We start from the raw sequence: 72,089 nt of genomic DNA on the forward strand, positions 1-72,089 counted from the left end.
TTAAAGCCTTTTGCTAATGAGAGGGAAATTTATTCTTTCTTTCATTGTTATACCCTTTCTGTATTATGTCTGTCCTACTTAATATTTAAATTTCATGAGATGACACCAAACCATCTTTGATTATGTAATGATAACAGTACAAATGGGAGTCTGCATGATGTTAATGTGCTAACTACTAAAATAACATTTTATTATACAAGTAAAACAGGGTTAACAGCCACAGATCCATGCTAAGCTTAGAAAATGCCTGACTTTTTCATTAAAAAAATTGATTCAATTTGAATTATTTATGACCTTATTTTTATGTTATAAAGCTCTCCTTCTTACTTATTTTTGGAAAATGTCTTTCTGGTTTTTTGTTTGTTTATTTGTTTAATGCTGCTAGTGTGAGATAGTTTTGGCTTCTTAGGTTCTAACAAGCTTTAGTGTGAGAAAGGTGTATCCTCAGAAAGAATAACAATTCCAGTTTTAATATTGGCTCTCAAATTATTCCAATTATTTTCAAGGCAATAACATTTATTTCTGTAAGCCCATTCCTACAGTTTATATATCTTAAGAGCTAAGAGGCTAGGGAAGATATTCAGTGTCCTGAAAGATTTTACTACAAGATGGAACAAGATGCTTTTACGTCTGACTATTTGGGAAATGGATCTACATAAAAGATTTTAATACGTTTCTATAGCTGAAGAGCACTAATCCCAAGTAATCATCATCTTTTTCATTTTCCCTTCCATAAAAAGACCATTAGTAAACCCAAAGATGTTATAACCTAGCACTCCTGTTATCATTTTTTCCCTTTCTTCTCTTTTACAACGTGAGAAGACAGACATAACAGCACCAGACAGCTGATATTTTATTTACTTCACACAAACCTAGGCAAGCTGCCTTCTTATTACCCAGTTAGAAGTTTGAACATGTACTGATGATAAGGAGTGGGATATTGGTATATTTTGTTCTTGTAAAGTCTTATACCCAGCAAGTATCAATTGACTACCTTCCACCACTTTAATCTGTAAATTGGAGAGAATTATGTCTTTCAAAATAAGCCAGTTTTAGGGCTGAGGTTCTGCGCAAGTTATTTAACAATTCCTTGAAGCTCTGGAAGTCTTTGCTAACCCAGCCACAGACCTGACATATAGGGTCTCTTATCCAGTGTGAAATACAGCCTAATGCTTAAAATCTGTTCCATATATACTGATGCATGTATTGCAAGCAAAATTACAGCAAATTGTCTCTTTATTAATGCTGCAATAATGCAAATCCATAACACAGATAAGAAAGAAAAACATGCCTGTGAAAATGTGTAATCCCCAAAACTGTGCCAGGTTTTCTAAGGTTCACAAGCCTGTAAGAACATTTGATCTAGCACATGAATGAAAAATAAGAGATTTTTAGAAAATAACCAAGAACCAAACAACATAAAATATACTCCCTCAAACCATGTCATATCCATGTTCATTATTTTAAAACATTAAAAAGAATTCTGAGCTTACTGAAATGTTTCATGATAAATACATCTTCTGGCAGTCTTCCTGCCACATTGTGATGGATTAACCCTGTCTGGATGACAGGTGCCTACCAAAGTTGCTTTGTCACTCCCGTCTTCAGCTGGGCAGGGGAGAGAAAATATAATGACAAGCTTATGGGTCAAGTACAGGGAAAGATCATTTAGCAATTGTCATCATGGGCAAAATAGATTTAACTTGGCAAAATTAGTTTAATTTATTATCAACCAGATCAGAATGCAATAAACAGAATTAAAAACTAAATCTTAAAACATCTTCCCACCTCCCCTCTCTTCTTCCCAGGCTTAATTTCTGTCATGAATTCACTACCTCCATCCCCTTGAGTGGTGCATTTATCACACATTTTCTCTGCTGCTACTTCCTCTGCAGGGGAAGAACTCCTCACACTCTTCTCCTGCTCCATTGTGGGGTCCCTCCCATGGGAGACAGTCCTTCACAAACTTCTCCAGCAAAGGCTGCAGCTCTTCATGAAGTGTTCCAGCATGAGTCCCTTCCATGAGGTGCAGTCCTTCAAGGACAGGCTGCTCCAAAGTGAGAGGTCATAGGTCCTAACCCCACATGAGGTCATAGGTCCTAACAGGAAACCTGCTCCCACGTGGTCTCCTCTCTCCATGGGGCCAGGCTTCCCATGGTCTTACAGCCTCCTTTTGACATCCATTGCACCACCATGGATCTTCAGGGACTGCAAGGGCACAGCTGCCTCATCATGGTCTTCACCAAGGGCTGCAGGGGAATCTGCTCCAGCCCCTGGAGCGTGTCCCCCCCTCCTTCTCTACTGACTGTGGTGTCTGCAGAGTTGCTTTTCTTACATATTCTCACTCCTCTCTCTGGATGCCACTGTGCAGGTTTTTATCCATTCTAAAATAAGTTATCCCAGAGGTGCTTCCATTGTCACTGATGGGCTCAGCTTTGGCCAGTGGCAGGTTCTTCTTGCAGCCAGCTGGCATTGGCTCTATCACACCCAGACAAAGCTTCTAGCAGCTTCAGAGTCTAGCCATCTATGTATGTATGTATGTATGTATCTGTCTGTCTATCTATCATTCTTTTCAACTACATATCTACCTGAACAATCTGCTTCTGATCACTACTTCCTATGTTATTTTACAGAAAGTCTGGACAAGCAAAAAAAGTCAGGACAAGGTATTAGGACAGAGGTAATAACTTATATAAACCAGAAAATATAATTGAAAAAATCAGACAACTTTTCAGGAATCTTAATTTTTCCTCAGGTCTAAAATAGATTCAGATTTTGAGGCTATATACCAAATGTGTATTCTTTAGGTCATAATCTCTGAAACAAAATATACTTGATATATCTATGACTGTAAGAAAAAGGACTGGAGGAGAATTCAAGAGACGTGAAGACCTGAGAGAGAAGGACGTGAAGACCTGATAGGTAGTTATCTCTTAGGGGGAACAGAGAAGTAGTTCATAAACTGTGGAATACAAAGAGACTAATATTAGAGTTTGGGACTTGTTGAGGACTATGAAAATGTGTTACAAAACCATTATCTTTACTGAAGTTGTGGAGATGGGTAACCAGTAGAGCTATGAAATTTTATTCCAAAATTCATTTTTGTAAAGGGTTTTTTGAGAAACAGGACCAATAGATTGGAGATTGAGCTATCTTCTGAGAAACTTCCGTTCTGGAAGTTGAGTGGTTTTTATCCTTTGCTGATTACTTGTCCAGACACATTCATGTAGAGAGGGATGTCTTAGTTTTACTTGCGTAGTTACTCTGAGATTACTCCTCACAATATAAGGTGTATTGGATTCCCAGAAGCACGAGTACAGAAATGTGGCTGTTTTGCTTTAGATGGTCAGCTATCATATTTTCACAGTGCTAGATGTATGCATTCCATGAAGGAATGATCTTGTTTTTTTTCAGCATACTTAGGACTGGAAGGCTTGGATTCTGATGGCAAATGGGGCCTGGACACTCCTTGGAAGCAGACAGGGATTCATGTGGCCCAGCCATTATTTTATGCAGACATCTTTCAATTAAATATAATATGAAACTTCCAATACAGTTACATAATTTCAATATGCATGGAATAACAGCAACCAATCCAAGTAAAAATGTATGAAAAATGAAAAGGACTCATTTTGGCCAAGTATGAGACTACCTTTAGTGTCAATGATGTAGTTTTCAATCTTCTGAGAAGTTACCAAAATCAAATGAATGACAAGGCTATTTTGGAATGAAAAGCCTAGGGTATTTCTAATGATAGACATAAATATGCAATGTAATGGGATAAAGAAAGCTATTTCAGCAGTGATTCAGCCATTGATTATCATTATCAATACATTATTAATATCAAAATCTTTAACAAAACTCTATATATAACTTTCCATTTTTTCTAAAGCAATCTCTGCAAAATAAATAGTAGAATGAAGAAAAAAAATCCCAACCAAAGGACCAAACAACAATTTTAAAAAATCCACTTTAACTAAAAAATCTCCTCAGTCTGTATTTTGTTTAAACAAATATTTTTCTTCTAGAATATAGATAAAAGAGTCATTTATTAGAAAAAAAAATTGCTTTCTATTAGAAAACACACAGAAAATGTAAAAAAAATAAAGAAACTTAAAATTTTCTTAATAAACTGTAAAACCAGCTATTTCATATTTCTCATTTTCAGACCAAATTGAAAAGTTTTTTAATGGATAGTTCAATAACACCATGTCTTAAAAATATTTCAGACATTTTACATTAGAGATTTTGTTAGCATTTCCTGAAAACTAAGTTTAGACTTTGGGGAGATTTTTTAATGTATGCCAAACTATTAAAAAAAACCTAAACATTTAAATACTTTATGAGAAGAAATTCAAGGAAATATATAGGTGGGTGCATGCATGTGTAAAATAAGCTCTGAAACCCTTTTCTGACCACAGCTATAAAATTCGGCTTTGCAACAGGGGCCTGGAATTTGGGACATTTTTCAAACATACCCACATATTCCTGTGAAGAACATGGGTCTTCTCATCCCTGTGAAAATCCCTGTGAATTCAATCAGCATATAAACCTTTCATGGTCAGCAGGTACTTTTCAGAGCTTAACAAAGACAACCACTAAACCTCATGGGACATCTTTTACAATTCCTGAGCCCACATCAGCCCAAAGATGGAAGGACAGCCTTGAAGTTTCCTGTACCAACTGCTCTTGGTCTGTGGAGATAGAAATGAAACATAGAGATAGTCTATATAATATTTTTTTTGTCTGAAATCAGGAAGCAATGCAAGACTGCAGAAAGATAGGCCTTAATTAGGACACAGAAGGAATGATACAGATACCTGAAGAGTCTAATGCTGCTGTAGATTCTATGAAGTGGTGCTATTCAGCACTTGATGCACTTGATGTTCAGCTATCATTTCAGAAGGGCATATCTCCTGTAGATCCTCCATTGTACCTTCCAATCTCATGCAGATTTGTTAAATACTCCAGAATTTCTAAAAGGGTGTGTTTAGACACCTGAAACTCTGCCAGAATCTGATAAAAACAGAAACCAGAAGAATGGGGAAGAAATTCTGGAAATGGAACAGAAAGTACACAAATTTTTTTGAAACTGTAACCACTTATTTCATAATGCACTAAGAATAGTCAAAGATTAAGAGTGAAGGGAAAGATACTTAGAGAAGCAAACTGGGAAACTGTGCAAAGACAGAAGGCTGCTAGTACAGAATTTAAGAAAAAACAAACAAATGAACAAACAAAAACCCCAAACAAACAAACAACAACTAAAATCAACCAAACAAAAAACCTCAGACAAAATGAAATAAAAGCCCCAAACAAACAACAACCAACAATAAGAAAAACCAAAACAAAAAACTCTGTGAACAAGAGGTTCCAGATTGTGATTAGAAGCCTAAAAAGAGAGAACCAACATGATATGCAGTGTGCAAGACAGAGGGAAGCTAAGGAGCTTAAGGTTAACACTATGGGTAAAATACAAGTAATTACAGATCTGAGCTGTAAGGAAAATTTGAATTTTACCTAAAGGTAAAGAGAAACAGCAATATATAGAGGAGTTAGTTTTGCAGTGGAATTTGAAAGTAGTGGGGAAGAGAGACTAGCAACACAAACCACATGTTGTGAGACGTGAGAGATGTTTGTGTTCAGAAGATACATGTCCTAAATGTATTCCCCATTGAAATACTGACATCTTTCCTACCTGGAATAAACACAAGTAATACATTTTGAAGTTTAACTTTGGTAAACTGGATGAGAATCAGCATAGGGCAAAAAAATATTTTACTTATGCTAAGGAGAAAATAGTCTTCATGTGATTAAGATCCAATCCAGTGCCAATTCTTTCTGTTTTATACAAGTTCATCAATTAACTATGAGTTGTTTTGATTGTAGAATTAAATGCTATTTTCTATACAAAGGGAGACTTCCACATATTCCTTGTACTCGAAAGTGGTAGGCATACTAAAATTACACTAGTAGCACAAAAAAGTGTTGTTCAAAAACTGACTTTCAAAATTAGTTGAAACAAAAACATACTGGCAGGATGGTTTGGGCAGTTTTAGACATGGTAGCCATTGCTACTTCTGCACTCATTAATTTCCAGTTTTGAATTCAAAATAATCTAAAAATTGATTGTGTTTTTTTAAATTTTGATATTCTATTCAGTCCAAAAAATATTTAAGAACTTTTTCGCTGCATCTGAATCGTAATAATAAACAGGAAAATCTGAAAATCTTGCTTAATAAAATTCCAAAGGTTAGTAATTTGCTGCCATAAATTTTGTTTGTTATTTTTTAACTTCAACTTGCTGCAAAACACAACTGCTTTTAAAGTGGATATTTCTAAAAACTATTTGTTAAAATAGAACATTCTCTACCTCATAAAATAAGGGTCATTACTTGTATAGGTGCAGTCAGATTAGAAATGCTTTTTATATTTTCAAAATGTTTTCCTATGCCTGCCATAAAATTAAGTAAGATAAATGCATGTCCTGAGATCCGAACACAGACATGAAGAATTAGAACCCCTCTGAAATAATGTCCTCCTCTCTTTGCAATGGTTTTTAATTATTCAGATGTAATGATTCTTTTTATTTAGGTTACATTTTTGGAGACAGTTCTAGTCTCCATGATTTCACTCCAAAATTAAAAGTGGTTTGGTTGATGTCATTTACACCACATATTTTATAGAAATATATTAGATGTTATAAAAAAAATTGTTTACTCAGAGTGTAGTGAGGCACTGGAGTATTTAGCCTGGAGAAGTTGTAGAAGTTGTGTTTGTCTCATCCTTGGAAGTCTTCACAGCCGGGGTGGATGAGCAATCTGATCTAGTGAGGTCAGTAGTAACTAGAAGATCTTAAGGTCCCTTCTACCCAAGACCTTCTATAATTCTATAAATTCATTATTTAACTTGGGTCAACAACAGAAGTGGTAAAATATTGGGTAGCAATTGGGCAGAAAGTACTGCAGAGCTGATGAATGATGTGGGCATCTTGACCCTGGTGGACCAGAAGCCGTGAGAACAACAAACAGAAATGTAAGGGGGGAAGCAAAAAGGAAATTTGTTTTGTTTAAAGGAAGTCTTGCAAGACTGTGATTAAGCCATATAGCTAAGAAACACAAATAATGTGATTATTTCTTGGAAATGGAGAATTTTACCTAAAGCTAAAGAGAATCTTACCTAAAAGTAAGAGAATATAAACTGGGCTGTAGAAACAATAAATGGCTTCTTGCTTGCACTAAGCAGAGTCCTGTCTCTCAATCGCTGGCAGTACAATATCAGTTCCTTCCTCCCAAATGTAAATATGTGTGCATGGAACTAATCTACTAGGTCTTGAAATTAAAAAGTACCACCTTGTCAAAGAATAGACAAGTAAATACATACTTTGGAAGGTATTTAATCAGGCTTTTCCCAAACATTATTAATAGCCTTTAAAGCCAAATGCTCATTTTGAACAACTATCTATGTTTAGTTGCCTTCTGGAGATTTTCATCAGTCTCCTCAAACACGGCCTCCTAGATTTTATATTGGATATGCTGAAGAATGACTGGAAATTGAATTTTTAAGAAGTTTATAATGGCTTTTTTTTTGTAGAGATAAAATAGAAGGCCAATATAAATGCTATCAATAATAACATTGATTTAGTTTAACATTCCAAATATTAAATATTTTAGTGTTTTTTTCAAATTAGGTAATTAACACTGAATTTTCAATGAATTTCAAAAATATTTCTGGAATATCTATATTTAAGGAACTTTCATTAGCATGAAATTACTGTCTGAAACAATGTTGCAAGTGAATACTATGGTCATCTTAGAATGATGTCCAAGTTATCATTAATTTTTATATTCAAGAATTAATTCTCACAGGGACCTTATGTTTGAAAGTTCTTGGTTTATTGCCTTTTTGAAAAGAAAGCAAAAGTTTATTTTGATTAATCATATTTTAAATAGAATTAATATTATCAATCTAACAAACATAGCTGCCTGTAGGTAGCCATTTATGTTTTAAAAAACTACTACTTCATGTATTATTTAAGAACCTATCAACAGTTTACCATCAACAAGTAAGTTTACACCATCTAAAGCACTAAATTTCAGAAATTCCAAATTTCTTTGGCCTGTCTAGAGATACTGTATACACACTTGTATTATGTATAAACCTCCCATAACTGGAACATGAAAGTTTGAACATTACAGTAATCTCATTCCTTATTTGTAAGGTGTGTAGTAAGGGATCGGTATGAGGGAAAAGTTCAAGAAGAGTCAATATTGTGTAAGATACTACATATCTCAGAGGTGTTGAAATATAAACCTCATGTTTGCCATCATAATAATCTAACACTGATATCCAGTCACAATCAGTCTTCAGAGAAAGAAGATAGTTAATTATGAAACTTCAGGCAAATCTGGTCTGCCATCTTTTTCTGCTTGAGTCAGTAGATCCACAGTTTTATGGACAATACCTCAGGGAAGAGTATATGTTACATAGTACATATCTGCAAAATCTACAAGATCTACAAAACTTAAAAATAATGTGAAATTATCAATAAATTTTCCCATGCCAGAGCCCATAGAAATATCCATCTCAACAGCAACTGTCCTACTCTTTTTGATTTCTAAATTATGGAGAATCACCAAGGTTGTAGATGCTATTTTAATACAACTTAACTTACACTTTTGCTGTGAATTCTCATTAATTTTCTGTACATTAATTAATTAATTAATTAATTAATATTTTTAAGCTGGAACCTAAATGACATTCTAAGGAACAGGGATCATAGGTAAATGAAAGTAACAGTAAAGACTGATGAAGAATTTTCTTAATGGAGTGGCTTTCAAGTTATTTCAAATAAAAATAAATAAATGAAGTGAAATCTTCCCGTATAACTGAAATCAAATGTGCATGATAGAAGACCGATCCACAGTGGTAATTATCTCATTATTTCCAGGCCCAGCAGCTAAACATAATGAGATGAAGCCAAGTATGTAAAAATTTTCAGTCGATGTTATTTAAAAAATTGCTTCTGTTAAGGTCGGACTAATTCCAAGGTGATTTCCTAAGATAGGTGACCTTCACAGCTCTGCCATAGGTAATAGTCATGAAACAGTAAAGACACAAATCTAGTCTCTTAAACATAAGAGAAACCAAGAGACTGAGATTTTCATCTCTTGTCTTTGAAACAGAACTTGCTAGCAAAAGAAACCAATGTCCCTGTAAGTTATATTAAAATAAATTGCATTGATCACATATAGATATTTATTATAAATAATTCTTTCTTAGCAAGAAGAAAAAGTCTTTCCAGATGTTATGTTTGCAGGAAAAGCTCTGCTGAGTAATAAACCAGATAATGAGATTTTCAATATGTAAAAGCACATTGCCAGATAAATAATTCTTGCTGATTATATGGTTTCTTATAAATTGAATTAACATTCCAAGATCTCAGTTTTATTTCTTTCCATTAAAGACAATTTGCATCAGAGTTTATTAGCTATTGTTAAATAGTTACTGAAGCTTAACCTGAAATGCTATAATCATATAATCAGAGAATAATGATATTCAGTATAAGTAGATATAGCACTTTAAAGAACAGGTAAGAGCAACTGGTTGTTAAAGACTTCTAAAATGTTATCGAGAATAATAGCACACCATCTCAACTAGTGTGGTGACCAGGTTTTACCAGATCATCTACATAAACCAGCAAAAATCACTATATAAGTATGAAGAGAAATTATTATAATGTGGACAAAAAATTTCAATTATATCTGATATCTATAGTTTACATAAAAAGAAATGGTTAATAATGTGCGGTTCAGGAACAATATTTTTTCTGAAAAAAATTGTGTGTTTTTAACAGTATGAAATGTATGGAATAGCATAGATATTTAAATTCAAAAAATTATTATTATTAGCAAAAAAGGAATAATGGAGAAAAAAACAAATATGACAAATAAAGTAAGCTACTGGAGTGAATATTGGTAACAAATATAGATGTAGCAGTAACACATTAAAAAAAAAAAGAAATTACAGGAAATCTGAATAGTTTTATGGTAAAAGACTTACAGCCCAACATTCAGGTATTTTTGAAATGTTTACATTGCACAAATGTTAAAAAAGCTTTCACCCAGACCAGTTGAGTTGAAGCTGAAAAGCACACCATGAGAAGTGTTTCACTGTTTGGTGAAATACCAAAACTAATCACAACTTAAAAGCCATAAACATTTTACTTTTCTCCCTTACCCTTATCTCTTCCCATATCAGTCAGTGAGGAGCCTGGTTGTCATCTGTAGTATCAGTACTTAGGGAGGAAGTGACTCTTTATTTCTAAATGTACAGAAATTATTTCTTGGGACATGAAAATGTGTAACCAAGTCCAGACAGCATTTCTGCAACCTAGCCAAGGAGAGCAGTCAGGAAATCCAGAATGCCCTGAGTGTGGCTGGTCCAAATCTGACTCATCCAAAGACAGCGCTGTGCCCTCCTTCCTGCCAGCCTGCCTTACCACCCTGACTGTGTAAGTCATTGCACACCTGGACATTAACTTCAGCCCAGCATCAGGGAACTACTAGATTTCTTGAGGGTTTTGACCTAGATAATTGTACTACTGAAATTAATTATACTGCTGTCTGGTATTTATTGTATTGTTATTTAGAGATTTTATTTTTTCCCTTAAACTGTTGTTAGTCTAATGTCTGTTACCTATAGCTTGGCAGGGTTATGTTAAGCCCTTACTTTTTCTCAGGATCTCCTAGGGAAAACACAGGAATTCTAACTACTTTAATTTAATTTTTTAAAGATCATTCATGAAAGTAATGGTGCCACTGTTAGAGCAAGCTGTGCTTCTGGCTTTCCTTCTGAAGTCCACAGAAAAGTCATCAGCATAAATATTTTATTAAGACAGAGCAGATAATATGATGTATAAAGCTTAATTTGAATATAGCTACAGGTGAAGTCATCCATCTAGAAACAAGACACATAGACCAGATCTACACTATAAGTAACATAAATGTAACTTTGGAAAGGTAAGGGTGAAGGTGTTCATAAATAATTGAACATGTCTTCTCAGTGACATGGTCTGGTCAAGACAGTTCAGATTGTTCATATGGTTGGCAAAATAATGCAGTCTTCGAACAATCTTAAAACAGAAGTTTATGCAATTTACACATTTGATACATAAATGTGAAGTTACTGTAACCAGTTTAAGTATTCAGACTTCAAAAGGATGTTATAATATTCAAAAGAATTTAGGAAAGACATGGAATTATTGAAATACAGTGACAAAAAAAAAAAGGTTGTACACTGAAAAATTTAAAACATTCAATATACTGGATTTATCCAAAAAGAAAATCTGTAGATGAGAATTTACTGGAAGTATTTCTGACTCTAAAAAACCTATATATTTTGCAAAAAAAGTGCATAACAAGATTTTGTGACAGAGAAAATCAGTTAGAAAAATGTTGTGTTTCCACTTTCTCTTAGTGACAATGGGGATAAGGAACATATGTCCCTTGCTTAGCCTTTTGTTCATCCTTCTTTAAAGCTTTAAAGATTTTTCACTCAAGCAAAAATTGGACACAATGGAACATTCTCAAGTTTAGATCTATGATTTGTTTTATACATAAAAATGTGTAGACAATTACTGATTAATTCTGCTGCGTTTATTTTGCAAACAGAATTTGAAATGGGTAAACAACCAGAACAGCCAATTCAAAACATAACAGAATATATTTTTTCCCAAGAATTCACGTTCAGATCAAAGCTTTTAAATGGGTCTCAAACAGGCATCTAAATACCAGAAAACAAAGGTGATAATTTAAAAAAACCAACAACACCTTCATCTAGTTTCAACTTGGAAGATAGAAAAGAAACAGAGATTTAATTCCTGATTTTTTCTATGGGATGTGGTATTCTTAAATTTTTTGACATTTTCTCATGTGTTTGTTTGGGTTTTTTAAAATGTATTTTTTAATATCTGGTATAGAACATACAGTCACGATATGGGACATAGGCATTTAGAAATAATTTTTCTTATAGCTATCAAAAAAAACCCAACAAAATTGATTTCAAATTAAAGCTTTGATCAAATATTTACTTTTGAGTGGAAAAATCCCATGATTTTGAGCAACCATGACTTCTGTTAGTTTAAATCAAAATTGCATGTGTTCAGATATTCGTTATTTCAAATAATTTCTTTTGATGCTCAAGTATCGCAACTATATTAGTAACCCACAACAACTAATTGGATTTATTTATTGGTCAAATAAAACAAATTAATTTAATTAATTTATTTAGTGATCAAATGAAGCTCCTACTTAAAACAGTTGTATTTAGTTTTAAAAAATAAAGGTTAGAAGGGCCTTCAAAGCAAAAAGTTTGGGAAGATCATTCACATTTGGCCATGTTCAGAGAAGACTGTGCTTCTAATTATGTAATTTAGCTCCATTTGAATACATGAACTTGAATTCAGTTCATTATGCTTGGACAACTGGAAGAATATTAGTTAAGAGCACTAATTAAAACCAAAAATGAGTGTAATTCAACACAGTCAAAGTGAAGCCAGTGTTTGTACTTACAGAGAATGCTATGCAGTAGGAAAAGTGTGTTAAATGTTATAGATGCCTACTGCCTGTCAACCTACACAACAGAGGATACAATTATATAACTATTGTTCAACTGCAGCTTCCTACAATGACTGTTAAATCGACTAGGACATCATTAAAAATAAGCTAATTTTTCACCCCAGCCCCAGGAAATAATTTTGACTTAAAGGGCTTTTAGTGGTATTACCAAAGACCAATCATTATTATTCAAGTAACAAAAGCAGCCTTTCTTTTACATCTTGATACATTTTTTGATAGCTTTTATAAAAAGAATATGCCAAACTTTTATTCTGTGCTATCTACAATTCTCTGTAATTAGTTGAAGAATGAAAGCAATTAATCATTTACCTTTGGACAAACACAGTTTTCCTCCAGGGCTGTTGGAATTGCAGAGAAGGAAAAAAAACAAATTCAGGTTTTAAGATATTATAAAACTATTAATAAACATATCTAAATATATTAATAACAGCAGCTGCAGCTCAGATTTTATTGAATCAGACTGATAACCAGCTGCTACAAAAATGCAGCACACTACCCTGGGAAGGTCAGTCTTAATGACCCAAAGAAGACAAGCTTTGTCTTCTCAAAGACAGCTCAGACTCTCATTTTTCTTGCTGGCATAATGCAGTCACAAATATGGCCTCCGGATGCCTCACAAATAGAAAACTCCTCACAACAACTTTCTGCCTCAACATACACAGAAATTCTTCAACATAGTTTCTGTTTTAATTTTGAATAGAGATCAAGGATTCACTTCAAGCTGTATGCATGTAAAAGGGTTCTGTCAAATTTAGCTGTTGATTCAAGAATTGCAGGCTTGAATCCACAACATATAAAAATTGGAAATAAAATATGCAAAGAAAAAAAGCACTGTAAAATCTGCCCTGCAAAAAAGGCTATCAAAATATTCACATCCTGAATTGCCAAAGACTAAGTACTTCTGTCATCTGACAGCACTCCTGGAGCTCTTGTAAAAACATAATTGTACCAGATGTAAAGCAGATGAGATATGTATTTTCATCAATTTAACAAAATAGAGAATAAAAATGTAATAGCTTTTGATCAAAGCCAGTAACTTCTTGCCAAAAAAAGGGAAGAAGAAAGATGATTGTGTTCTTCTTATGTTCTTTTTTCACATTAACATTTCTGCATGTCTCCTTATTTTAATTTTCATTAAATCACATTAATTCAGATCATACTATGGTCTCACTACAAACAGCTAGAATGTCAAGATCCATTTTCATAGTAAATATAGTTAATTTTGGTGGTTTGCTTTGGTTCTTTATTCATTTCAGTGCTTACCATGATAAATAATATGTGGCCTATCTTCTGCTTCTGGGATGCCATTGTGACTAGTTGCTCTTATTTTGTATTGTTTCTTTGCTACCTATAAAATTCATATGGCTTCATTCTGAAACTTATTTTGATGCTGTAAGCGAAGGACAAGGCAGAAATATTTAGTCAAAGGAGTGCTACAGAGTTAAATCTTATAGTCACAAAAATAATCTCAGATGAGTAAGGTAAAATCCAGTTTGGTCTGACAAGCTCTGGCTTTTTTCTTAATGCTGTTGACTGAATCTAAAGTGTAATTCGCCATGTACATACATAGCTGTCGCAGACATCTTTTTATGAAAATCCTTTCCTTAAGATTTTTTCCTCCTGAGAAGCTGAGAGGCCTCAGGAACAAAATGTAAACAATGGTTACCTGCTGCTGTGGAATGCAACAGGTGCATTTGTGATTGGTCTCATGTGCTTGTTTGTAATTAATGGCCAATCACAGCATAGCTGACTTGGACAGAGAGTCTGAGGCAGCTGCCTTTGTTATGATTATTTTCTTTTCTATTCTTAGCTTAGCTAGCCTTCTGAGATGAAACTTTTCCTTCTATTCTTTAGTATAGTTTTAATGTAATATATATCATAAAGTAATAAATCAAGCCTTCTGAACATGGAGTCAACATTCTCATCTCTTCCCTCACCTGAAAATCCCTGTGAACACCGTCACACATAGCACACAGGTATCTCCAATTGTCTACTTTTCAATAGTCTGTTGAAAAGAAAACAAGATGCAAGGGAAATTAATTAAGAACATAGGGCAACCCATGAAGCCTAGAAGAAGATCTCTAATAGATATAGTAACAGGTATACAAAAATTCTGTAACCAAGAAATACTGTAAAAATGAAGTGATTGAAGATACGTTAATAACTTCTTTTTAACATTCTTTCATACTAAGCTGCTTGTTAACAGGACAAACATTACTATCAGTAAAACATAGTTTGAATAATAAATCTTGATGTGGTTATCATATTATTACTATGTTAATTTAGAGTAGCAAAAAGAATCACTGCAATTAACAAAACCTATACATGCTTGTAGCTCCCTGGACACGGGCATGAAGACTCATAATGCTGAAAACCAGTGACAGTTGCTATGCTTTTCAAGCCAACAGCAGCCATGCATAGAAGTTGTAGTAATAACACTTAATAGCTGTATTTCACAAGTTATTGGACAGAATATTGTAGTAATTTAAAAGTCTTTTATTGCAATAAAATGTTGAATTTCACCCCAGGTTCTAGGAGCACCACATGCACAAGTAACAGGAAAATAGGGGATTTTAGGCCTTCTTCAGAGCTATAATTGCAGTGTTAGCACATGGGATCTATGCTAGGAAAAAAAAATGGTTGTTTTCAGATGGAAAATTTGTTAATCAAATAGAATGGGATACCAAGAAACAAGTCATCATAGAGGGGGGGGAAAAAACCCAAAAAACTCCCAACCCAACTAAAAACAATAAGGACAAGCAAGATAGCAGATGGGATATTGCAAATGCCTCCCATGCAAAACCACCACATTTAGTGCTGAATTAAGTTTGCAAACTCAAATCTGTACCTTGAAACTTTTGCCGTGACTTGTCTCTAGCCAGAGTGTGTATGAAACAGGGTATGGTAAAAAGGTAAAATGAGCAGTAATCATATACTGCTCATATCATAACAAGATAAACAAGATATCATATTTAAAGGAGTTCTTAAGAAATTCAAAGAAATACTACTGGAGGAAATAGGAGTGGTCTGTAAGTTCAAGCTATGGTGACCATATTTAATCTATAGAGCAATCTAAGTATGATTGGACTGGAGAATGGAAAATATGGAAATTCTTTTAAAGGACCACCTCCAAAACCACAAATGAGGAAGACTGATGTATGTGTTAGGCAAGTTAGCAGAAACTGTAAGAAAAACATAATTAGTGGACCCTTGTATAAATATTACAAGTTGGGGAATAGTCAACATGATTTCTATGCAGGATAGCTCTGAAGTTCTTTAGTTGAATCTCCTACTAAAAGCAGGTTCAGCTGTGAGGTCATATCAGGGAATTCAGTCAGTGAGTACACGGACGAGGTAGGATTATTTGATATAATCTTTGATTTTAAGGAAGCACTTAGCATGTTAATTTATCAGTTTTATGATAAGGAAAGAGCCATAAGATGAAAGATCTTGCAGAGGATAAGTGAAAGAGCCATAAGATGAAAGATCTTGCAGAGGATAAGTAATTAGTTCAGAGTTTGATTTGGGTAGTATAAGCAGATGGTTGTTTTTTATAAAAAGGGTGTTTAGAGATATTTGTGTCACAACCAATGCTTCTATTAAAAGTTTGCATGAATCACCTGGTAAGGAAGACAAGGGATGAGGTGATGCTGATGTTCTCACATTATTCAGTTTATTAAACATGAGAGCTAACAGTAGGTGCACACAAACTTTCAGAGGATCCTTCTTTTTGAGGGCTGGTACCTGCTACACTGAAAATGGGATGTAATGAACAGCTCTCTCCAATTTCTGGACCCTTTATTGTGCCTTTCTAAAAGAAATTATGCTGGGAAAGTGACAAAAATGATAAATGTAGTTCCTGATTTCTAGTTTTACTGAGCATAAGACAAGATGGACAAGGTAAAGACAGAGACCAAAAAGGTCTAACTTATTTGAAGGAGAATAGGTTTTATGGCAAAAAAGATAAAGTCCTTCCCTTTCAAGCATGAATTAATCTGTTGAAAATTGTCACTCAATGAGCTATAATGCAACTCTATGAAAGATTTACTTTTCAACTTATTTCAAGCCTAATGACCATTATGTTCTGAATTAGCCATAGAAGGTAAGAGGTTCATTACCTGCTGTAGGAGAGCACTTTCTGAAGTCTGCTCATTTGTTACCATTGTTACTAAGTTCTCTGAACTTCATATTTACTTCATAAAATCCCACTCAGAAAAAAGGCATAGAAAATTTGCCTATGGATGTTCCTTTTTGTGACAATTAACCTCTCATCCTGCAAAGGGAGAGACTAATCAAGCTGATTCATGCTCATAAAAGAGAAGAAGCACATGGTCCATTCATTTGTTCCTTGTTCATGACCCAGCTCATCTGCTTTCCTCCTTCCTTTTGCATGGAAAAAGGTGTTGAGTAAGGAAAAATGAGGCAATAGTGACAGTGCTAAGGTAAATTGCAATAGAAGTGGTATCTTCTGCATGAAAAGAATTTTGATTTTTGATAGTTTGGTTTTTTTTTCCCTGACAAGCTAGGGTGACTAACAAGCTTTACTCTCTATGATAGTTCTCTCATGAAGCCTCCCTTCAGCCCTGCCTGTGGGTCCAGGAGCCCTTTTCAGCTCAACCCAAGGATTGAGCTCTGTTGTAGGTGGGCCTGTCTTTGGCCTGTTTCCAAACTGTTGTTTGAATTTCCTGGATTGACCTAGGATATGGCTTGTTACCTTGCTTGATTTGAAATCACCAGACCCTTGATGGGACCTGTTGCTACAACCACCCTACTCATGCAGCTCAAGTGCTTTGGGGGAGTGCAGGGACTGTCTTGCCTGTGCTGGGGTCAGCCTGGCTCCCAGCACACTTTTTAAGAGCAGCTCTTGCAGCTCCCTGACACAAATAATGGTACTTTCCTTTTCCAACTTCCTAAGGCATTTAACTTGCTGAAAATAACTTCAGGAAAAAAGAAAAAAAAAAAAAAAAAAGGAAGGCGTAGATTATGCTTCCTCTGCCTGTTAGCAGCACTTCAAGGATCAAAATGGTTACTTCTTCCTTTCCACCTAACAGATGGTTCTTTGAAATTTAAGGATGCAATCAATAGGGGAAAAAACCCCAAACCATTGCAGTCCCATAACTAATCACACCATTTCTTATACTAGTTTTGTTTAATCCTTCATCTCCTAAGGAATGCCATTGTATGGGTTCTCTCACAAGGAGAGGACTATATGCTCTCTGCAATAGAACTCTTATTAGACCAAGAGGTGTATACACAAAAAAAGAATTGTATTTATGCAAATAAAAAATAGTCCTAAAACTGACTAATAAGTCTGTTTAATTAAGTCTCACTTGCAATTAAAAGCAATCAATTAATGTGTTGTCTTTTAGCTCTATAATAACGATACTTACATTTGAGGATCCAATAGGTGCTAGACGGTTCTAGCAGAGTCCTGCTACTCTAAGGTTCCATGTCCAGCACCAAGATTGCCTGTGCTATTTATAATTAAGTTGTTCTTCCCATTCTTTCCATGTAAAAGAAAGTCCTAGTTCCACCTTGTTTGCTTCCAACGAATCATTATCATTTTTGCAGCCTGTATTTTAGAAGTAATAATATCCCTTTCTGTCAAGGCAAGAGTGAAGTACTTTTTTCACTAGAGAGAAGCAACAATACATTTTATAGGCTTGAGAGAAGAGTTCAATGGCAAATTGGTTAATGGTTTATTAAGATTCAATGGCAAGGTACACTTGATTGTTTACTGCCTAGAAGACAAAGTCAGACCATACAGTTAAGGAGAGCCTCCTGTTGAGCCATGAGGTTCAGAAAGGACATCCTTGAGTTCAAAACTTCTTCCCAGAGGAGAGTTTAGGTGCATCTGAATGCAGACCTAGTGCCAATTTGGTCAGTGGTTTATATCTAAAGGATTATGTATGTGTAATCAATCCTTTAGATCACTTTTTTAAGATTTCAAAGTTTCAGCACACTTATTCCTATGTCACTTCCTAAGTATCTGACACAATAAGGATTCTCTCAACCTCAAGAGAAGAAGTAACCAAGAGAGACAGCTCTGTTCAAGAGGAGATGCTGGCACACAGCCTGCTGGGCTGTTCACTGTTTATGGAAGATGATTGACTTATAGTCACATTTGCACACCAGCCATATTTTGGATGGTGCTTGCTCAACTAGCCCTCAGTTATTGTGCTGCTACCTGTCCCCCCAGAGCCCAGCTGAAGGCAGCTGCAGCCATCACAATCAGTGTGACTTCTCCTTAAGCAGAAATGGGGGCGGGGAGCACATCACCACACCTTCTTGTCTCTTGGCATAAGAGCAGTCCCTTTTTCACCTAATCATTCTTTTGAGCACTTGGTACTGTTTGAATGGTCGTGGTGAAAAAGAACTGCATTATAACAGAAACTGATTAAGTTTATAATAAGGGTATACTTTTGAAAGTGACATTACACTTTATTTAGAGGTGACACTATATTTAGAGGCGACTATATGGCATATTCTGTGCATATTGCATTTAATCCTTTATCAGAAATCCATCTTGCTAGGAGCAGTATAGCTAAGTCTGAAGATTTACTTTACATTTTATCTGGGGGTTTGAGGGAAAAGAAGAGCTGGTTTCCACTCACTGTTTATACAGGTGCAGCAAGAAGTGGTACCTTGCAGGGTCAATAGTATCTGAAGAGAAAGCAGATGAAAGGAGAGTGAGAATGCATGAGACAGTATCTGGAGGAAGGAAGGAAACAAGAAATGAAAGAAGTTAGAAAAGGTGGACACGTCAAGAGCAAGATCAGCAAAAATTTTGTAAGTGGAAAGTTGAATGCGCCAAAGGGAAACATTTTGTCCCAGATACTTTTACACAATAGGTCAATAAAGCCAAGTTCTTTTGCCCCAGGGCTCTCTTCTTCTCACTACAGGAGAATTCTGGGCTCAATAAACTCTGCTCAAGACCTGTAGACAGAAAAACTGCTCTAAAGATTTGTAACAGCAAGGAATACAAAGCAGAAAAACCATCACATATTCCAATTTGATTCAGTGGATCAAGTTGTTTCTCCCCTCAATTCCATCATTATGGTTGGTGTATTTTAAGAAATCATGTACAATATTATTCTGTTTCCAACCAACAGAATTGGTTTTTGTGTATTTTTTTTTCTTTAATTCACTTAATTGTCAGTTACATCTCTTCCTACAGATGAATCTTATAGTTGATTACTGTTCACCTTACATATTATATCTTTATGCATAAGAATATGAAGGTATTATTGAAGGATTATTCTTATGCCTTGAACTTCACCAAAACTGAATTTTGGAGGATTTTTTGGTAGGCCACTTATTATTCTCTAATTAATTTAGTTTATCTGCATAACTTTTATTATTTTATTTTAAAAAGTCAGTTTGCTTTCCAGCTTTGCTATCAGGAAGAGACATGTTACATTTGGTTAATTGCAAAGGAACTTACTAATAGAGCTGAGGAGATGAAAGACAAAAGAATACTCTCAGTTTTGAAAGAATGATGAGAGAAATGCAGTTGCATTTGAACATTCAACAGAATTTCTTACACTGAAGCAGAAAGACCTGAAATGACAGCATACTATTTTTTCCTAAATTAATGTTCTAAAATATTTTTCCCCTATATATGGCACTGCTGAAGCCTCACCTCAAGCACTGCATCCATTTCTGGTCCCCTCACTTTGAGAAAGTTCTTAAGTGATGAAAAGGGCAATGAAGTGAGTGAAGGGTCAGGAGAGGGTCCTGTGAGGAGCAGCTGAGGGAGCTGAGATTGTTCAGCCTGGAGAAAAGGAGGCTCGGGGGTGACCTTATCACTCTCTACAACTGCCTGAAAGGAGGCTGTAGCCAGGTGAGAACAATATCTGCTCCCAGGCAACCAGCAAGAGAAAGCGAGGACCTGAGATACTCAAGCTATGCCAGAGGAGGATCCAGTTGGACATCAGGAGGAATTTCTTCACAGAAACACTTGTCAAAATTGGGATGGACTCCCTAGAGAGATGGTGCAGCCACCATCCCTGGAGGTGCTCAAGGAATGAATGTGGCATTTAGTGCTGTGATCTAGTTGGCAAGGTGGCTTTTGGACAAGGATCGGACTCAATGATCTCAGAAGTCTTTTGTGATCCAAATGATTCTGTGATGCTGTAAAAATCTTTTTCTCTTCATATTACCATGACTATATTTTTCTGTTTTCAATGGTAATATATAGATGTTACATTTGAAATAAAATTATAGAGGCAAAACCAACTTAATCTGCTTTTGATTGGGTCTCAATAAGGAGTGCAAGACACAACAAAGTTTCACCTGTACCTGTAACACTAAGAGTTACTACATTCATGCATTATGTGACATTCTAATGTTGTTGTTGCAGAGCTGAGCTTTCAAGCAGTGAGGAGTCCCGTTGTACCAAGTCTAGAGGATGAGTTAAGGACAAGTCTGCATACATTTGAGCTACACTGCTTGTTTAGAAATCTTCATTAATGTAGGAGTAGTTGCTCAGCAAAAAGAATTTACTTCCTTTTTGCATAGTAGAACCTGCATTTGTGATGCAATGTTTGATTTAAGATAGGTGTTGATTTTCTTAAACAAGAAAGTTTTTAAAAGTCAACAAATTGAAATTGTTGAAGGAATTTTTCTTTTTTTCACTGTTTCAATTATCACTGAATAAACCCTCATTATTCATGCAGTTGTATACTGTGTCCATGAAATTAAGTAAAAGGTCAAGCTGCTACATTCTCTGTCTTTTAGCGTCACAGACGGCTCACTTGCTTGTGGCAACTTTAAAGATGTTGCCAGTAAATCAAAACTGACGAAGGTGTAGGGTCAGCATTATTCTGCTGGCAGCACAGTGCTTGCTATCCCACACTGCCCTAACAGCTTAGGCATTTGGATTGATTGTATCAACACACTAAGAAACCAGAAGAGAAAATACTTGCATATTACTAACATAAAAGAAAAAGACAGGTTGATGTGGTTTGGTTGCTGAATGATTAGTTGAATAAATGAAGTTTTGTGTCATAAATTTATTACATTTTTGTAAAGCAGTTCTTATAGAAAATGGTAAAACACATCCTGAAAACAATTACTCTTATATTTCTAAAATTGTGTTCAAATGAAACAAAAGGAAAATAATTAGGCAATCACTCCATGTGTCTCTTGGTATCATCATTTTAGTGTTGTACAAAAATCCTTTGCAATTAGAGCTTATCAAAAGGCTCTGCCAAATCAAAAGAAAACACTATTTTGTATTGTATGCTACAGAAAAGTAATGAGGGAAAATTAATTCTTTCTTTATCTCATTTGCACTGGAGCATATAGCAAAGGCCTGCTTGCTGGGTCGTCTTTTCTCTGCAAACCTAAGGGAAGAGATCATGAAACTAGGGAGATTATAAAAGAGAAATATAGACTGAATACTTGGAAACTGCATAGACACATGTTCCCATTTGCAACATGCATCTCTTTTTTTTGTTTGTTCTTTTTCTAGGACTATATTTTATATCACTATAAAATGCTGAAAAATGCCTTGCAGACATACAGTCTAAAATATTTTATTTTGTCATGTCAGAATTACATTGTTAAAAGTCACAAATGCTTACCTTTACCCACCCTCAGGTTATAAATGACAAGATAACACTCAGGGAATGGGAAGACTCTTTCCTCCATTTTGTTTCTCCCAATGTTCTTTTGCTTGATTCCTTCCTACCATCAAAATCAGTTCTTTCTATCTTTGAACAAAAACTTTACTGAACTCCTCCATGACAAATGAAGCCATGAACTCCTACTTACCTCCCTCCTTGACATCAAATTTCCTCCCTCAAAACTCAGTAAACATACTATTTCCAAGCATTGCCACAAATTCCTTTTCTCCAACTCAGTCTAAGGCAGTAGTTCACACGTATAGGACCTATGAAAGTGTAGCTATTTAACAACATTATAATGAAAGAGAAAAGGCCAAGAGGGTTGTGCTGAAAATTCCTCAGTTGTGCCAAATGTCACTGTCTTACAACCTATATTTGGCAGACTATCACTCCTGGCTGCATCTCCTGACAGTTTCATATATTAATGAGCAGTGCAGGTAGAAATGTACATCAAGTTCTTCCTAGTAACAAAAAAAAAAAAAAAAAAAAAAAAAAAAAAAAAAAAAAAAAAAATTAAAGTGCATTGGGTATAAAGCCAGTATATTATAATTCTGGATTTTATGGTTTTCTAATTTCACGTCTTACACTAAGAAGTTAGAATATAACTTTGTAATACAGAATTCTTTAATATAAATAATCTCTATCCTGCAGCCAGGCCACCCTCAACTCCCCCTTTTATTTTCAAAAAAACTAGTTTCCAGATTTCACAGAATTACTGGAAATACAGCTGGGATTGAATCTCAGGCAGTCTATGTGAAAATAAACAACAAAGTCTACCAACCAGATAGCTTTTTTGGCATTCACATAATCAACTTGCATGCTTAGCAAACCTGCTCCTGCCCCAGTAATACCATTCTAACAAACAACCTAAAAATCCTGATATCCCTCACTGCACTTTTATCTCAAACAGTTTTGCAATCTATGGTGCATTTAGCTGCCTTCTGAAAGCTGCTTCACACAAATTCAAGCCCCTGGTTTAGTTCCACATTTTCTTTATCTTTTCCTGGTCATTCCTACAGGCCTCCAAATTTAGCAGCCCCTTTAGCACATAAACACACCCATGTCTCCCTGTGCTTCTGCTGATCCTCCTTCCACAGTCATGCTCTGAAAAAAGTGGTATGAGCTCTATCTCTGCATTTCTGTGATACAGAAAAAAACAAGGACACAGATATTCATGGTCTACATGCATGTTTAATCTACACGATCTTCTTCTCTAAATTATCACCATACTAAATTATATGACTGTGGAGAATCAGGTGCTGTATTTCATGTTGTAGTAATTTCTGTGTAATGGTGCTGTCCAGGGAAGTCATACTGCTCTGCTCAAAATCTCACACTCCACTTACCTAGGTAAACCAGATGTATTGTAGGTGCTCACTTTTGCTGGGCAAACATGTTTTTTAAAGCACCTCTATACTGCTGGAACTGGGCCACTCATAAGCATTTATGCTTTTATACCAGTGTGATATCATGAACATAACCAACGTAGTTCTGTATCATATTAATTTCTAAATAAATCTTACCACAGCTTACTTATAAATAGGATATATATCCACCACTTGAAATCTTTAGACTATGGCTGGATAGTTGGTATATATGTTACAGGCATATCAGAAGTTACAACTTTACATTGGAAAAAAGTGGTTTAAGTTATTTGGGAAGAACTATGGAATACAAGATGAACCCATATGTCCTTTTGTCGTTAAAATATCTGGATTTCTAAGAAATTATTTCTGCATGCAAACATTGCTTAAGAGAGACAAGTATAACAAGTATATTTACTAGCAGCAAACAAAGAAATAAAGAAAGTCACCATCTTATCACTTTTATTTTTTTCAGTATATGATTCAGCTGCATTTCTATTTTTTTAATCACCATGCTTCTACATTTGAGGAGGAAAAATACTGTGAGATCTCAGATGTAACTTCAGATCAGTGTTACGTTCCTATGAAAAGCAATTTCATTTTGTAGCCAGACCAAATGCTTCATCAAATTTTTCAGAACACTGTTTTTCACCAAGCCATCAACCACAGGCTTTCAGCTGAACATCATATAAGGATCTAAAATACAAATCTGCAAATGATACAAAATTGGAAAGTTGATTAAAACACTAGATGATTGTGCTGCTTTTCAGCAAAACCCACCAAGTTGGAAAATGGGTCAACAGCACACTCCTGTTGTTCAACAAGAGGAAATACTAAGTCCTGTACCCTGAGGAATAACACCCTGCACTAGTACATGCTGGAGGTTAACAAGCTGGAAAGCAGCTTGTCACAAAAAGACCTGGTGGTGCTGTTGGACAACAAATTGTCCATGAGCCAGCAGTGCACCCCCGTGGCAACAAAAGCCTACAGTATTTGGGGCTGCATTAGGAAAAGCATCACCAGGAAAAGCATCACCAGCAAGTCAAGGGATGCACTCCTTCCACTCCCATGAGCTCTGGCTGAAACCAGCTCTGTGCAGAGTCCACTTCTGCATTCAGACCAGGTAGGCATGCACTTCTCTCAGAAAAAACAATCGTGAGCTTCCTGGAATAAGTCCAGCACAGGTCAGGTCCTTAAAGGTGACAAAGGAATAAGAGCACCAATCATATAAAGATAGACTGAGTTAGGGCTGTTAACTTGGAGGTGAAAAGTATCAGGGATTTTATCATTGTATGTTAGGTACCTGTTATAGAGGGAATGAAGAAGATGCAATCAGACTCTTCTCAGAGGTACCCATTGAATGCACAAGAGGGAAAGGGCACAAATCAAACTAAGAAATTCCATTTCTGCAAGAGCAAAACATTTTTTCTGTTGTTTTCTTTGTTTATTTGTTTGGGTTTGGTTTGCTGTGATGAAGGTAGTGAAACAGTGGGGTGGGTTGCCTGGAGATATGGTGAATCTCTGTGAAGATATTCAAAACCCAGCTAGGCAATATCATGAACAACTTGCTCTAGAAGACTCTGCTTTGAGCAGAGGATTGGACTAAATAATCTACAGAGGTTCCTCCCAACTTCAGTTATTCTGTGAAAACAAAGAGAAAGTAATTTCTCAGGTAGCAACCAGAAAGAGTCTCTAGAAGCCAAAGGGCTTGATTTCTTCCTTCTCCACGAGTTCTCTTATCTAATGCAAGCATGAAGTAATAGAAACAAAAGCACATAAATTATCATCCAACCCCCTAAAGAGGGGGTAGGACGAAAGTGCATCATATTATTTTGTATAGCAGAATATGATCAGATATTTTGGCAATAAATGTGGCATAAAAATCTACCTCAACCAGAGGTAGATTCCTTGCACTTAATTCTATTTGATTTTAAATACAAAGATGGAGATAAGAAAAGTACTTTTTAAATTAAAAAGTACACTATCAGTACATCAGATTTTGCTTCATACCTTTATAAAAATTGGGCTGTATCAATACAAAGACTAGGAATCCCAAATGCAAACACCTACTTTGAAATCTTGACAAAAGAGTGCTTTTACTGATGAAGATTTCTTAAGAGAAGCTGAACTCTTCAAAGAAATACTTCCAGAAAAATAAAATGAACAATTTCCTTTTATTTGCATTGAAGAATGCTTATTGTACACTCTCATATCCTGGATGGTGTATCCAGGTCTAATAATTAATCAAAATAAATCGCTGTACTCAAGACTGTAATTTGCAATTTCAAGAATTGTTTTGGCTTTTTTTTTTTCTGAAGGTAGTTCAGACTTCACTTGTGAAAGAATAACACTGCCTGTAGGATGCATTAATATCTTGATTTTCCATGTGTTTGCTTACTGTTACATATCTAAGCTAGTTATAGGAAAAACAAGTGTAGATAGATTTGATATGTTTATCAAGATATGATAATTAAAACTTTCATGAGTTTACTGGAAGTGCAGTGATACATCTCTAAGTATTCCTGGGGCATATAAATAAAACAAACAATAACAGGCACATATCAAAACAACAGGAAAGCAGTACACATGAAAGAATTTATGGCTTATTCAAAATAATACAGCAAAAATCTGTATAAATACCAAGCTTGAAAGAAAGTTTAATCTTCTGTTTCTCTTTTCTATAACATGAAAAATAAAACCAGAATTTAAAGACCAATATATGTGACCTTAACGGAAAAAATATGTATGTTATAAGGTTTTATTTTTATTTAGTTTTTAAAATATATTCCTTTAAAGATTTATCAGTACAGTCATCCTCAGAGGATATTTTCATGAAAGAGCTTTTAAAATAAAATAGGTGCATTTTAATTTTTATATCAGTAATCATCCAATGTTATTTTAAATGAAAGCAGTTGACTGCATTTTACCACGATATTAAAAAACTCAAAACAAAACAAGAGGACATTGTATTTCTCTTTTGTTTCCAGGCAGCTCCAAAGCAATTTTTCTTCTTCCTGTTTGTACTTTAATGAAACTAAGCCCTGTGAAATTCTGGTATTTATTTGGATGGGACAATTTGTGCTTCCTTCACATCATGCATATGATAATGGTAGTTTTCTTATCTGGGTCCCGTTGCTTTGCATGTATCTTGCTCAAAGCATTATCATCTTATCTATTTGACCTTTATTAAAACTATTGTGGGGTAAGTCTTACCAGCTTGTCAGAGTACTTAAGGAAGGATTGTTTTTTTTGCTGTGTTTATCCTTTGTCCCCAGATATTCCTAGTCCATTGTATTGAAATAGATTTATGAGCATTATCACTGTTTAGTTTTAGGATCTCTATTGCAGGCTAGTTGTGGATGCTCAGGCATGCCCACTTCTTTTGGTACACATTAAAGGATAAATTTTTGATTCTTCAAATGCCTTCTGTGGTAATAATATCACTTCAAATTTGAAATCGCTTGAGTCTGAAATTGGAAATATTTTGTTCACCAAGCCAATTTGATTGTAGTCTTCGTCCTTTTCATTGTCAATACAAAGAAAGGCTGTACTTTACAGCTTTTATCACCTGACCTCTTCATTGCTACACTCCCTATTTTGATAATAACACATAACATGTGGTAGCATCTAAGCTAAACAAATTAGGACTTTGATGTTCAGCTAGAGTAATAAATGTTCTAGAAACACTTCAGAGGGATCATATTTAAACCTATCAAAACATAAGTGTGTCCAATAGCACGTTTAGGAAGATGGGTATTTGTCTTCATCTTGCATTTCTACATTTTCTTTTAATAATTCTCTCTCACTCTCAAAATACTTTCTATATTCTGCCTCATAGGCTTCTGGAAAGACTCTTGCTGTTCTAGAACCAGTATGGCACCTAGGATAATTAGCATAGGAAGGCTAATAGGTTTAGCCATCACCTGTCTTGCATTTAAGCCTTCCTGCCCCTCTGTGTTTTCCTGGCTTCGCCACACTCTCGCTCTGCTGCCTTGCTTCTGCTCACAAGAGCTGTGGAAGCTGATTAGGGGCCTATTCAGCTGAAAAAAAACCCCAACTGTGCTCTGTTCTCTGTGTTACTCTGTTGCCTCAGCTCCCTGACACAGCCAATAAAGAGTCTGCCTTGGCACTATGAAAAGAAGTGGGAAGCGGGCAGGGAGCAGTAATGGGACAGTCAGCCAGGAACTGTGGGTTTTGGCAGAGTGCTGTTTAAATGCAAGTCAGGTGGCATTTTTGAGAGTAGTTACTATGGAAACCAAAGAAGTGTTAGTTTCCTAAAGTTTTATCACTTGGAGTTATGCATTTATACCTCCACCAATATCTCCCTCCTCATCTTTGTGGAGAAAAGCAAGCACCATTAAAAATAGATTTACTGAATGTAACAGTGAATCAATTCTGAACATTGCTGTTTGCACAGAGTTCCCACTCAAAGACAGACTGTAAATTATTTCTCTGAAGAATACATTAGTGTTTTGTGACTAATAGACTATTTAAATTTTAACTTCTACTGGAGGAGTCACAGCAATGAATTCTCAAGCCTAATGTACTTGGCTGTAGACATAACCAGGCTTAAACCTGTAGTCACATATCAATTCTTCCTCAAACTGTACACTCCTCATCCTCAGCTCTGGTGAGTAAGTATGGCTATTTTCAGCATCTCTGAGCCAGACCTGGGCTAGAGTACCAGCCCACAGCCCACCCATGCCACCTCCATGCTCATGGGTTCAAGCATCTGCAGGGCGAGGGCCTGATGGCACTGGCAGCGCATGGCAGGAGGGACTGTCATCTCCCTGGGGTGAGCCAGGGCTGTGTGGTGGCCTCAGTAGCACCTGCCCTGCTGAAGGGATGTGCAGAAGTAAATGTGAGCCATTCCAGGGCTGAAGAGGAGGAACCTTCTGACACCAGAAAATTTTGGTATGCTGATGCCTTGGGGCAGCTACACCCAACTGCCCCTGGTGAATGGATCCCTGTGAGGGTGAGTATCCTGCCAGGGGACAGGGGGAGCAATTGAAGGGTAGACAAATACAATCTCTATTCTGTATTTAATGAGACTTTTCTCATTCATTAGGTAACTTGGACTTTTAGGTTGCTGAAGGATTGATTGGACTGATACAATTTTTTAGCCATCTCTCCAGATATATGTACACAAATGTCCAAATACGTAAGTATATGTACTTTATGTACACAAAGGCATGCATTAATGATATACATGTGAGTTTTTCCTTTACCCTATTTTAAGATTCTTTCATTCAACAGAACTTCTGACTCTAGCCAGATTGTCATTTTTTACCCATAAACCCCATGAAGTCCTAATGCCTGATGTCCTTCTAGGGCTGAGACACATGAGAGAAAAAAATCAGAGTTGCCAATAACCACACTCCAGTTTGGGTTTCAATTGATTTAGTCACAGTGAAGAATACATCCTTGTAAATGTAGTCTTAACAGTACAGCAAGAAATAATACAAATCATCTACAGATGTGCATACCCTACCTGCATCCTAATCCTTCATAGGAACAGATGTTTTATGTGTATTAGTCCTTTCTTGCTCACCATATGTTCAATTCCATAGGAAGAAAATCTTGTTGCCTGTGCCACAAGAGAGGCACAACACACTCCTCGCATCTGGATGATTTGGTAACTAAAATTCTGCATTGTGCTGGAGTGTGTTGTCTCAGGTCAGCCTAAACACACAAAAAGCTGAATGTATCTAATAGAACAGATATTGTCTCAGTCCTTCTAAACATTTTAAAAACGTATCTGATTATCATAAGAATTTTTTACTTTCTATATTATTGTAAATAATTCTCTCAGGCTGAGTCTGTGCAGGATGAAGTCCAAGAAGAAATCCCTGGAGTCTACAAATGATAGTCTACAAATCCCTGCTTCTCATTGCCTCCTAGTTTTGTAGGGGTCATTGTCACTCAGCATTTTCCACACCTCCTCTGAATCTCATGGGGTAGACATGCAGCCTTGGGAAAAAATATTTCTTTTTTTTTGCTATTTCTATTGCAAGGGCTTGAGATTCTTCTAGAGTATTATCCTGGCATCATTATGTTAAATAGCATTTAGGAGTTGTGTGATATGTATTCTGTCCCTTGGAACTTGGTGTGAGAAGGTTTTGAGGGGCTATAAAGCCTGCTGAGAGTATTGGAGAAGTGTAACAGCACAGAGCTAAACATGGTGTGGCTCTATTCATGTTATCAATAGGGAGCAATACCTAGAGCAGACCGTCCCCCAAAACCATGATTAGATTTTTGTTGTAAGGAACTATTCAGTTAGTTCTGAAGATAAAAGATAACTCTGAAAAAATAGACTTGCAGACTCATAATAACCACACCAATGCAATCTGGGGAGGTAAATTATCAGGAAAAATAATTAGCACAACTTAAAAATTATACCTTCATTTCCCAAGCTGACAGACTACAAGAAAGAAAAAATAGCTGCCTGAGTCCTGAGCATCAAAACTGTATTTTTTTGTCATAAGTTATGAAGAATTAAAGGCCTGAGGTAGGAGATAACACTATAGATGCAGAGACCACTGAAAGCATGATGAAAAGAAAACATATATATTCAACTAGATTATTATATTTTTCAGACATAAAAAATTAAATTGTAGGAATCCCTGTAAGTAATATAGCATTGCATATTTCTGCTTCTTATGCACTCCAATAGAAGGGATTTCTGAAACACTGATGTAGTTTGGTTTGGTTTAAACATTGCATACAAAAGTAACTACAAAGATAATCAGTTTAAAACCCCCAATATAGTAACACATTAATTGGTACTATGGAGTAGCTGTAGCATGTGAAATTATAGTTGTAGTTAAATGCACCTTTAGAGCAAGCCTTTTAATATATTTTTAGAATTGTTTGATTTTTAATTAATGTAATAAATCTGTCACAGTAATTTTCAATTAAATATTCTCATGACACGTTCAACTTAAACTGTGTTGGAAGGAAAGGGTATTTAGAGGAAAAATTGTAACTATTGTGAAAATCTAATTTAAGATTATTTGTATTGAGAGTTGGTTTCTACTCATTTTTTGCTGCAACAGGAATGAGAGGCAAATTAATTGTTTTGTCACATTATTGTGAAATTAGGTACATTCATACTTGATACCTTAATCACAAAAATTAGATCAGTTTTTCTACTATTCAAAGTGGCCATTTTCTATTACTGTCTGGATGTATATTCAAAAGAGCAGAAGTAAAGAAAAATCAAAATTCAACATATAAAGGTGCACCTGATAGAAATTTAGAGAGTGGGGGGCATTACAATCTTTTTGCTATGCAATTAAGAAAACTCTGTTTTTGTGAGACTCCACAAATTAAACTGTTTCTGCAAGATATTCCATATTTGAATGTACTGATTCAGTTGCCTTATAAAAAAGAAAACAACAGCAATCACCATAATAAAGTAAATAAATGCCTTAAACAGGAAAACACAGCTGGTCTTGGAAAATATGGTCTGAATTTTTCAGGGCTGCAGTCTTGATCCTCAGAAATTGTCTTTTCACTGTGTGTTTAATTAACACTGTAGTCATGGAAACTTCAAGCACCTGTAGTTGTTCCTCAGAACTACGTTTAATAGCCTGTAAAAGACATGTCATGATTTTTAATTTCTAATCTGCTCTGAATTTCACCAATATTCTTCATGGCTAATGTGTTGCCCTGCCTCCCCTTTGCTCTGCAGCCATGATCTATGAAACTGTTGTTCAGAGCAACAGCTGCTTCAGGCTTCCTTGGAGCAGATCCCTGCCAATCTGATTCTACAGCACGCAAACTCCATGTTACAAGGTCACAGGATTCTTCCATTCCTTTTCCATTCACTACTGTGGCATCAGTGCCCCAGAGAGAAATTCCCTTTCTCTCTTACCTGGAAAAGTATTTCTTATCTTTATTATGTTTTGATTTTTCAAGTATTTTCTGTAATTTTGCAAGAATATTCAGTACACTGATGGTCATAGAGCACCACAAAAAGCAGCTTTATTGTTTAAATGGTGAAGGATCTTACTGTGGAGTTTTAAACAGTAAAGAAGGGAAGAGAACTTGGTCAGACCTTCTTTCAGTATATCCCTTCTTGTGGAAATACACAGAGGAAAATACATGGATTCCAAGATATTTAGTGAAAGATGTGCACTTGGCTGACAGACATTCCCTTCAAGAATAAAAAAGATAAGCCAGAAAATATTCACATACTTCTAAGCGGTGCTGGTATTGGAGACATCTCCTTTACAAAGCGAAATGGCCTAATTAAAGGAACTCCAGCTGGCACTAAGTTAGAGGTAAGTTTCTTCCAGATCAGTGACATCAGACAGAGCTCCTGTTTGTTAGCTGAGACAGGAGGGGTGGAAGGCCTTTGTGCTGGTAAGGGAGCATGGGGCTCCCAGTGGACATCTCTGTAGTTTTACTAGACTGTGAAGATAGCTCTCAAGAGACCTTAGTATTTTGGGTTTAGAATTCTATCCCTTTCACAGAGGGAGGAAAAACTAGTCCCTTTGCTCCTTAAATCTATGATCTCAATAAACAACTTGAGAATATTATATGTTACAGGAAGCTTATACTTTTCTTCCTTGAGACTTCCCTGTTTTTAGGCTTTTCTACAAGTATCCAGCTTAGTTTGATGCAAAAGCACTATCTGCCTTGTATCACAAATCACACATTATTCTCAAACTCCTGCATGGTTATTTTTCTTAAGAGAAAACATGCTGTTAGTTTTGTTCAAGGAACAGTTGCTAAATGATTATTATTTCCTACAGATTATATCATCGCTTAACAGCAAATCGCTTCTTCGCAAGTTAATAAAATGCAAAAGAAAGCATCCAAGTTCCATTTAAAATAAACGGTGAATCTATTAAAATCTAAAAAGGCTTTAAAAAGTATCTGTAGTCTCATCTGTCAAAAAGGATGGTGCATAATATTGTGGAAAAACTGATCGAGGTTTTTTTTCCCCAGTCTGCACATCCATAAGGATCTATGAATGCTTTAAGGCAGCATAATTGAGCACTGCTGCTGGAGGGAGCAGAAGCACCATGAACTCTAAAGGGCACTCAATCCACTGATAAGTTTTAGCCCTGACACAAAGGTTTGCTGCACTTAAAGTCTTAATATGATGGAAAATGGCATGGACTAATTGGAGCATCATTCCTTTCAGTGGAAATTGATGCTTTACCATCAAGTTTATCATCATGCTTGTAAAATTCTTAGCAATGCTGTGATCCTGAAAACTACCTCTTCATGTTGATTATACTTGCATCAAAGTTACATCCTTTAAATTCTGTAACTTGAAAAAGCATAATTTCCTTCTCTAAGAAGTTTATCTCCCTACAAAAATTCAATGCTGATTGGTAATTATAGAGTCTTCCTTGTTTATTTCTATGAAACTATTCACTTCTTCATGGCAAACTGAGAATCTGTGTTGGGAGATCATTGATGTGTTTGTATGTGTGGAAAAAATATCCATATAATGAAGTGATTTTTAGAGATCAGGTGTTGGGATAATGAACTGTGTTTCTTATAGAAATTTAAAATGCTTTTTCTATTTATGAGTTATTTCAGTTGTACTAGAGATTCAGGGACAGTAGGTAGAAAGAACAAGTCTACACCAGTATAGTTGAAAACAAGTGGGAAGAGCAGTGTGGATACGAGCTACAGGAGAGACATTCCCCAATGCACATAGTGCCTGCAGTTGAGTCACAAATGCTCAGATGGCTGTGACTGTCACGCTGCATTTTTATATAGATAGTGTCAAGTCCTTGCAGATATGAAAGTCAGTGGCTGATTTCTGTCATTGTGGCACCAATCCAAGTCAGATATACTGATTTTCATGCAATTTCTTCATATTCAGAACACTCAGACTAGAAGATAGATTCTTGCATAAAAATGCAGAATAACCTGATTATTGCTCAAGATTTTAATTTTACTTCCTTTTCACTTCTGAAGGTGGCAGACATGTAAAAGCAGGAGGAGAGAAAGATTGTCTTTACTTTAAAATGTAGTTAGAAAATGCCATATAGGCTAAAAATAGCTCAAAAATATGAACTCCACAGATGTGCTAATGCCCCTGTTAAGTCAATACTTTTAGAGATGTTGAGTCAATATGCTTTGAGATTAGTGGGTAATAAATAGGTTATGAAACTATTTCCCCCAGGAATTCTTTGCACTTTTCCATATAGCCTTTTTGTACAGGTGGTCACAGATGGAACTGTCTGAGACAAGTAGTTTGTGCCAGCCTGAGTCACAGGTTTGTGTGGATCAAAGGTTGTTTCCCAAGTTAATGACAATATAATGTACTATAAAATTCCCACCCCACAAGAAACTTCAGTCTCACTTCTGAGCACTGGTGACTTATGTCCTTGGAAGCCCCCCAGTTCAGTTTTATGGAGGTAAACTCAAGGCTGCTTTTTCACAGTTTCAGAAAACTTCTAGGAAATCTATAAGCAAACAAATGAAAAGCAATTTTGTACAGATATTTCCCTGCCCACGAGGCCATTTCTTCTTCCTAACTTCAACCCATTTGTGCTGATTAATAGCTCAAAGGTCTTTTTTACTAAGCAAAAATTAATTCCTTCTGAGGGAGGCAGATCATATTCAGCCTCCCACAATGTCATATTCAACAGGGGACAGCTATAAGCTAGCAGAAGGAAATTATACTCCCTTAAAAGTGGGAGTCTTTCTCTAAAAATTGAGACAATGGCTGTGCAAAGCAGAACCTCTCTAGCTGACTGTGAATGTATATAGACTCATTGTCCTGTAAAAATACACCTCTGTACAAAGAGCTGGTTCAGTTCCCTTAAGCTTATGTAAGAGTTTTTTGGTGGCGACTTCGTGCTTACCCTCAGCAGATCCCCCAACAGTTCTGAGTAATGTTGCCTTTCAAGGCCTGCATTTAGGTGGCGAAGTTGTACTGGATTATAAGAACAAGATTATAAAGTAGGTGGCAGTAGCACTAGCATGGAACTAAATGGTGGAGCTGTGTCTAATAAAGGATAAATACAGTTTTGCTAAGCACTGCCACAGAGTCACTAAGACTGCTCAGTGGAAATGTTTTTAGAGTCCAAGCTGCAGGAGCACAAGAGAGACTGACTGTAGATGGCAGACTTGTGTGATAAGCCAGGAAGGAAATAAAAACATGGACAAATATCAGAGGCTACATTTTAGTTACAGGTGAAGATTCCCCTTCCTACTGCCCAGTAGTGCTGTTGGTCCAGACACAGCAGACAGAGAAATAGAAAAGCTAGATGGAAAAAAAATCCAGTCAAAGAGAAAAACACTAATGCTTCCTTAACTTAAAAGAATATGCTTGTGTGTATGTGTATGTTAGAGTTCTTGAGGGGCACAGTGACTTGACCCAAAAATAAGGAAGGTGAGCATAGAACACGGCTGGAAGTTATTTCATGTTTTGGTCTGAGAGAAAAATGCAACCACAAAAGAACAGAAGACAGTAGAATTTGTATCTGGTTTTTATTACAGATGTAAATACTTTAAGGTAGCTGAGATGTTCTTATAATCCCCAGCTAAAAGGCAATGCTTGTTATCCACAAGGAAGAGAAGGATATGGGAAGTTTAGAAGTTCTAGAATATTATTGCTATTATTGCTAGAATTTCACTCACTGAGGTCTGTGATGTTTGCCACATAATTTCATGTAATATATGACAGAATTGTGAACCCTCTATTTTCTAATTTTTTTTCCCTAGGAGAATAGAGTTAGGAAGATCAATCATGAGTAATTGTCTCTGTAAATAGGAGCAAATTCTTTCTTTTAAACATACTCTCTTCTTGCTTTATCTTAATTTATATAGGATTCAATTTACAGAAGTATATAATGAAAGAAACACATCACGAAAGATGAAAATTTCGTCTTATATAGAAACAAGGAAACGGAGTGTATAGGATATTCCAAAGTGATCTGAATAAATCATGATTTCAGAACTTTGGTGGAGAAATAAACATAAGAAAATTACTTGCTTTTCCTTGAACAGTGACCATTATTATCAGAATAATTCAGGCCACATTGTCACTCAGGAAAAAACATAACCTGTGGGAGAAAATCCCACCTGCTCAGAGCAGATCTAACATAAAGAGGAGTGGTAGGACCATGTGTTTAAGCAAACTGTGCTTCAGGTAACACAACTACACAGAAGATAGCTGCTACTACAGTAGTATGAAATCAAGTCACGAGCACTAAGCACTGGCAAAGCTCCATGACTATAGATGTGTTACAGCAGAAACAATATGTCATAATGCTCTTTGCTATTTTAAGACTGGGCATATATTTAACTGATTCCTGTATTTAACATCTGAATCCCAGCTGTGCACAGCAAGTCTTTATATCATCAAATGAAAAGATTTTGACAAGTTCTATCTTGCTAGTACCACAGAATGCACAGGATAATCATGGAATAATGCAACTTGACTTGTACTTGGTCCTATATTGCTTCTGATTGAGATAGCCCACAGAGCATTTGGAGGATACATGAAAACAAGATTTTAAAATGATTGCATTCCAGGTTGTTAAATTCATGAGGGATCAAAGGCTAATCCTGCCTTTAGCTGCTTAGAGTACAACTAAGATCCAAATGTCAAATGTCTTCACAGAGTAGCAGTATGTCTTTCATGTTTGCAAAAATTTTAACTTGCATATTCCATTATTTAAGCCATACTTCTTATAAGTGGCAATTCTTGATAACAAAAAGCCTGTGGTTTCATGTACAAATGAATCCCATTAATAAGGAAACTGCCTATTTGGCTTGACAAGATGAGACATGTACTGTGCAAGATCTGTTTCCCACATTGTAAGCTTTATCACATAGTCGGCTCTAAGCAGTTGCATTATTTTCTATGTCACTAAAATTAAATAAAAATGTTAAGAAAAGCTGCCAACTGTGAAAACAAATCCAAATAAAAAATTAAACATCCAAACATGATTTACTGTTTCATGTAGCAAAACATTATTAGAACAATGAGAGAGCAGTCTGTCATTATTTATTTTTTACTGTGGGCATACACAGTGTAATTCATCAGTAAGAGCAGTCAACTTTCTCTTTTTGCATATCCTCCACAAAAGCCCCACCAGAAAAATGAAACTACATAAACGCTTAAAAGAACCTGAGAGATCAGAAAAATTGAACTTATTTTAAGTCAGTTGCATTGTCACCAATGTTTCCTATGCTGAGGATAGTAACTGGTATCTGCTCATTTCTAGCTAAAAAGTGCATCTTGCTTATGTGGGAAAAGGTGCAGTAAAGCAGGAGTAGAGCTACATGGCTTAGATGGCACAGATTTATGAAATTATCCTGTATATGAAATAGTAGAATATACATACAAATATAATTTTTATTTTCATCCATTATGTCCTTACAGCAAGACTGTGGTTTTATCCAAATTATCACAAGCCAATGCAGTTTAACCTAAGCATAAGGAATGAATAATGTTTCAAATATGTTGAAATCAGAGATGAATGTCAAGCACATAAGCTTGCTTTTACTTTTAATTTCATTGATGTTCACTAAGAATTGTATGCCACTTTACATCGTGTGTATGAAAGACCGTACTGAGTATTATCATGAACTGAATAATTGATTCATGCAAATCAACTATTACCACTGCTACTACTTTAGTCCTACTTTGCAATATTTTTCACCACTTTTTGTTTTGTTTTGTTTTGTTATTTGTTTTTGCGACAAGAAGTGGTTTGTTCATCGAGAAAATAATTTTGCTTCTTTTCTACATTTGTCATATTGAGAAACTGAAAATATTTGACCACCAATTTTCAGATGCAGGACTCGTGGAGAAGAAACAGTGCTCTCTCAGCACACATCCCTCAGAGATGTGTGAGATGCCTACAAACATACTGTGATATTACCTAATGGAATGTATCCTCTACAAAGTCATAGAATATACACCTTGGCATGTCTGAGCCTGCCCATGCATGAGCTTGACAGTGAGAAGAGGTCAGAATTAGCTTTCCAGAATAATTTCCATACATAGCAATACCACAGGAAGGAGTAGTCTTGTTCTTCAACTGGTAACAATTATCTGGCATGGACATGAGAAGGAAAATAATGAATGTGATTTCTGCTAAATGAACAGTACCAGTGCCTTCTAGTTTTTCTTTGCTTCCCTAGTGCTTTTTTTCCCTGCAGTCAGGAAGAGGCTGGGTATTATTAAACCTTGCAATATGTGTCCATTCTGTCCTCTACCAAAAAAAAGCAATAAAAAGATGCCTGTCTAACCTTTTCTATCTTGAGATGAATCTTTTCTTTACTACCTTTGCTATGAGAGATCCAATAACAGCATAAATTCTTCAGGCACTTTTAGTTTTTAATGATCAAAGCAGTTATTCCAAAACTTTGTCTTTTGCACTTATAAAAGGGCAAATGGAATTGGGATTCAGAGAAAAGTTCAGGAACTACAGGTTAAAGTAATGTTTTTTTCCTCCTGTTCTCTAATGCCTTTATAATTTGCATCTATGCAGAATGAGTATAAAGTGTTACTGCTCTCATGCTATGCTTTCCCCATACATGTAAAATGACACATTGAATGACCAGGAATAGGTCAGGTCTTAATCCAGCTGTCTGGAGGTTAGGAGTCTTTTCTTTTTTCTAGGTCTAGAAATATTAACCATGCTCATTACTGCTGAAAGTGAAACTTGCTGTCCCTTCACATTTAGTGTGAAAATTGTGCCCTTTCTTTCAGGTGCAGTAGGAAAATGATGGGGTATGTTGTATACACTGATTGTTATGCTCCACACCTAAATATTCTAAGATTTGCTTAGATATTATTTAAGACTTATTTATATAACTTTGGAGAATTTTATTATTATTACTAGATGCTGAAATCACATCCATGAAGAGACGATAAAAACAAAGCTGCTAGAAATAAAGAGGTGCACTAGGCCTAGTAAGAAATTTGAGAAAGGAAAGGACCACTATGAAAGCTGGTAGGCAGCTGTCTGGCCCAGTGATTATGTGCAATCCTTCTCTTCTGCGAATTACAGCTGAAGTGATTAGATCTTTTCTAGAGGATAACTTCAAGGACATCACTCTTCCCTGTGAAGTGAAATACAGAGTAAGATGCAGCTTTTTATGTCATCCTAGGTACCTGTTATCCAGGCTTTTTTAATGCCTGGTAAGACTTCTTTTCCTTTCTTAATTTAACTTACTAACATTTTTAACATACTTAGAGTCAGCAAAATATCAATAGTTTATTATCAATAGTATTTCGATCGCATGTTGAGATTTGCCATTTCTAACCTACAATTCCAGCAGAGAATGTGCATAAACACTGACATGGTCCTTAGCTTTGTGTATATCCAGGATATTTATAATACTAAATATTTATATATAATATTTATATTTATATAATTTGTTGCACTTTGGAGTAATGAAAAGCATTCTGTGATTTGATCCCCTCTATGTTTCCAGGAGAGCACATAATCAGTGATACCCAACCACACATAAATAGACTTTTAAACAGACTTTTAGAAGTATTAGTAAAAAGACTTTTGGAAGCTTCGCTTGTAAAAAGCAATCTAAAAGATTGCTTTTACAGCATGGGCAACATCAATGCCAATCAAATTTTCTCTCATTAAAATTGTTCATTGCTCATTCACAATCCTTTTCTGGGAATAAACTTGTAAAAAAACAAAACAGGATATCTTCCTTATTCCCTCTCCTCTTTGATGTAATTTTAAGCAGCATTGCACTGGGAGACAGATTCTTCTGAAGAAATTTTGTTCAACCTTCCACTTTCTATTACAGCAAGGCCACAGTCTATAGTGCTGCCTCAACTGTGTTATTTATTATTCTTTAATGCCAATTCAGCTCTGTGATTCCTTCACAACTCTGCAACAAAGAGAGAGAGTTTTCCTCAATTTTCTGACTGTTTAAGTAGGAAAGAGTTAGCTATATGTATCAAATAAGAAAAAAATATCATTGTTAGTTTCCCTATAATATTGATGTTAACATAAAATATTAAAAGAATACATGTTTTGAAAACAATAAATATTTATCACTTAAGCAGCTGGTATAAAGAGATAGTTCTTCTGCCACCTGAAGAATAGATTTCTGTAGATATTATTTTTTACCATAGACTAAAACTATTAAGTCATTTGCAACTCAGTGTTTTCTTCTTTGAGTGACTTTTACTTATGAGGTGAAGCGTTTTCTGAAGGAGTTAAAGTTTTCCTCACTGCTAGTGCTAAAGCCCTTATCTCACAAATTAGGTTATACATTTATTTCTTTCCTATTCCAAATTGTGTACAAGAGTATTCAAAACTAAACTCTGAGGTATTAAGTTTCATCTGATATCCTAGGTTTGCATAATGTGGTTTTTTTCATGAGATGCTATATAAATTTTGTTATTATGTTTTGTGCCTCTTGCCTTATCCCTCTGAGTTCATTAATTTCATTGCAGCTGTTCCTATACAAGAGAAAGTAATGTGGAACATGATATAGTTTCCAAGTGGATCATTTTGATTTCTAATCATGTAGTTAAAGAATACCCAAAGAAGGTCACTTCTGTGATAGTGTCTAAGAAATCAGGCATCATATACCACACCATTATATATTGGAAAGTACTTCAGTTTGCTTTTAAATCAAGGGAAGAAAACCATGGAAGTTTTTATAAGAAATTTTTAAATTAGCCCATCTGTCTTTGTGTCTGTGTATATGTACTTTCTACTGTACTGCAAATTCAGTGTATTTTGGTTGTAATGAAATGGACATCACCAAAGCTCCTTCAGATAAGGAAAGAAATTATCTTATGTCTTTGTAAAAACAACCTCACTATTCTGCTTTCTATAGGAAAAAAATCCAGATTTAAATTGAAAACCATTACTCTGTGTTTGGAAAATATTATTTTGAAAATATCCCAGTCTCAGTCAGATCACAGTACATTATATTAGTTGGAAATCTGAACAAAATACTTTTTTGTGTTGTTCATAGATATAAACTTGATTTAAACCATTTTCTGTTTCTTGAAATAAAAAATTTGAAAATGATATCAACATTTAGCACATATCAAATTGAGGCAAACTTATTTAAAAATAACTGCTTTATGCCTTCAGAAATCTTATACATAATTTTACTCATGGTTTAAACTCCTCCAACCCTTTTACCCATAAAGAAAAGAAAAAGAAAAAAATGTGGTCCTTGGAAATTAGGTATTTAAAATATTGAATACTGTCTAACCACAATGGATCTCACAGACATTTAATTCCCTGTACAGTCATTTACAGGAAATGTGCATTTATGTTACATTTTTTAAATTATGCTCTTTCCTGTGACAGTCAATGAAGACAATGCTATAGGAATGATTTACTTTCATGCCGAGTCAACTGATCCAGGATAATGATTTAGAAATCAATTTTTTTTTCCTAATTTCCTGAAAAACATTAAATGGCTATTATGAAAGCAGAATACGGTGAAAAGTATAAAAAAAAGACACAGTCCTATTATTATCTAACAACCTACTGCTTGCTCCATAGCCTGATAAAAATTATGACACAATATATCTAAGTATTAGTGGTTTCTACTAAAATGTAGTTCTAAATGTCAAAATATTTAAAACTAATCTCCATATCATAACAGACTGCACTTTTCTTCTGTGTCTGCATTTGAGTAATTAAATTTTACAGTTTTTTATTCAGTAGCATCTGCTTCATATTTCTGCACTGTAGTTAAGCTATCAATTTTTGGCAGTGTAATAACCCTGTTGAGTCAATAGCTACTGTTTACTCTGACATTATTGACTCAGCAGCAAGTTCATTGTTTTGCTTGTTTTTACAGTACATGCAATTCATACACATGATCACTTTTAGCTGATAGAGAGTATTAATAAAAGATATACTTCAGTGGATCTAGTAGAGAGCCCAGTGTCTCCACTGAGTGGAGACTCAAAGAAAAACCTTTTATAACACCATAACTGGAGATAGCCTTTAAGTATATCAAGTGATACAGCTCTGCTGCCATATCTTGGGATTGAATTAATCTTTAACTGGGTCAGGTGCTATTTGTCCTGTTTCATGGAAACTGTCCTTTCAATTTTTCATTACCCATAGCCTCTACACACTTAAGTGATCTAAATCATAGAATCACAGGATGCTTTGGCTTGGAAAGAGCCAACCTTCAAAGTTTATCTAGTTCCAAACCTGCTCCCGTTGGCAGGGACACTTTCCATGAGACAAAGTTGCTCAAAGCCCCATCCAAATGGTCCTTACACTATCAAGAAGTGGACATCCATAACTTCTCTGAGCATCCTTTTCCATTGTGTCACCACTCTCATTGTAAAAATTTCCTTCCTCTATCTAATCTAAATCAATTAAAGACACCTATAAATCTATAAATCTTTTTCAGTATAAAATTATTATTATTATTGTTCCTTGTCTTATTGCTACAATTCCTTGTAAAAAGACCCTCCCTATCTTTCCTGTGCCCCCCCCTCTTAGGTATTGGAAGGCATCTATAAAGTCTCCCATGAGCCTTCTTTTCTTCAAGCTGACCAGCTCCAATTCCCTCAGCCTGTTTTCATAGGGGAGGGTTCTATCCCTCCAGTCATTGCTGTGGCCCTCCTCTGGACTTGCTGCAATAGGATCACATCTTTCTTGTCTTGGGGACCCCAGAGCAGAATGCAGCACCCCAGGTCAGGTCTCACCAGAAGCAGAGGAGCAGAGGGGAAAAGTCCCCATCCTCACCCTGCTGCCACACTGCTTTTGATGCAGCCCAGGACACATTTGCCTTTCTGGGCTGTAAATACCTGTTGCTGGTCCACGTCAAATTTTTCATCCACCTGCTGCCTGAAGTCCTTCTTTACAGGCTTGCTCCCAATCCCTTCATCCCTCAGCCTCAATTGAAAATGGATATTTTCCTGTCCTGGCTGCTGGACTTTGCTCTAGGACTTTATTTCAGGATTTTATGAGGTTCATATGAGTTCAATCCTCAAGTCTATCAAAATCCCTCTGGATAGCACCCCTTCCTTCAAGCAAATCATACATGCCACTCAGCTTGGTGTCACCTCCAAACTTGTTGAGGTTGCACTCTATCTCACTGTCTATCTCACTGACATTGATAAAGATATTGGATAGTACTGTGCCTAATATGGACCCTGAGGAACACTACCTCTTAATGAGCTCCACTGAGCCATGGACTGCAACTCTTTGGATATGGCCATCCAGCCAGTTCCTTATGCATCTAGCAGTCCATCCATCAAACCTATATCTTGCCAACTTACAAGGCTGTTGTTGGAGCCCATGACAAAGCCCTTATAGACGCCAATAGGAGACATTTGTTGTTCTCTTAGTTGTCAATGCAGAGTCAGTCCATCCTTAGCACTAGTAAACGCCATGACCTTAGTGAAGCATGATTTGACCTTAGTGAAGCCATACTGGCTGTCTCTAATCACCTCCCTGTAATCTCTGTGCCTTGGCACAGCTTCCAAGAGGATCTGCTCCATGCTCTCATTGAGGCTGACAAGTTTGTTTTTCTCAGAATCCTCCTTTCTACCCCTTATCAGAAAACAGAGTCAGAGTCATATTCTGTAATTGGCTTCAGATTTTTTTCCTTTAAGTGCAGAGATTTCTCATTGCTATTGTATCTTACTGAGCAATGTACATAGAGCTAATAAAAAATCCACAATACAAAGGGTATCTTGCTACATAAATGTTCTTAGACATCTAAAGTTTGCACTCAGCATGTCAGAGCACAATTATGTCTATTCTGAATTACAAGAAAATCTGTACAAGTGAGAGTCATCTCTGTGAGGAAGATATGATGTGTCATTGAAATTATTTGGAGGGAAGAGAAGCAAAACCATTTTTTTTTTTAATTTTTGTTCAGTTGTTTAAGGCAATAAATTGTGTTGTTTTTGCAGGTCAAATAAAATACTATTACCCTCCTCTGGAAGTAAATTAAATTAATAGAGCTTACCATTAGGACTAAGGGAAATTACAATCCATGTTTTAATAGAAATCCATCAGAACAAGAACTATCAACTGGAAAAAATATATAAAAATCTTTGACATATATAAAAATTATTTTTACCTCTGAAGAAATGCTTAGAGTTACAGAGAGAGAGTCATACAGAGAGCATGGGAGAAGGAAGATGTCATTACTATGCTAAACTTTATGCATTTTGTATTTGGAAGGACTACTGAGCAGTTTCTGATCTCTTAGGTAGAGAAGAAAAAAGGAAAGAAGAAAGAACAGGCATAGATTATTTGCTCCCCTGCATATCTAGGTCAAGTTCTTGCTGCCTAGGCTCCCAAGTGTTTTGAAAGATGTTATATCACCATCAATTTCACTAATCACACAAAAGATAAATGGGTCAGATACAGGTGGCCCAACTGCCCTGGCCAGCTGTCCATGGCTAGCGTTGGGGATGACATGTTTCAGGTCTTGCTTAGCTTATACTCCCACAACACATATGGGAAGGTATCCCATTCATCTTCCTTCCTTCCAGACACAGTCCCTCCAGGATCAGCTAACAGGGCTTTGACTCCATCTTTCCTCAGCAGCAAAATGACAGTGGAAGAGTATGGCCAGATTGCTAGAACTGCAAAACAGATTAAGGATGATCAGGGTTACATCAACACATAAATGACTTGACAATTTTGCCCACTGACATCTGAAACCTAGATATGAGAGAAAATAAGAATGCAGTTCACAGTGTTAAAGGACATGCATTTCTTATCTGAGTAAAGATTTTGGAGTTCAAGGTTTTTTTTTATTTTTTTATTTACGGTTGTATATGAACAGAAGTGCAGCACTGTGGATATTTTTTGTTGGAAGTTTTTTCTGCAAATTCTGTAATGAATTAGCAAATGGTCAGCATATCCATTACACATTTGTGTTTTGAATGCTTCCAAATTATTTTCTTTTCTGACCACCATCTCTAATTCAGAAAACTATTTTTTTAATAAGACAGGTCTTAGTGTCAAAGTTATTAGTATAAAGGAAATTATTGTCTTTTTTATACAACTAGAAAATAAATTCCCAACCTTCCCTACAGTTAGGAAACTTGTATGGCTATCCTACCTCCACTCAGCTTCTGTTTTTCATGAATCTAGTACAAATCTAACTTTTTCAGGTAATCATCCTTATCAAACTTGGAAAAATTAAGTAAATTATACTGAAATATTTTGGAGTGACAGAAGAGTCACTCCAAAAGTGACTCTAAGTGGCAGACACATGGAGGAAGGCAGTTGAAGAGAAGTTTAATACAAGTCTCAGAACTTGGCAGTAACTGCATTTTTTATAAGCAGGTTATTGAATACAAAGCACTTCTCAGGAGGTTTCTTTTAGAAATAAACACTGATGCTGACTCTAACAAAGAGCTTAAAAGATTAACAAATATATCCAGTTCTGTATTAAAGAGATTGCAATTTAAATGTAATTCTTTGTAGACTTCAGCTTGTTAGTATAGACTTACTACAGTTTTGCACTGAATAATCATGCTTTAATGCAAAAAGCAAAAAACCCATTTCATATTAAATTATATTTAATGACAAGACTGTGTCCTGTCAAACCCTGAAACTGGTGGATCACATGACTAAGAAATGCATAATGCAGCAAGGAAGACTTCCAGTGTGAGATCAGCAATAGTTAGGGGTGCTTTTTGATGCAAGAAGGAAAGATTAACATAGCATTGGCTATATCTGCTTAGCATATAATTAATCAGATAATCAGAGCAAAGCTGTAACTTTCTTCTTTGGTTTTGTTATGAAATGGAAAACTTATCATGATCCCAGGTTTCAGAGATTTTGAGAACCAGTTCAAGCATTTCTGTCATGACAAATTATTTCATATAAGAAAATAAAATAGTTACTTGCACTTGAAATTAAAGCAGTGCAAAGTATGCCGATCATACATACCTTAAATAATGAAATAAAGAAGGGATTGCTGATAACAGAACTTAAATTTTATTTTAATTACTACCTTTTAATCCCCATGTTCCACATACACTGGTTTTGAATTGGATAATCCATGCATGTGCAAAAAACTGTGCAAAATCAATCACTCATATTGTCTATGTGGCTACTTTGAACTTATACACAGGTGAAAAAAATCTTTTCTAGTCAAGACAACTTTTAATTAGAACATATTAATGTCTTTGTTTTAGATTTGTTGATTTGTTCCACTAAAACAAAAAGGTGATTATTAGCCTACTCTTTGCATAGAGTGCTCTGCTTTAATTTAGTGTGATTGCCTTCCAACTTCTTTTTATTCATTTCCTACTTTTTTTTTAAAGATGTTCTTGCTTTTTAGCTTGGATTTTCAGATGAGTGTTGCTAGTTTATGTAAAAAGGAAATACTACTTCTCATTCCTTTCAATGAAATATCAAGAATATAATTCAGACCTCTGATTCTTTTGCAGTATTGGTAAAACTTTAACCTGCCCTAAAGCAGAATTATGGTGTCACCATTCCTGTCAGAACCACTTGACTGAATATTATAAAAAATAAAATAATGTAAAAAAAATTTCTACTGTAACATCTAGCTTGTTGCAAAAGAACCTGAAGAGTTTTTAAAATGGTTAAACACAGTTGTTTGGTTTATTTTGGTTTATTTCATTTAGTTGTTTGGTTTATTTTGCCTTGCATTCCTTGGTATTCTGGAGTGTTAGTCTGTTTTGCTACTAGATTTTAAAACTAGATGATGCTAAGGGATTCTTCAGAAACTGCATTAAAAATCAGTTACATACTCTGTTTGTTTGGTATGCAAATCAAAGCCTAAATATCTCTGTCTTGCTGGTGTTCAAGAGCAATATGTTTATTGCAGATTACATGTGTGCAACCAGCTTCCCTTTTGGTTAGTAGACCTATGCATTTATTAGTTCATATGGTCAGTACTTATGGTTCCTGGATTTGTCATGATTAGCAAGCAGTATTTTCTGATTTTATTACCATTTATGAATGAATTTGTGCAATTTATTCACCATGAGATATTCTGTAGAATAAAAACATGCTTAAATTTATAATTCCAAAATGTCAATGGTACATGGAAATTCTGCTTCACATATAGACCATGATGGTTACTATCAATTCTACAGTTGATTGTAATATTCATATTGCTTTCAGATAATTTAAATTATTTCCTTCTTTACCTTATATCATCCAAATAAATTAGGAAGCATTCCAAATAGACCAATTATGAAGTGATAGTTTGTTATAGAGTAGATGACAAGATCACAGCCAAGTATTTCCTTAGGTCATAAATTTTAAAAAGAAAACAGAGAAATACTTTGAATTTTTTAAAAGCACTAGATATATATCAGCTGAACTTTGCTTTACATACAGTGTTGTGTATACAGTGGGAATAGCTGGCAGAAGTGAGACTTCATGCTATCATTCTGCCTTGCTTAAGAGCTGCAAACATTCAAATGCTCATGCTAACACATGGATAACATAGGTTTATTTTCCAAACTGTAGTCACTTGAAAATTATCTTTTTTCAATAAATATTTCATATTTACAGATTAAATAGCAAACTTAATTCTTTAGGAATAATTAGTATTGTAATTATTTTACATTTTTTATTCTTCACTTGTTTTCTTAATTTTCACAGGAGGCAGTGGTATTGTACAATATTGCCAACATCAAGTAACCCAGCACAATCTATATCACTATTGAGACAACCTTTTTTGCTGTCCTGATCTCTCTCAAGCTTCTGGAGTACTGTATTCAGAGCACAACCTTTGTGCAACCTGCAGCCTTCTATGTCATATAGGCTGTGCAGTTTTCATGCTGCAGCACCAAGACATAATCCCTAGTAAAAGAACAGGGGCACAGAAGAAGGATTATTTTAAAAGTTTAAGACTGTATGTAGCATCACTTTTTTCTATCATCACCATTTGCCCCAAATGTCAATAAAAACTTGTGAAGTGAGAGGTTGAGTAAAATTCAAACATTTATGGAACAATAAATTGAGAAAATGTGAAGAACCCTAAGGGATTAGCATTAGCTGAGAATGTGGTGATACCTTCTCATCATTTTGTACAAGGTTCAAAATTTCTGGGCCTTACTAAGCTGGAAATTCTGTAAAAGGCCCCAAATCAGGAAGATGGTACCTGACAGAACAGACTAAAATTGCTATGGAATTCTAAGTGCACTCCTAAAATGTGATTTTGCATATGCTGGCAAAGACAAAAAGCAACAACTACTTTTGTCACAGGTTACATCAAAATAGAATCAAAACAAATTAAAAAAAAACCAAAACGAATCCAGTTTTAAAGTGATTAAATATCAGTGGACTGGATATCTTTCTGAAAAGCTACTTGATATTTTCTCTAATTTTTTTAATTGAAAAAATAGTACTAACTTCCAGATAAATTACGTCTAAGAATTGTAATTTATTAATTTTTCCCCTTTAATAATGTTTTTTTGCTGTCACAGAACTTAAACCAACATACCTTTTTTGCCAATGCCTGATAAAAACACTTATCAGTATTTACAACAGAATATTCATACTAGAAGAAAAGATTAAAACTGTGGTTTAATTTTCTCACAAAAGTGTCAAATTTGAAGGTATGTTTCAAATATAATTTAAATAAAACAAATAAACACTTCTTTTTCCCCCTTATTTGAAGCCTACCTAGCAAGAGTTATATAGAAAAATGTGCCCTATCTTTACACTTGGATCTGACACTAACAAACAAACTTCACACAAATAAATCTCACAGAAAATTCTCAGGGTGTGTTAAATCTACTTCAAATATTCTCAAAATAATAATCTGTTCCTCAGTAAACACCAATCAATCTGGCAAGAACCTAAAGCATAGTTTTGTACTGAGAACAAACTCTTTTGTGGTTGTTCTATTTCCTTTCCAACACGTGCCATTTGCATTGCATCCAGTATCACATAACCTATGCTGATGCAGTGGTGTTACCTTTGCTCATCCTCAAAAAGCACTAAAAGTATGAACCCCTGCACTGTGAGCTCTAAAACAGGCCTGTTTAACAACAATGTTGTGGTTTCTGAAAAACTGCAGAGGAAATTAGGAAGAAATTGCCCAGGGAAAGGGCATAAAGGGCAATGTGATTTTTAATTTTGTAAGCTGCTTTCTTCCAGTTTTGTGTTAAAATGAGATGCCAGATAAAGTTACTAGTAGCAAAAATGACATGAGAGACCCAAATTGAAAAGTAATTTAAACCTGAAGTAAATTGTCCCAGTGGAATAAGCAGTACTTTCAGTTAGACCTCAAATACCCCTCAGCATCTAAAGGGCATTCTCAGACTCTTAACAGTAATAAGTGTCTGAGGTCACCTTCATGTTAAGCTTGTTACAACTTTCCTTGGGAAAATATTGAGAGAAACCTAGAGCATCTAAAAGGAGAAATGTTACAAAATTTACTCTGTTGATATTCTTTATTTCTTTGGGAGAAATATATCAAGTGCTATGAACAAAAAGACAATATTTAACTTTTATTAATAAAAGTCCTATCAGTAGTTCAGGAGTTTTGGTTTTTATTCCATGGCACTAAACTGGGCAATCAGTGGTTATAATTGCCCACTCTGAAGTTTACCAAGGACACAAGGCTGCTCTTTGCAGTAGCAATTGCTGAGGTTCATTTGCAGCAAAAGATGCGTGGAAATGACTTATGAGTAGTTACAGATTATAATGGCTAAAATAAAATAGTAGAAAAACATGGCATCCACAGAGATTTTTTTAATCAGAGAGATTTATGTGATTTCATTTCTATATTGGTTTAATTTAATCTCCTTTATCAACCTAATTAATCTTCCAGTGGTAGAGATAAAAAAATATGCCAAGCAAATTACTTATAAACCATCATATTAGATACACAAACCTGGTAAATATTAGTTACATATACAGGGAAAATGGTGGTCCCTGATAAGGAAGGAAGGAAGGAATTCCAAAAATAATTTTTTACACTCAGTATTTAGAGGAGAAGCAGCCTTGGATTTGATTAGTAAAAATGTAAAATCAGTTGGTTTTCCAGTTTTAATTAGCCAATGGCAGAGTGCCAAAACACTTAGAGAGGCATTATTGTACAATATCAACTTTTGTTTCTCTCTTACTACTATATCTTTTCTGTACTGTGTTTTTAGAGCACTGTTAGAGTTTTACCTTTTCTACCAGTTATTTTGAAATATGAAAGTATAGTATAATACAAATATAAACAATATTTAAATACAATACATTCAATTTTTTTTAAAAAATCCCCCTTACAACATAATGCAAACTGAAGTGGAATGATCATGCCTAGTGTAGAGATGCTAGGTTTGGGGGTTTTTTTGCAAATGAGTTTTCTAGTCCCTTTAAGTTTAAGAAGGTCTCTGAAAATCTATCTTAAAAAACCCCCAAATCTCTCCAAAGCATCAGAGACTATTGTCTTGTTTAAATTGAGAATGTCTGGATCAGTGAACAAGTTGCTGATAAGGATTTGCCTGGCATTCTGGGATTCCTGAACCTGACTACCAGCATCAATGTGACCTTTTTGTCTCATCCATGGGCTGTGGGATGGGGCTGTTTCCTGATGAGGCACCTGCTTCTCTCCATGTTGCTGTCACCCCCAGCTCCTTTCTCCCTTTTTCCCAAGGAGCAACTGCTCTTCCTGCCACTTTACAGGATCATGCTCTACAGACTGTCAATGAGAGGATGTTTGAAACTCCTTACTTACCAGGATCTTTTAAACAAGACCATGCTTATATGGAGAATCAGGTCTTCCAAATCTTGATATGTGATCAGCTCCTGTCTGGTGTAAAGACCTTTGCAGTGAGGTCTTCAGATGGATAAGAAAGACCTTCCCAAAACACATCTTTGTTGAATTTTTACATTCAATTTTGTGTTTTACAGTGCAATGGGACCATGTATGTTCTATTGCTATTGATAAACAGTGTACGAAACACCTCATGCCTTAATTATGTTCAAAAGACCATCTTAGGTGACTACTTCTGCATCTGCAGGAGTAATATCTAAAGTTTATTTAGAATTACTTTATCTAGCTGAACTTAAATCTATTCTGCATTAAGAACTACCTCAGAGAGTTTCTGGAGCAATTAGATTTGTCATCTCAGATGTAAATCAATATATGGAAGCACATGGATAGTCACTGTGAACTGGCCAAGTGCACAACAGAGATAATCACCTGTATTCCTTGAATTTTTGATCTCTTGCAGGTATTTCCTAGCTTATGCAGTAATTAGTGAAATGCTCTGTAGTGCAGCTGAGTAAATCCCCTTGCCTCAAATTAGTCAATGGGATAATCTCAGCAGAAACTGGCCAGAGGCTTCTTTGATCAGCCAGGGAATTGCTGACTGAGTGGACATGGGCATAGCCATGATATATACTATACCACAATTGCAGAAAAAACATGAATTTCATATTTATATAATATTTCTAAATTAAAATCTGGAGATCTTGCCACAGCCAGACGTGAGCTTTGCAATATTTAAAACACAAAAACACTAGGTATGTGTTTCTTAGGCATGTTTCCTCTCTAAAACTAGAAAACTTTCATTAATACAAAATAAAGATGAACTTTTAGCACCTTCATCATTAGGACAAATTAGAGAGATGGGCAATCACCAATTGTTTGAAATTTAACTAAGATAAATTCTGGATTCTGTCCCAGGACATGGAAACCCTGGATATGTGGATAGACTGGGGAATGAGAGGCTGGAAATCAGTGCTGCAGAAAGGGACCTGGGGGTCCTGGTCCATGGCAAGTTGAACATGAGCCAGCAGTGCCCTGGCAGCCAGGAGGGCCAGCCCTGTCCTGGGGGGCATCAGGCACAGCATGGCCAGCTGGGCAAGGGAGGGGATTGTCCTGCTCTGCTCTGTACTGGGGCAGCCTCACCTCGAGTGCTGAGGCCGCTCAATATAAAAAAAAGACATTTGAGATCCTAGAGAGCATCCAAAGGATGGCAACAAAGATGGTGAAGGGCCTGGAGGGGAAGCTGTACGAGGAGGAGCTGAGGTCGCTTGATCTGTTCAGACTGGAGGAGACTGAGGGGAGACCATCTTGTGGTCCATCTCAAGCTCTTCCTAGTGGAGGAGATTTTCATTATTGGAAGTTTCAACTGTTCTTGCTGCTGTTAACTGGCTTCCTAAGAAAAGACGACAACATGGCATTCTTGTTAAGAAATGGGATTGTTTCTGCCCTTTGTGTTAGCAGTGATTTTTCCTATAATGTCAGAATCCTTGTGAAAATAACTACTTTAGAGAGGAAGAAAAGATGAATGACTGAACGATTTTGAAGACTTCCCCTACAATTTTCCTTAAAATATTGTCACAGGTGTCCATCAGGAATGTACATACACTAACAAAAGGGTTTTTTAAAATTTCTCCAGTCAAAAGAAAAAAAAAAGTAGAAATATAGACTTCTTCATACAACTCTGTGGCAAGAGACAACATTTTCTTTTGCTTACTGTCAAGGAAACTGAACAAAAGAAAAATACCTTTTTTTTTAAAGAATAGAAATACTGAACTATCTTCAAAGAAAGCATCATTTTCACCAGAAGAGAAATAAAATTTGTATCAGTCCCATAGTCCATTCTCTTTTATTCCTCTCACACAGATGAGTCACATTCTCATTTCATGCTTCAAAATCCTCACTTACACCTCCACAGGCCCCTTAATGGGCTCTTTTCATAAACTTTACACTGTATAAGGCAATCTAATGCATCCTTTCAAAAAAAAAGCATCCTAACATGTAAAAAACATTCTCATCTAGTTCAAGCAGGAAAAGTTTCTAGAATGGGACTACAGAGTCAAAATTATGCTCCAAATGTAGCCCATAGGGAAATGACAGAATGAGCAGCATATTCAGCCCACTTTTCCAGCATTTCTCTCTCTTTCCTCCACTTCCTCAGTCCCAAATGAGCACCTTTTTCATGGCTTTTAGAAGCTATGGAGCATTCCATCACATATCAGGAAAAGCTTCATGAAAGCTGTGGCAGTCAGCTTTTAGTAAGCAGTCTGAAAAGTTTCTGGGGAAATAATTAATGAAGGCAGAAAGAAAGCTAAGAAAGGGAAGTCTGAACTACTTGGAGCTAATCTATTACTTGAAAGTGTCAGCAGCAGCAAAAGTGTTATCTACTGTTTGCAGCAGGACTGTGAATATATGTCATGCCTGGAATCCTACTTTACTTACCCTAGGACTTCTCTCAAGGGTTGGGAACCATTTGGCTTTATTACTGTGATTAAATCAATGTGCTTTATAGGATTTAGATCTTTAATTTCTGGTCACTGTAGTCAGAATTGATCCTCTGATCTCAAAAGACGAGACAAAACAGAATTTTGCAATCAGAAGAAGAAAGGCATATGAAAGAAATATGAATTTTGGGAGCAGAATGACAATTGATAAATCTTTCTCCTTTCTGCCTGCCTAAGGGACAAAGCTTTCATTTTCCCTGGAAGAGGTATTCATTAGGGTTATACCAACAATAGTCTGCAGGACTGAGATTCAAAACCCATTGTATTCACATCAATTCCAAGGAGATGCTGCTATGCTCAATGTACTAGTAGCATGTTGCTATTCTGGGGAAATCCAAACTTCTGTCAAAAAATTGGTGCAAGGCTGTTTGCAGTGGCAGCAGGAATGACAGGAGTGCCTGTTAATGAGGGTGTTTTTTACCCTCAGCAGCCTACCTGGGATAAGTATTTGTCTATTGCAATAATGCCAACCTAATTCCAGTCAAAAGGAGCAGGACTTTTCTGCTATTCAAGCAGAAGGTTAAAATCGGTTTTAACTTTGTTAATGCATTTCCTGGAAGACAAGGAGTAAATTATTAGGTAAATTTAAGAGCTTAATAATTAAATCCTTCTTTTTTCTTAATTTTTCATGACGTAAAATGGTTTATATTTATGGGTAATGAATTCTTTAATGTATTAATTTAATTGCTGTTTCAATGCCATTTTGTTGTAACTTGTGCAACCTTATTCAAAGCAGTTGAAAGAAAAGTTTAAAAATCTATAGCTCAATTACAGTTCTAAAAATAATGCTGAAGACCATATGTCATTCAGTTTGAGGTTAATACAAGTAAATTTAAGTTTTGACAGGTTTGATTGCTCATGTGCACACAAGGTCTCTAAAGTCATCTGTTCGTGATGTTCCTGGGTCCAATTTTTCTTTTTAAATATTACTGTCTGCTGAGATTTCATAGTTTATCTTAGACATCTTTCCCAGGATAGGCATGACACAGATGCAGGCCATAAGGGAGGTTCACATCATCCTGTGAAGCAGGCAGAACCAGACAGGACACATTGGAAGAGCTGAAGTGGCACTTGCTGCCCATGTGAGGAAATGGAGCTGAGCTCCTGATGGTGACTCAATGCCATGGCAGCTCTCTTGAGAAAGCTGCCTGACAGGACTGGTGCACTGGGGCTTGCACCAAAGAAATGGTCATGACTTTAAGAGTGCATTTGGGAATGAATTGGGGAAAAATATACTTGCTGAACACCCCCTCTGCAGCATTGTGGATTATGCCAAATTGGAAAAAAAGGTCTGGAGGGTTGGACTGCTGTGTAAAGGGGCTCAAACAGAAGACACAATGTGACTGGTGTCACAAGGGTTTTCAGGGTGAAGAAGAGACGAGAACGTTGACTCCATGATCAGAAGGCTTGATTTATTATTTTATGATATATGTTACATTAGACTATACTAAAAAGCAATAGAAAGGAAAGGTTTCTTCAGCAGCTAGCTAAGCTAAGAATAGAAAAGGAATGAATAACAAAGATCTGTGTCTCAGACAGAGCAAGAGCCAGCTCTGCCATGAGTGGTCAAGAAATCCAAACACCCACAGGAGACCAATCACCTGTTGCATTCCACAGCAGCAGATAACCATTGTTTACTTTGGTTGCTGAAAACTGCAGCTTCTCACAAGGAAAAATCCTAAGAAAGGATTTTTCATGAAAGATGTCTGCGACATGTCACCTTTTTTTATTTAATTAAATTAAAAGGAAAAAGTGTTTGTAATTTTCTCTGCTGTACTCATGCCGAAGAAAAAGACAAACACTTGACAGGTTATCTGTTGCCAATCAAACTCCACTCAAGTGCTCCTGTGGAATGAACTGGGAATTTCTTCACCTGTAGGACATAAAAGTCTATCATATCACTAAAACGATTTTACAATATAAGAAAATGCAAAAACAATGCAAAGAAAATTCAAGTCCAAGCAGCTGAGTTTCAGGAAAAGTCCATGGTCTGAAGATGTTCCTCTTTGCCATATCTGAAAGTTTCTTTTGGTCCTGAAACAGGCTTGCTACAGAAAAAGTCCATCAATAGTTATCAAAAGTCCATTGACGGTCTTCAAAGAATTTTGAGAAAATTTCTGAAATGTCTTGCCACAGCCCTTTATTGAACAACTTGGGCTGAAGCCAATCCCTGGCTCCTCAATGCCTCTGCTCAATGCCTCTGAGCTGCTGCCAGCTCTTTCACCCTTTTTTATTCAATTAATTTTTTTTTTTTTTTTTTTTTTTCTTGTCGGAAAGAGCAGCAGCAGAGGAGCCAGAGAGAGGCCCTTGGGGGCCCTGGCCCATGTGGAAGGATCAGGAGCCCCACACCTGGCCCACAGAAAGGTGGCCCAGGACCAGAAGGGGGAAGCAAAGCCCCCAAACCCAACAGGAGGCCGGGAGGTGGCCCTGGCCCAAGCAACCAAGGCAGACAGCCCAGGCCCAGCCCCCGAGGCAGGCTCTGCATTGGCACAGACCTGCACCCTGCTGCCAGTACAATGGCAGAAGGGGTGACCAAACGCTTCCTTTCCCCAAAATCACCGAGGCATGCCGGCAATGGGAAGACAGAAGCTGTCCCGAGAAACTTCGTCTCGGGTCTGGGGATGTCCTTTCCCCACAGCAGACAAGCGATGCTCGCTTCCTGCTGTGCCCTCTGACTCTGCGATGCAAATGCACCAGGTGTTCCTCCCATCTGCCTCACAGCCCCACCGCCACCCCCTCTGGGCTGGGGACCAGGGGCAGAACTTTCGGGACCCACCTCCCCCTCGCCACTGGGGCGCGCGAGGGGCGGCAGAGAGATCCGCATCCCCCAGGGGGAAACCCCGGACCAAACACCCCCCAACCCGCCAAAAATGCTGATCTTGAAAACAGGCAGCCGCGCTGCGCCCACAGCCAGCTGTCGGGCCATGCCTCCTCCACGGAAGGACAGGCTGACGCCCTCTTCCCCTGTCCCAGCTCCCCCTGTAGGGGCAGCCCCAGGACAACCCGAAAAACTCGGGGAGGAAGTCACGCTGGATGCAGGAGGCGCCGCTGCAGCTGCCGCCGCCGGCTCCAGGGCAGCCTCTGACGCAGACACGGAGGACGGAGTCCCCACAGGCGGCAGAACTGCTGGGGAGGGCAGCGGGGCCGCCTGGGGAGGCGGCGGGGGCGACGGGGGCGGCACGGGGTCGGCAGCATCTTCTGCGCCGGGCTCTGAAATCGGCCGCGGAACCGCAGTCGCAGAAGGCGGCGTGACGGCCGGGGGGAGCGGTGGATCGCTGTTGCCCAGCAACATCGGCGCTGCCGCGGGAAGCGGTGTCTCTGAGACCTCAGATGCAGGCAGGAAAGCTGGCGGAACCGCGGCCGGAGTGCACACAGGCTCCCCGGCAGGGGCGGCCACGGGAGGGGCCGCGCGGGGAAGTGCCCGCACCCGCGGGGCGGGTTGGGGCGGCGCTGGCGGCACTGGCCGGGGCGGTGCTCGCGGCGCTGGCCGGGGCGGCACCGCCCACTCCCATCCCCCCTGAGAGCAACGGGAGGGGGGAGAAACCGGCTCCGTCTGAGCATGCTCCGAAGACACAGTAAAAAAAACTTTGGTTGCGGGCGAAACTTCGCCCCCCCACTGCGGTTCAGGGGGGCTGGAAAACAGCAGAGCGTCCCCCTCCAAAGGGTCCTCCCCCGGAATCGGAGGGAACGGGGCTTTGCCCTTGCAGTTAGCAATCCAGGGAAAAACAGCTGCTCTCCGTTTCAAGACTAGAAAGAGCAACAAAAAGGTCGAATAAATTGAGGGGCATCCGAACCCACGGCCCAAAAAGAATTGGAAAATGGAGTCCATACATTCCCAGACAAACACATCAAGGGCATATAGCACATTCGTAAAAAACCCAAAGAGCTTTGCCCATCGAAAGAACTCATAGAAATCTGTCTCCAACAGGAGAATTCCATCCTCTTCACCCCATTTTTGCCAGAGGGCAATAAGTTTCTCCTCTGAAGGGGAGAATGGAACCTCATCCTCTAGGGGAGAAGTCCTCCAGATGAGCAGCCACAAACTGCGAATGGCCTCATCTTCAGGAGGGCAAAACCCAACAGTACCTTGTGACAGTGTCCAGGACTCTCTGGCTATCTGCACGGTGCTGCTGAGCTTTCTGAACATCTTCCTGGAGGCTTTTCAGAAGGTTCTCTTTGTGGTCAGCCTTGCTGAGAACTCTGTCCAAATTCGGATCTTCAGTTCTTCAGCTCCTGGCTAGAATCCACTTCTGTGGTCACTTGCGAAGCAACCATCAACGCCACACATTTGGGGCTCACCCAGTGCAGCAATGCTCCTCTGGTGGTCTCACCAAGTGATGATTGTCCTCCTCAGTCGAGGGTCACCAATTGTGACTGGTGTCACAAGGGTTTTCAGGGTGAAGAAGAGACGAGAACGTTGACTCCATGATCAGAAGGCTTGATTTATTATTTTATGATATATGTTACATTAGACTATACTAAAAAGCAATAGAAAGGAAAGGTTTCTTCAGCAGCTAGCTAAGCTAAGAATAGAAAAGGAATGAATAACAAAGATCTGTGTCTCAGACAGAGCAAGAGCCAGCTCTGCCATGAGTGGTCAAGAAATCCAAACACCCACAGGAGACCAATCACCTGTTGCATTCCACAGCAGCAGATAACCATTGTTTACTTTGGTTGCTGAAAACTGCAGCTTCTCACAAGGAAAAATCCTAAGAAAGGATTTTTCATGAAAGATGTCTGCGACAACACAATAGGACAGAAATTTAATATGGTGTTAAAATTGTAAACACTGAGTCCTGGATCATGACCATAATAACCAAAAAACCCCAGTACTGGCTGGACATCAAGTGGGCAGAAAGCAGTTTTGGTGGGCAGAAGAGAGGGGTCCTGGCAGGCAGCAAATCAATATGAGCCACCAGTGCACCCTGGAAGCAAAGAGGGGCAGCAGCACCTCGGGCTGTGTTAGGAGGAATCCTGCCAACAGGTCCAGAGAAGTGATTGATTGTCTGTCTCCCTTTGACATTTGTGACACTACATCTGGAGTATTATATCCAGTCTTGGTTCTCCTCACCATGAGAAAGACATTGATGTGCTGGAGCCAAAGAACAAAGGTTTACCAAGGAAATATGAGCACTTGACATTTGACATAGGACATATGAGGAGGGGCTAACCAATGAATTTGGTCTTAGCAGGAGAGACTAAGAGGGAGCCCTCATAAATACCTTTAACAAGCTGGTGGAAACATGCAGAGAACCAGGCTCTCCTAGAATGAGATGCAGTGGACGCAGTTTACAACATGGGAAAGACTAAATATACAAAAGGAAATCTATTTTCATTATAAGGGTGGTTAAATTGGCTTCCCAGAGAGCTTGCAGAATGTCTGCCTGTGAATATATTCAAAACTCAACAGGATAAAGCTTTACATGGAGTGAATTGGCTCATTTTGAGCAAGAGTTTGGACAAGATGATTTCCAGAGGTTTTTTCCAACTTAAGTTATTTTTTAGTTAATGATTCTATTAAAAAAAAAAAAAGTGAAAAATGTAGTAATGTCATAAAATTACAACTTTTATGTTAGTTTATGGATAAGCAATTAATTGTTTCTGAACAGTTAAAGCTGCAATATTCTAATGGTACTGCAAGTTTGAGAGTAACAGCTGAGAAGTTTTTCCTAATGCATCTTTATTTTATTGCTTTAAATGTTCTTGACTGATTATCTTCAGAAATGCAAAAGATTTCAGACCTTTCAAAAAGAGAGTAGGCAGACTTTCACAGGCAGCAAAGACAGAGAGAGTGTGAACTGTTAGTAGTGCCTTCAATTCGTTTTGTGGGACTGGTCTGTCATTGCTGTATTGCATAGGTAACTGTGTATGTGAGCATAAGGAGGAGATCTTCAGTGTAATTTTGTTCTCCTGTATATGTAGAGGGCAAGCATAACTTGATGAAAAGCAAGTTAAATAAAGTGTTCCCTCTGCATATGCTATTTTTATGCAAAGACTGCTATATTCAATGATATGCTTTTTAAAATTACAAGTATCTCAAAACCAGGAAAAAACATTTTCCCATCTGTTGTACCTATTTAAATCTATCAAGTAGCTAGATTTGCATTTTGCAAGACAAAGAACAGAGAAACACACTACCAAGCACAGTCCATAATAGATGGAGATTATACAACTTTTAATCGAGTAGACAAGAATAGATTTAGAAATTATCCTGAACTTCTCAAAGGGATGCAGCTTCATCTTCACTATAATGCAATGGGGAAAAGGGCTTAAGAGAGAAATACAGGAAAAAATGCTTCAGCTGTGGTTCACCAGGAGCAGAGATCAACATATCTATGAAAAAATGGACTGAATTGCTGATAAGTCATGTGCTGATAGATTTCAAGTATCTGGTCTCATCATCACTACTTTCTTGCATAACTGGGTTGTTCTTTTGGACCTCTGCCTCTTTTCCAAATTTAGCTGACACACAACTATAGTGGCAAAAATAAAAATACAGTCATATACTACCACAGCTCATCTCTCTAAACAATCCTGATCTCTGTTGTAAATTCACAGAATAAAAATATTGAAATGGGGTAACTGCTTCCATAGAAAAGAATATATTGTGTCAATTAAGAGAATTTGGGGTTTCTGTCAGATTTAAAGAACTCTGACTTCTATGTAACACTAATTATATATATAAAGACAACCATATTTGTCTTAGTTCAGTGACAGCTTTAAAATACCTCCCTAACATAATTTTTAAAATTCCCAGGATTCTTCATTTTTATGCATATAAAATTCTTTGCATTATAGGAAGACAAGTGGCAATAATATTTTTAGATCTCCTTAAAGAATTTGTGCAGTTAAAAATTGCTTTCAGCTTTACAGAATTTTAAAATTGCATGTTCTTTCATACTTTGCAATATCTTTCCATTTACTAAAAATCCCAATGCTCTTAATAAGAGCCAATTTACTAAGAATTTTACTACATCTTGTAAAGAATTTTGCAGACGGATCTTATGGCAATTTTTTTCCTGTTTTAAGTACATTATGTATCTCCTCCCATGGGAATTAAGATGAAGGCTGAAATTTGCCATAGATCCTAAGCAAAATGAAGTGCATACACAACTAGGAGACTGTTGCCTGTTAGAGTGTTGCAGAGAGAGAGATGCATGGTATTGTCCTCATGGAGGACCAAAACAAAGTCATGGGGCTTTTGAAATAAAATGCAAATACTGAATCAATGCAGATAAGAGTTTCAGGCAGGCAGTAGATTGCATGCTGTCAGAAGGAATGTGAAAAACTTTTATCCAATTCAAACTGGAACCAAACAAAAAGTGGAGTAATTTTCAATGTTACTTAGCAAAGCCTATTTTAGGAGATGATAAAGGCAAAGCTTGGAGCCACACATTATATTTCCACAGCTTCACTCCACTGAATATAAATTGTGTTTAATGGCTTTATTTCACACGTATTCCAATTGACTTAGGGGTATGGCCTGCAAACACAATGGCAGTACTGACTTAATAGTCTTGCATTTCATGCTGCTTTTAGCCACTAGGACTCATTTTAATCATCTCACCTCATTGTCCAAGAGAAATATTATCATACTCAGAAAAAATTTCTGTCTAGACTGCACATTGAAGATCAGTATTCATCACACTATGCAGAATGCTAAGACCAGATTCAAGAGAAAACTTCAGCACTCCATATTAATTTGCAATGAGTTTTTAGATACAGAGCAGAGTTATTATTGGCTCCCCTACGTCAGAGTTTTGAAGAGGGAAAGTATATTTACCAAGACATACTTACTGACTAGGAAGCTAAAGTTAGGGAACTCACTGGATAGGAAGGGCCAGCTATACATGGTATAAAATTACCGAAGCATTGTTTGCAAAAGGAAGTTTTTCTTTTCAAACTCTTTTTCTTTCAAACAATTGTAGGCAATTGTGACACTTAGAGATGACATGATTTCTGACATGGAATTTATGCATAACCCCTATGGTATGTTATACATTGTAAGAGCAGCAGTTATGGGGAAACAAACAAAAAGAGATCATTTAAAATTACTGGCTCATTTAAAGAAAATTAAACTTCTTCTGCTGAAGGAGATAATATTCCAAAGTTCATTTTAGTAAAATAATTGAATTTTACATGTTGGATAACTTAAATAATATGTATGTGGGGAAAAAATGTCAATTTCCCAAAAATTATGTTTTCTAGTTGAAGGGGCAACAAATTTTGTTTATGAAACTTTTATGCTGTTTCTGGATTATTACCCAAAAATGAAGTTTCTCTTAAAAAAAAACCCCAAAACTTAAGCTTAATATAAGCAAAAAAACCCACCAAAATTAATTTAAATTGATTTGTGATTTAAAATCTGTTTACCCAAGCATAAACAGAAAACTACAGTTTTATGTTTATTTTGTGCTTCCTTCACACCTACTATTCCAGCTTGGACATCTGCTGGGAAAGTAGCATGATGAGACTCCTGGAATGCATGTCAGATAACTTCCTAAGCCAGGTTATATAAATAGACAGACCTGTCACAGTGGAGGCAATGCTGGACGTCATGGTCACCAAGACAAGTGACCATGCCAGTCCCCAGCCAGCTGGGGACCCTGGGACTGCAGGCAGCCTGGGCTGCAATGTCATCTGCTGGTGGAGTTCACAGTCATGAGGGATATGGGTCTGAGGAAGAGTAAAGTCAGGCCACTCAACTATAGAAAAGCAAACTTGCAGCTTTTCAAGGAGACAGTCAATAGGACACCCTGGGAAGCTGCCATCAGGGGCAAAGGAACAGAACAGAGCAGGCAGATTTTTAAGGAAGCTGTCCATAGAGTGCAAGAGCTATGATGCCCAGGTGTAAGAAAGCGGGCAGGGAAGGCAAGAGACCAGCATGTCTGAGTTGGCACCCGCTGGTCAAAGAAAAGGACAAGAAGCAAATGCACAGGTAGTGAAAGAAAGGACAGGTACGCTGGGGAGAGTAAAGGAAGCAGTCTGGTTTTGTAGGCATGAGGCAAGGATGGGAAAAAAAAGCTTGAGCTAAACCCAGCAAGGGAAAAAAATAATGAACAAGGAAGGCTTCTACAGGTATGTCAGGTAGAAAAGGAAAGTCAAAGAAGGTGACCCCACAATAAACAAGTCTGCCAAACTGGTAACTACAGATGAAAAGACTGAGATATTCAACAATTTTTTTTTGCTTCAGTCTCCAATGGACATCTCTTTTTCCATACTCATTGAGTGAGTGGACATGAGACAAGGACAGGGGAGTGTTGTTGTTCTATTTCTAGAGTCCCTGTTGCTGTCAGATTTCTAAAGTCCCACACCTCCTCGGTGCATTCTTATGGCTGCAGATCTTCACAGCCCAGACTCCTTCTTCTGCACATTGTTCTTCCTCAGTTCAGCGTTCCATCAAGACTCTCCCTGACTGGCTAACCCACCCCCTTTTATCCCAGTTACCTTCACTGGTCACAGCTGCAGCCCAATTAGCAGCAGCAGCCCATCAAGGACAACCAGGACCTCCCAGGGCAAAGCCTATACACAGATATTCAAGTACAATACATTTCCTCTACTCTAGGGGAGCAGAATGCTTCCCAGTATAACTGAGTATCAGGTTCGTGACCTGGACAACACGATTGCACATACCTCCATGGGACCTAAATCAGGTGCATCCCAGAGTCCTGAAGGAACTGGCTGATGTACATGTCAAGCCATTGTCCGTGGTTTTTGAAAAGTTGTGGCAGTCAGGTAAAGTCCCAGGTGACTGGAAAAAGTGAAACATTGCACTCATCTTTAAAAAAGGGTAGAAGGGAGGGAACTACCAACCTGTCACTTTCGCTTCTGTGCCTGGGAAGATAATGGAATAGATGCTATCCTAAGGCATGCACAGAACAGGGAGGTGATTCAAGACAGCCAGAATGGCTTCACCAAGGGCTAACCTTGACTGACCAACTTAGTAGCCTCCTATGACAGAGATTTCATCTGTCTAGATTTCTGTAAGGACTTTGGCATGGTCCCCACAACATCCTTCTTTGTAAATTGGAGAGAGATGGATTTGATGGGTGGACTGTTTGATGGATAAGGACTTGGTTGGATGGTTACATCCAGAAGGTAGTCATCAATGGCTCTATGTCCAGATGGAGACCTGTGACAAGTGGTGCTCCTCAGGGATCTGTGTTAGGACCAGTATTGATTAATGTCTTCATCAACAACATAGAAATGGGATCAAGTGAACACTCAGCAAATTTGCAGATGACACCAAGCTGAGTGGTGCTGTTGACATTCCTGCTATCCAGAGGGACCTGGGTGAACTTGAAAAGTGTGCTCATGGAAACCTCATAAAATCTAACAAGTTTAAGTGCAAGGCACTGTACCTGAGTCAAGACAACCCCCAGTATTAACATGGGCTGGGGGATGAACAGTTGGAAAACAGCCCTGCAGAGAAGGACTTGGGGCTTCTGGGGAATGAGAGGCTGGACATGAGCCAGCCATGTGGACTTGCAGCTCAGAAACCAAGCATGTCCTGGGCTGCATCCAAAGCAGCGTGGCCAGCAGGGCAAGGGAGGGGATTCTGCCCCTCTGCTCTGGTGAGACCCCACCTCAAGTGCTGCATGCAGCTCAGGAGGTTCAGAACTAGATGGTCCCTTCCAACACAGGTTATTTTTCTATGACTCTATGATTCATTCTGACCTTATCCTGAATTAGAGTTCCAGAAGTCGCGTAAGAATTAAATGTAAGAAAATTCAGAGCAAGAACTTTTGGAACAGATATTTTGTTTCAAAGAAAAATGTTTTCAGTCATTCACACCCATTTCCTCATGTGTTCTACTTATTCATTCTTTTATACTAGTACCAAGAAGTGTATATTCAATCAGTTAGATTACTATTACTTGTGGTGATGCAGAAGATAAATTTGCCAGCTATTGAGTCATCTCTTAATTTCATCTTGACTGGTCTTGACTCATTGGTAACAATGAACTGATTTTTGGCTAAAATATTGTCTCATTCTTATGAGTCAACACTTTGTATAGCCTGATATTTCATCCCCAAGGTCTTATATCCCCCACTTCACTCCCTATAAATCTTAAAGCAAGGTTGGTGCCCATTGCCTTCTTTTCCATTCCATGTGGCTAAAGTATTTTTCAGTTGAAATGACAAGAAGAGGAATCACACTTGCAAGATTTCCATCCATCTTCTGTAATAGTGTAGATCTACTGAAAAGTCATCTCTACTGTAGTCTTGTTGCAAACATACCTGCTTCTGTGCTCACCAGCCTATTGTGGTCAGGCATGTCCTGAACCTAAATATATGCCAATTTTTTCTTCTTTTCTGTTGTTTCTTCAGGTGCTTAAAAGCCTATGCATTCCCATTCAAACTTCCTTCATAGCAGGATTTACAGGTCTCTGCAGAACACATTTGCCCCATGCACAGTCTTTCACACAAGCACAGGTGTATGAAAATTGACAATACATGAAGAGAATTATGGAATTTTTAACTTATACCTATTGACATAAGTTTGTTCTGCACAGGAATTATTTTGAGCACAGTTAAAGTACATGGCATCTATTACAAACTGGTTTAATCACAGAGGAGTAAAGAGAACTAACTATCTGTAAATAAAACAGAAAGAACTTTGAAGGTTCTAAATACTCCCACCAAAAATGAGATAGAAACCAAATGAGATTAAATGTTGATGCTAAAAGTAATATATATTTTTATTTAATACTAAAAGAGGTAAAGAGAAAGAAAGACAGAAGTAGAGAAAGAAGTAGAGAAAAGTTAGAAAAAGCTAAGGTTACTTTAAAAAGCACAGGATAGGCCGCCACCACCCCATGCTATCTTTGCTACTGCTGAGACAGGGGAGGGGGAAGAGAAGCAGTTTTTGCCTTTTTAATTTTTTTTTTTTTCAGTTTGAAGCGTCTCACCTGCCTCCTCTGATCTCGGAGCAGTTTTCTGGGATGCAGCAGCCCATCCCCTGGGATGGAGGTGCAGCACCCAATGGCTGTGGCCAAACCTCGGTCTGTTCACGGCGCTCTCACTGCGGGATCCAGGAGCAGGGTGGGGGTTCCACAGCTCACTGTGACCCCGGTCCAGGGCTGCAGGATCAGGGGGGTCTCTCCAGGCAGGCAGCGTTGGCTCCCGGGGGCCTCAGGGTGTCTCAAAGCAGGTGGTGGGGGGGGAGGGAGGGAAGGCAAGGTCGAGATTCTGCCCCTCACTTCCCCTCCACATTTTGCACCAGTTTATCTTTCCTTTTCATGGGCCTCAAGGTGGGCTACTCACAGTCCATCCTGCACGTAGTTTTCAGTAGTTCAAGAGTGATTATGACAGGCAGACATAATGACAAAGGACTTTTTGAAGCCTTTCTCTTGTTATGAGGCTCTTACAGCATCTTAATTGTTCCCTCAAAAAATCTTATTTAATGTACTAGAAATCTGTCAATTGTATTCTTCTGAATATAATTAAATTACAATAAAAAGCAGGTCAGCTACTCAGTTCTAGCCTTTAAAAACCAAAGATGTGTAGAACTGAAGAAGTCTGAAACAATACACTACTTCCATGCGTATAAATTTTACCATTCAAGTCTGTTCTGATGCCTGTCTCTTCAGAATCAGCTTCCTAATACTTCTTTCCTGTTGCAGATTCTGCAAAATTCTTTTTTATATTCTTGTGCTATGGTGAAGACTAGTCACAGCTATTTCTTTCTAATAGTCAATGGAGCACATTTTCTTCACTGTTGGCTCATTTGAGAAATTGGACTAAGGAAAAAAATCTAGACAGCTATACTTCAAAGCTCTAATTGACTCAGAGCAGTTTTGCTACAATCATCTAAGCATTTTGGAAGATATGTATATCTTAATTCTTCTATTTTTTATATTTTTTTAGAAATGCAAACAAAACCAGTTACTTTTGTATCTCACAGCATTTTCTATTTTGTCATTCTCCTATGCTTTTTCCTCTCCTCAGCTATTCTTTTATGTGTTTTTCATAAAAAGTACTGCTACATACTAAAGAGAATGTGGTGTTAGTAAAACTGACAAGAAGGGAATAGTTTCATTACTTGTAAGCTGAAGTACATCCTATAACTCAGCTTTATATTTGCCTTTTTATTTTTGTTCCCTTTATTATAAAATTGTATCACTGATGTGATTTACAGTCCTTTAAATCTATAGACAAATATTTTCTATTTTTGTGTCTCTCAATCTTAATTTACCCTCTCATTTATATTATATTGCTTTTCTTTTTCGTTAACTTGATCTTAGTAAATTGGAGTCAAGAGTGATTTTGACCAGCTGATTCAGATCTGTCTTTGAAAGTGTTTATTCTTCCTGTTTTGGTGATATCTGCAAAATGTCTAAGAGCATTTCACACTCTGTTGTCTGAATCATTCATGAAAACAGTGATGTGAACTGGGTTCCTCTCAAGCCTTTGCAAGGATCTCACATCATATGTTCCCGCAGCCTGAGTGCATTTTAAGTATGTGTTAGCTAATAAGACCTGCTGTGCACTCATCTTATAGTGGTTTTTATCTAGGCTGTTGAACTTCTTTTATTACACTGAAAAATACTGGAGAACAGCATGATTTTAGAAAACAGATAGATGTTGAGTGGCTGTGCTTTCTTCAAGAACTGGCCATCATGAGTGGTTCTACTCTATTTTTTTCTTCAGTGCTTGTAAAGGCATAGACCTTATCCTATATCTTTTTGCATGTCTTTTACTGGTTTATTGTATGCATGTGATTAACTGATACCCTCTGACATTTCCCTTCCACATCTCTCTAGTACTTTTCCTTATACTTTGTGAAGTTCTATAAGCTATAACAACCAGTCAAGTGCATCTTCTAACAAAAGATTATCTACAGAATTTAACTTCAAAGCTTGCTTCTAACAGTGTTTGAACCACAGTAGTGTTATTTTTCAAGACTTGATTCCTGTGCTGTCCTTTCTTTGGTAACCCAAGTTATTCAAGTTAGTCTAAAACTTAGGATTGTGAGGTCTATATATGAATGTATATGCAGAAGTCTGTGTACATATGCATATATTTATTTAACATTTATATGTACACATATCACAGAATCACAGTATGACAGAATATTCTGAGTTGGAAGGGACTCACTAAGATTATCAAAGTTCAACTCCCAGCCCTGAACAAGGCACCCCAAGGATCACACCATGTGCCTGAAACCATTCTTTAAATGCTTGAGTCTTGAAATCTATCAGGCTTAATCTGTGACCACTTCCCTGGGGGCCCTGTTCCAGTGCCCAACCACCCTCTGGGTGAAGAACCTTTTTTCTAAATCCAACCTAAACCTCCCCTGACACAATTTCAGGCCATTCCCTTGAGTCTTGTCATTGATCACCAGAAAGAGAAAAGATCACTATTTGCCCCTCCTCTTTGCCTTCCAATAAGAAAATTGTAGACTGCAATGAGGTCTCCCCTCAGTTTCCTCTTCTCCAGGCAGAACAGACCAAGCAACCCCAAACAACTTCCCCTCCAGCCCCTTCACCATCTTCACTGACCTCCTTTGGACGCTCTCTAAGAGCTTAATTAATATCTTTTTTATATTGTGGCACCCAAAACTGTCCCCCAGGACTTGAGCTGAGGCTGCCCCAGCTCAGAGCAGAGCAGAACAATCCCCTCCCTTGGCTGGCTGGTGATGCTGTGCTTGACACACTCCAGGCCACGCTTGGCACTCCTGGCTGCCAGGGCACTGCTGGCTCATGTTCAACTTGCCACCGACCAGGACCCCCAGGTCTCTTTCCACAGCACTGCTCTCCAGCCTCTCATTGCCCAGTCTGTCTGTACATCCAGGGTTGTCCCATCCTAGGGGGATAGAATCCTGCACTTTCAGAATCCTGCACTTTCCCTTGTTAAACCTCATATGGTTGGTGATTGCCCTTGTCTCTAATTTATTGAGGCGTCTCTGCAGAGCCCCCCTGCCTTGAAGGGAGTCAACAGCTCCTCCCAATTTTGTATCATATGCAAATTTACTTAATATGCTTTCAAGTCCTGCATCCAAGTTGTTTAGGTAGATCATTTGTACACATGTATAAATATAGATATACATATTGTTTGTATGGTTAAGGGTTCTCTTTTCCTAACCAAATTTTAATGAAAGTATTTCCCTTTCAAACTCTTAGGCTTTGTATTAACAGCAAACTTTATTTCAAATTAGAAAATCAATACATAACAAAAGATATAATCACAAATTATGAAAAGCCAGGGTGTTGGGCAGAACTGCAATTTTGTTAGATGTCAGTAAAACCAGTGTCTTACTTGTGTGAAGTTTAAGTTTCAGAATTTCATTGATAAGGACAAAATATCACATTCAACAATGTCTGATATTTGTTGCTCTTCACATGTTCTGATTCTCTTTCTCCTGGCCGACTGTCTTCTATTTATGACACTAAACTCTGCTTCTTAGCCTGTTCAGGAGAACACCAGTGTCTTTGCTTTCTTCTTGTTAAATTAATTATATTTGACTTATGTTCCTGTAACTATCAACTTATCAGGTACATTTGTTTGCCTGTTTTTTGGAATAGGCTATGGCCTGTTAAGTTCTGCTCCCTATGGCTGTTGATCAAAATTGTTATTATCAGTTTCTGTAATAATAATTTACACTATAACCCAGAAGGCTGTTGCAGCATACATGTTAGATCACTACTTACATCAATTATTGTCCTGCCATAAAATAATTTTAAAACCTTTAAAGTCATATGGCATTAAATTTTCCAGTGGAAGGCAGTGTTCTAGAGCTTTTGATATTCATAAGGATCCACTTATTACATGTGCCAGTGGAGAAATCTTCCCTTTCAGATTATCATTCTGAAGTTACATTGATGTTTGGCCACTGGGGTGATCACAGTAACCTGTTACCACATCATATTTGGCTCTTCAAATTGTGACTTTATGATGCCATTAGTGACATAGCAAGTTCAGACTGGATTTTACCTTATTCTGGAAGGATTCTGTTGCCAATTTTGGCTGAAGTTATGAGTGAGTCATTTTGCTAAATAATTAATACAAAAAATTTATGTATTATTTTCTATGATACTTCAAAAAATTAATCTCAGCCTCCTTGCAATTACAAGTAAAATGCATTTTCTAACCACAAATTCAGTTCAGCCTAAGTTCAAAACTTGCAATAAACAAATACCTTCACTGAAATCAGGGGACATAAACAGAAAATGGTTTAGTGGTTGAGCTCAGGAAGGCCAAGGCCAAATTTTTGCTTTTATACTGTATTATGTAAACCTTTCACCCCTTATGTTAACATGTATTGCACATCCTCAATATTATTTAAATCTTTTGTTCAGGCTGGGCCTATAGGGCTGTATTTTTCTGGCTTCCCTACGAGGTCTCATGTGGCACTGCGTAAAAAGCTTTGTTAAAGTAAAGCAATCTCATCTTCTACTTCCTTCTTGTCCATTATAATGAAAGTTACTGTGTCAAAGGAGGAAATTAAATTGTTTTGACATGATTTTCTCTTGAGAGAGCTGTGTTGGCTGTTTTTCATCACCTTTTTATTTTCCTGTAGAGTGGTTATAAATTGGCTGTTTAATAACTTCTCCTAGTATCTTTGCACATTCTGAAAGTACTGTGACTGGTCAGTGGTTTCTCAAGTCTTCCCTTTCCTGGTGGAATGTAATGGCTTGCCCTTCCTCAGTCCCATAAGGCTTCTCCCTTCTACAAGATCTCAAAGGTAATGACTTTGATTCAGATACTATTTTGGTTATTTTATAAAGTGGTCAAGGCCCTTCTAATTGTACCAAATATATTTAAATACCTTCAACCATAATATTTTATGCTGTTTCTAAATTTCTAGGAATTTTCCTTTATTCTCAAGAACTGTGACTTATTTGGTAGGATATTTTTCGATGGTCAAATCTTGCTATGTCATTCATCTGATCCCAAAATGGATGGAAACTTCTGAAAAAAAAACCAAAACCAAAACCAAATAAATTAAAACATGAAAAAAAACCCAAAAGAAACAAAAAAAACCAAAAACTTTAAAAGTCCCCAAAATTAACTTCTTATTTCAGGGCCTTTCTTCCTTTCTTTTTCTTAGTAATTTTGAAGCTAAACCTCCTGTGACCATCACTAGTAGCTTACACCTTCTAATCCTCAGACACCCACTGTCAGTTGCAATTGAGGCTGGAGAGAGTTGTTTCCTAAACTACCTCCCATTTCACATTCTCCCCATTGTATTCTCTAACTTCTGTAAGACATTGTGTCTGTGTTCCTTTCTAATGGGTATTAGATAATTAATGTTTCCCTTTATCACTGGCTCTCACTTTTTCTGTTGCCAAAAACATCTTATTTCCTGCCTGTGGTACAGTTTAAAAGAGTCAGGTTTAAAAGAGTCTTTCATCCTTACAAACCTTTGTTCTTTGTTTTCTATATTCATTTTAAAAAAAATGAAGTCCAAAAATGTGGGAGGAGGGGACAGGCAAGATGGGGCAGAGGCACCCTGGGAGGATTCTACTGTATGAACATCAATCATCTGTAGTCCACTCCCTCCCTTCTGGAATATTCCCTGTTCCTCACTCCTCCATTGGACCTTGCCACAAGACCACTCTCTCCCCACATTCCTATAGGTGTACCCCCGATCACCCCACCTTGTCCCCTCCTCTGAGCCCTTTCCCCACTGGTTGAATTGTACCCCGACCCCACCTACCCTCTCCCCTTTATAAACCCGAATGAGCTCGAGCCTCGAAACCCCGGTCCCACCCCAGTTTGAGGCTCGAGCTCACCCAGACACCGGCTATGTTTGACTGTGGTTGCACCCCTGCTTTCCCTCCCTCCTTGGACCATCCTCTAATAAACCCCATTGGATCTGCACCGGTGCGTCGAGTCCTCCTTCTCCCTGGTTGTGTGATCGGTATCCATCCGGGACTGTGCTTAGTGTGGACGGGGAGGAGCCGCTCCTACTGGACCCATGAAGGAGGGACCTGCCCGCACTCACGCAGGAGCTCCCTTGCGGGAGGAACCATCCCACACAAAAACCCTAACCCAAAACAGTTTAGTCTATCTCTGGGATGTGTTTTTACAAGGTAGGAAAAAAAATTCATATTAATTCCATAGAAAATACTTCATCCGTGTACAAGTGAATATAACTTTTCATGTGCTTTACTCTTACTGTGATCGCAAATCCAAACGAGATTAGGTAAACCTGCAGCATATGGCACCTCTAGTTACTGCAGCTTAGCTTTTTCCTTCCCTTCCCTGAACTTCCCTTCCCTGAACTTCCTCTTCCTTTTCTGTTTCCTTTTCCATCTCTGTTATTAGGAAGAAAATATTTCACTCACTTACACAATCTAACAAAAAAGCATTTCTCTTACAATTAATGGTATGAGCAGAAGAGACTCACCTCTCAGTGCTCTCTCTGTATGAACAGCATATGTATGCTGTTTTATGGAACTTATTATAATTAGACTCTAAATCCGTCATTCATTTTAATATAAACAGACAATTGGGGAATATAAAATTAGGGGTAAAATAATGTGCTTTTCTACGTGTATCAGAACAAAATTCATTATGACATAATCGAATATTATTTAAAATAAAGTTGAATTAACTGGTTACTCTTTCTGGTGATTAATCTTCATTTTGGTTGAAACATAATAGTCATGTCATTTTAAACAGAATATGTAATGGTTAGCACCGGCATTATCAGGATTGTCACTAGTACAGCAAAGTATAGCACAAGTCATAACAGGATAAATTACATTTCCTGTAGGGGGTGTAGCAGACATAAACATATATTTCAGAAAAGTTCTGAAGCCTCTTGAATTTAAGAAGATTCCTTATATGTTTTAAAAACATGATGATACTTTATTCCAGACCCAATTAAAATACATGTTTCATTTGGAAAAAACTGCAAAGAATGCATGCTTTTGAAATATGCTGTCAGGATAAATTTGGCACTAAAAAAAAAATAAAATTAAGTGTAAGATAGAGGTGGCAAATTGTTTGACTAAGAGAAGCCCATTGTATTTGCATTCTACTCTCTCCTTTAATGTGAGATGAACTGAACTTATGTCTCTGCTCTCTACATTTACAAGGTCAAAAAGGGACATAATTTTTTTCCTCGAGATTACAATGTTAATGCACTCAATGTTCATGTTCTCACCACCATGAGTTCACATCCTGTACTATTTATCTGATTTTCCCTCCAGCAGCAGCTAGGAAGGTGCCGAAAGGCCATGTTCAGGAGTTAATGCTCATATTGCCAATGTTTACTTGCTGAATGAATTGTTTACTTGCTGCCCTTCCAAACATATTCCTAAGACATTTGGTG

Source organism: Agelaius phoeniceus, chromosome 1 (genome assembly GCF_051311805.1).
Source record: "Agelaius phoeniceus isolate bAgePho1 chromosome 1, bAgePho1.hap1, whole genome shotgun sequence".
Classification (NCBI taxonomy): Eukaryota; Metazoa; Chordata; class Aves; order Passeriformes; family Icteridae; genus Agelaius; species Agelaius phoeniceus.